This window comes from Arachis hypogaea, chromosome 8 (assembly GCF_003086295.3).
Source record: "Arachis hypogaea cultivar Tifrunner chromosome 8, arahy.Tifrunner.gnm2.J5K5, whole genome shotgun sequence".
Classification (NCBI taxonomy): domain Eukaryota; kingdom Viridiplantae; phylum Streptophyta; class Magnoliopsida; order Fabales; family Fabaceae; genus Arachis; species Arachis hypogaea.
Window position 1 is genome coordinate 30,341,365 of NC_092043.1, and position 65,758 is coordinate 30,407,122.

At 28.0% G+C, this 65,758-nt stretch overlaps 4 protein-coding genes, 1 long non-coding RNA gene and 1 pseudogene across 6 annotated transcripts; 1 reads left to right on the forward strand and 5 right to left on the reverse strand.

The window, feature by feature from the left end:
- Positions 1 to 6,604: 6,604 nt before the first annotated feature.
- Positions 6,605 to 11,170, reverse strand: LOC112708385 (fatty acyl-CoA reductase 8). The gene is made up of 9 exons (XM_029288728.2): positions 11,092 to 11,170; positions 10,875 to 10,978; positions 10,163 to 10,365; positions 8,730 to 8,830; positions 8,405 to 8,597; positions 8,044 to 8,205; positions 7,826 to 7,907; positions 6,859 to 6,917; positions 6,605 to 6,767 (listed from the first exon to the last, which is right to left on the reverse strand). Exons 1-9 carry the CDS (start codon positions 11,168 to 11,170, stop codon positions 6,605 to 6,607), a joined length of 1,146 nt encoding a protein of 381 aa, XP_029144561.1.
- An 804-nt stretch (positions 11,171 to 11,974) lies between these two features.
- On the reverse strand, positions 11,975 to 15,024 carry LOC112705222 (probable fatty acyl-CoA reductase 4). Its single transcript, XM_029288729.1, has 7 exons — positions 14,843 to 15,024; positions 14,448 to 14,512; positions 13,636 to 13,828; positions 13,180 to 13,341; positions 12,996 to 13,077; positions 12,298 to 12,377; positions 11,975 to 12,086 (listed from the first exon to the last, which is right to left on the reverse strand). Exons 1-7 carry the CDS (start codon positions 15,022 to 15,024, stop codon positions 11,975 to 11,977), a joined length of 876 nt encoding a protein of 291 aa, XP_029144562.1.
- Positions 15,025 to 20,935: 5,911 nt separating this feature from the next.
- Positions 20,936 to 24,729, reverse strand: LOC112706899 (fatty acyl-CoA reductase 3-like). The gene is made up of 10 exons (XM_025758415.3): positions 24,538 to 24,729; positions 24,346 to 24,449; positions 23,971 to 24,173; positions 23,611 to 23,711; positions 23,289 to 23,481; positions 22,360 to 22,521; positions 22,170 to 22,251; positions 21,423 to 21,704; positions 21,211 to 21,338; positions 20,936 to 21,104 (listed from the first exon to the last, which is right to left on the reverse strand). Exons 1-10 carry the CDS (start codon positions 24,614 to 24,616, stop codon positions 20,948 to 20,950), a joined length of 1,491 nt encoding a protein of 496 aa, XP_025614200.1. The 5' UTR covers positions 24,617 to 24,729; the 3' UTR covers positions 20,936 to 20,947.
- A 10,081-nt stretch (positions 24,730 to 34,810) lies between these two features.
- LOC112706900 (uncharacterized) lies at positions 34,811 to 37,472 on the forward strand. The gene is made up of 3 exons (XR_003155922.3): positions 34,811 to 35,505; positions 35,584 to 35,731; positions 37,236 to 37,472. It is a non-coding gene; the product is annotated as an uncharacterized lncRNA (long non-coding RNA).
- A 5,052-nt stretch (positions 37,473 to 42,524) lies between these two features.
- LOC112705223 (alcohol-forming fatty acyl-CoA reductase-like) lies at positions 42,525 to 48,441 on the reverse strand (annotated as a pseudogene).
- Positions 48,442 to 49,998: 1,557 nt separating this feature from the next.
- Positions 49,999 to 58,273, reverse strand: LOC112706901 (fatty acyl-CoA reductase 3). Of its 2 annotated transcripts, none has more exons than XM_025758418.3 (10): positions 58,020 to 58,273; positions 57,828 to 57,931; positions 56,922 to 57,124; positions 56,722 to 56,822; positions 56,453 to 56,633; positions 52,058 to 52,219; positions 51,113 to 51,194; positions 50,745 to 51,011; positions 50,512 to 50,639; positions 49,999 to 50,428 (listed from the first exon to the last, which is right to left on the reverse strand). In XM_025758418.3, the coding sequence occupies exons 1-10, from the start codon at positions 58,222 to 58,224 to the stop codon at positions 50,275 to 50,277; spliced, it is 1,587 nt and encodes a 528-aa protein (XP_025614203.1). In that variant the 5' UTR covers positions 58,225 to 58,273; the 3' UTR covers positions 49,999 to 50,274. The 2 variants fall into 2 exon arrangements, with proteins under 2 accessions (XP_025614203.1, XP_072057148.1); XM_072201047.1 differs by having other exon boundaries at positions 50,001 to 50,428; positions 50,745 to 51,014; positions 58,020 to 58,263.
- Positions 58,274 to 65,758: the final 7,485 nt, after the last annotated feature.

Sequence of the window (65,758 nt, forward strand, 5' to 3'; positions counted from 1 at the left end):
ATGAGTCATGGCTGATTCATTAGCTTGGTCATTTAATAAATGTAAAGATAAAATATAGTAATCTCAACAATTTAAGCGTTGAATATGAGATATCGATACACTATTTAATTAAAGATAAAGCATATTTTTGACATTTTTTAAACATGTGTTAATAATGTGACAATCATAATCTAACATAGCACCATAGACTTGTCGACAAATATTATTGTTATATCTAGGTATATAATTAATCATAAGAATAAATGATTATTTGTACCCATGATAGTTCAGAACGTTGACATTTGTATTCATCGTAGTTAGAAATTGACTTTGTATCCATGTAAGATGAGTTCCGTGTGACAAAAATAACCTGGCTTGGATTGACACTTGCTTCGGGATTGTAGGATCCTACGTGGCTCTCTGAACCTCCCAAAATTTTGTCTATGTGGATATGAACGTTTCTATATGAAGGTAGAAAGAGCCTTATACTTGAAATTAAAACCCTAGCAACTTATCTTCCCCAATTCGAACCATACACCCAAAATAAAATATTGGTAAAATTCAATGCAAGTGCACCCAGAGTTATCTCATAACTTAATGTCATTACGCAGATTTAATTCTGATGGAAATGATGGAAGTCGTAGCAGTTCTTCAAGTTCGAAGAAGATGAAAGAGAAGAAGCTCGACGGCAAATGTTTCTGTGGGAGTGATATTGTGTTGATGGAGTCTGGCACGATTACGAATCCTAATAGATGGTTCATCAGATGTCATCTATGGACGGTAAGGGTCAGATGCTGTTGTTGTTGAGGTGAGACAATTGTTTCTGAGTTTTAGTTAACAATGTGGGGCGTTCTTTTTTTTGTTTTTTCAGACAAGATATTACAGATATTTTGTTTGGGTGGATGAACTCGAATAAGGATGGGAAGGCCTGGAAAGATGTTTAGCCAAGAGAAAGTCGGAGCATTCTTATGCAAGATGATGGATTGACTCTCATTGCAGGGAAAAAAATTAGCAAGCATCCTCAATGATGGCTAGGAAGATAGACAAATTTAGGGTTGAAATTAGGGTGAAATTAGGGGAATTAGAGTGTTGATTACAACCGTTGCACTGGAGGTAGCGTTTTGTTTGTTTTGTGAGTTGTATTTGGTGATGAAATTATAAGACATGTAAAATTGGGGATCTTTGTTCGTGATAGTTAAATTTTCTCATGATATTGGCATGATATGGTTTGTTTCTAATCTATACTGGTTTGCTTTACATGTGATACATTGATGTAGATACGCAGGCTTTGAACTTGTTGCTACAATTTGAAATGATTTTGATAACGTTTAAAAGTATACAATGCTGTTGAAAATGGACATGAATCTCTCTTTTCTCTTTAAGGATCCAATAATAAGCTGTATCCGTAAATTAGTAACCTGATAGTTTTACTTTTCAATATATGAGTTCGAACCAAATTGGCCGAACAAAATGCTGTGACAATAGTGATACCAAAAGAAGGCAAAAGAAGGCAAGTATTGGCAACTCAAATCAAATCTTCAAAAAAAGCATTACTAAGTCATATCTAAGCCATACCATGAAAATACATAACAAAATACAAGATTTATGTATCTCACTGGTGTAAACTAAAACAACAAAAAACAACCATAACTAGTCTATGATATTGGGGTCGAGTTACTGCTCCCGCTTGAGATACTATTTTTTTCTCCGCTTGATCCACATATCCTGCTTCGACCTGTACCTTGACCTCTCCCTCTATCAGCTGTGCCTTGACCTCTAGTAGTTGGAGTCACAACTCCAGATGTGGGCATGAACTGCATAAATCGGGTGCTTGTCCCTACACTAGCACCTTGCAGTGGATGAGGTGCAGTTTGAGAGTTGTGTATGGATGAAGTTGTAGTTGGCTGGTTGACAGGTGGTGTCATTGGCTGCTGTGTTTGTCTAGTCGGAGGCGGTTGTTTAATACTTCTCCTTTTAACTTATTTTCTGCTTGTTGCATTGTTTGTTGGAAGTTGTGGTTGTGCGGTTAGTGGGGGAGGCATTGGTTGAGGCTGCTGCATTCCAAAAAACAACGCAGTCATTATCACACAAGGTTTACAAGGCAGATTAGTGAAATGATTAATACAATGCACTTACTTGTGGAGTGTGGGTTGTTGCGGTTCTGTTTCCCTCTTCAGTGGCCTCTTGTTTAGCCTCTACAACTTCTAATGTCTCCTCCCAGTACATTTCAACAATGATGTCCAGAATTTTCATCAGAAAAATCATCCTCATCAACGGAAACGTAAAAGGTTGGCGGCTTATCCGGATCGGGGTTTGGGATGAAAGACTGCCCTATAGGGGGAGTTCTCTTTGTTGATCTCCTCTTGTTCACCTTTGGCCTTCCCTCGACCTCATCTGAAAGATTGCTCTGATCATTCTGGGGAGTTCTATTGATCTCAGAGGGTGGGATTGACTGAGAAATTGATTGTGAAAGTGGATTCTCATACGGATGTAGGATGTATTGGGTTAGTTGTTCTGGTTCAAGAGGTGCATAGACATTGGGTTTAGAAGGCGGGACTGAGTCTGAACAAGCAGTGTGTGTTGGTTGCTGATCTTCTTGAATAGGTGGCTGGGAGGGTTGAGACTGAGTTGATGGTGGTTTATCTGGTATGACAGGTGTTGGGGGAGGCTGAGAAACCTGTCTTGCCTCATCAGATACTGAAAGTAGTGGGTCTATTGTCTCCTGGGCCATACTAATATTGTCCTCTTTTTGGGCCTCAACTCCAGCCTATTTATGTTCTTTATGGGTCTCTTCCCTGCTCTGGGCCTCACTCCTTTTTTGGTCCTCTATCCCAACTTGCACGTTACATACAATTTCAGCATCATCCTCATCTTCCACTACTATCAATCTTCTTTTTGAACTCTTCTTCGGAGTTGGAACCCTTTTAGCACAGTGCTTTACTCTCATCTTTGATGGAGTCATATAGTTCTCCTCAACTAACACGGGCTCATCTACCAGATGCTCTGTATATACATTTATTCTGTTACTATTTTTCACAGCTGCATCATACATTCTAACTATATCCATATCAACCCTCAGATCCCTCAACCCATCATCAAGCTCTCCTTCCCAGGTTCTAACCAGAAAAAATTAGTAACAGATGTATATCCTATATCCTTCAGCAAATCAGATACGAAAAAATCATTCAGGGTATCAACATTAACCCTTTCGATCTATGTGACTTCACCACCAACGTAACTAACTTTCCCACACGGCCCTCTCTCAAACCGTCCTCTATGATTAATATACAATGTTATATGGATGGTGGCCATTCCTGAAAGTGAAATTAACTAACACATTCTAAGAAAACATTACATGTTACTACACCTAACACAAACCCTAAATCAACCAATTTAGCGATTCTCAAACAGGATTTGATATGGTAATATAATCTGTCTAACTAGTAGCAATGACATTTGAAATTAATCAACATTGGCAATGACATACCTCTGCTCTCTGCCGACTAAAGGGAGTGACATCTGCACCGTCGACGACGAAAATCCTGGGTTCGAGCTCTGCTTGCTATTCCTTGCACGTTCCTCTTTCATGTTTTCGTACTGATCGCTTGCTATTGCTCCGACCGTATTTTCCAAGTTGGGAATGACAGCATTGAAACCCATAGCTTTAGGATGATGGCTTGGGAGTGTTCCAAACGTCTTCTCCGAGTTGGGAACGAAACGACGACCTCTGCTAGGGCACAGCAGAGTCTCTTACAAAATTTTTTCCAATCTCCCAACTCTTAGTGAAAAAAATTGTTTAATTAATATCATGTAGATTGAGTTTTGGGAGGTTCGGAGAGCTACGTAGGGTCCTACAATTTTGAAGTAAGTGCCAATCCAAGTCAGGCTACTTTTGTCACACTGAATCCATCTTAAATGGGTATAAAGTCAATTTTCATCTACGACGGATACAAATATCAGCGTTTTAAATTCTCATGGAGACAAATAGTCAATTATTTTTAATTATAATCATAAAAATAATTACAGAACTACTCATTGTCAAATTAATTAATTCAATTTATAATTTTCATCTGTTCTAAGTTTCACTTTTATTCTGCATTATTTGCTAAGCAAGCTTTCTTTCCAGAAATTTTATACAGGGAGCGTAACTTTATGGGAGTAAAAATAAAAATTCACATTTTATAGTGCAAAAAATATTTAAAAAGTAATAGAATCAGTTAAAAAATAATTTGAAGTTATTTTATTTTATATTTTTAATTATTATTTATGATTTATATTTTATAACTTTTGTTAAAATAATTAAATAATATTAGATACAATAAATATATAATTATAAATATTATATAACAAAATATAAATATTAAATTAAATAAAAAAAATTTAGATTATTCTCTGTATATCTATAACTAATAATGATGATCAATGAACTTCATGGGAGAAAAAAGCTTCACACTTTGTAATGCACATTAGAATTTATTATAAAATTATTTTTCTTTAAATTTAAACTAATAATATAAATAATTATGTCTTTAACAAGTTTTCTCAAGTCTCTTTTGAGTTTACTTAAATTTTTACATAAATTTTTTTTCTCTTCTTTTAGTAGTCTTATACTTTTTTTTTAGTTCACTATGAATTGAATTCTAGATTTTTTAGATATATATAGAATTTTTGTACTATATCATAAAATCATTTCTTCCAAAAATTTAAATGGATAAAACAAAACAATATGAATAATCCTCTATCAGAGTCAAATATGTTAAGTATACACTAAAATTAATTACTAATAAAAAATATATATTAAATATAAATATATATTAAAATAAATTAAATAATATATATTTATATATAAAAAATATTGTTTATTTTTTAAAATTTAACTTTTAGTCAATATTTTTTATTTAAATAATATTATTTAATCGTCTTTTAATTAAAACAATCTCTATTTTTAGTTAAACGCTTTGTTAATTAGATTTGTTTAAATATTATCAACTAAAATTTTTTTAATTTTCTATCAATAAAATAAAGCAATTAATTTATTCTCTTTCTCATAACGTTATCATCATCACATTTTTTCTTGTGCGCTCTCTCCCTCTCTCTGGTACAAGAACATCACGCATTCAAAGACTCCCTCAAGTAAAGATATTACTTCAGGTAATTAAGATTCAAAAGCTCCCTCAAGTAAAGTTATTACTTTAGATAATTAAGGAAACTCATTTTTTTTATCATTATTCTTTTATTATTATTATTATTATTATTATTATTATTAAATTTACGGTATAATTTTTTAATTATATTCAAGACACATCTAAAATAAAGAATAAATAAAGCATTTTTAAAACACATTCGAAAATATATATAATATAATTTTTTTATGAAATTAAATAAATACATCTAAAATAATAAATAACAAACTAAATATTTTATAAACACATTTAAAATTATCAAAAATCATAAAACGATGGATATTATTAAAAGTGGAGATAACAATTATTATAATTATTTAGCTATGATAACTTAAAAACCTTACAAGAACGAAATTTTTTCTTTCAAATACAAAAAAAATAGATTAAAAAGATAGAATCTTTCACAAAAGAAGACGTAAAGGACAAAAAACACGTTATTTATAATTTTTTAGTGATATTTTTTGAAAAAAGTAATTTGATTTATGGTATAATTTTTTAATTATATTCAAGACACACTTAAAATAATAAATAATAAATTAAATATTTTTAAAATAGTACATCTGAAAATACATATAATATAAATTTCTTTAGTAAAATTAAGTAAACATATCTAAAATAATAAAGAAGAAACAAATTATTTTATAAACACATCTAAAATTATCAAAAATAATAAAAAGATATATATAAAAATAACAATTATTATGTTTATTTAGCTATAATAGTTTTAAAGTTATTCTTATAAGAATAAAGTTTTTTTCTTATACAAACAAAAACATAGATTAAAAGATAAAATCTATTACCAGAGAAGTTAGGGAAAATAGAATATGTTATACATACACCCAAATTTTGGCAGAAGAGCACGGCGAGAAAGAACACTTTGATGAAGCTGACGGAGGAGCGTGGTGAAGATGGGAGGAGCACGAAATGAAAAAAGAGCGCAATGCGAGAGGGGAGCACAGCAATGGAAGAGCAGCGTGAGGCGTTACAGATCTAGGTTTTACAGAATAAAAGATTTTACATCTGTGTTTTGAGATATTTAAGAATTATTTTGAGATGTGTTAGGAATTTAAAATTTAAAAGATTTAATATTAAATTGTTGAATTTTAATTTTACTTAAACTGTTTTTTGAATTTATATTTTAAATAAAAAATATTAAATCTCTTTATATATGTTTGTTTTAATTTTTTAAAATTAATATAATAATAAAAATTATTTAAAAGATAAATTTAAAAGATATCTAATCGTACTTGTATGTAATTATGTATCATGTTAAGAGAAACGTAAGATTATTTCTATTTTATTTGCATTACAAACACACAGATAAAACATATGATAAGAAGCGTAGCTAGCAATCTAAAACGACACAATCGAAACTGAAAATATCATGAAACTATTTTGGGACCCCAATTTCCAACAGAGACAAGACAATTGTTGTTGTAAGGTTACATCTTAGGTTGCATGGAGTACTTAAGTAGACCTGGAAAATGAACATTCACCAAATATTCCTTCCAATCAATACTTTTGGGATCCAAGTTAAATTTCCTCTCAACACTACCAACTCCTTTTATTGCCATTCGTAGTTTCTCCGTGTTCTTATCATCAAAGCTGTTGACAAATAAATAAAAACTATTGCATTTTTATATATACATCAATAACATAATTAGTTATTAGTTAGATATCGTATTGGGATACCTACATGCCCTCAAAGTGAAGATAAGGACGATACATGTTCATTATCCTCTTCAACCTTGATCCCTTAACACCGTAACAATCAAGGGGAAATTAAAATAAATTATTAGTTATAACATAAAATAAAAATTCAAAGTAAATACAAACTGCTAACTTAATTTTTGAGCCCATACCTTGTAATGGGGAAATTCAAGATCTTCCGTATAATTGGGGTTGAATGTAAATTTTTCATATAAAGTCCCGGACTTTCCATAATTTTTTAGCCATGGATTTTTTGTAATATAAAGATGCATTAAGTCTTGAATTTCTGAAAGTTTAATTGGATTTCTTAACGAAGTGCCAATATGGTAGATCAAATTGTTTGAAGTATTATTCTTAGAATGAACCAACATCGCTATGATCATTGAGTTTGTCACCATGTCTACTGGTATCTGCATCATCATTTCAATTCCATGATTTGATATTTTATGGTATATATAATTAAAAGTGACAGAAGAAAAATGAAACAATATAATACTTAAGGTAACATTTGGAAGAGAAACTGAAAGTGAGAAATAGGGATTAAGAGACGGAGACTGAAATAAGTTTTAGTATTGTGTTTGGTATAAAATGAGAGACAGAAACTGAAATAAGAATGAAATTTTAATTTAATTTGCACAAAGGGTAGAGTTGAAATTAATTGAAATGAGGGTAGTTTAAGTATAAAATATCACTAAAGTTTTAGTCTCCGTCAAAAAAATTTCAGTCTATCTCCTAATCTCCGTATCTCACAACAAACACTACCTAAGAGTTTCAAAAACTTATCCGCTTCAAACATCAAACTAATAATCTCCTCCAAAGACAATAAATAATTATGAAAAGTTAAAAACTAGCTTCACATCTTCATATCCGTTTAGTTTTGTGTGATATTTTAACCAAACGGATACAAAAAATTCAAAATAAAAAGGATCTATTATTTAAAGAGTGAGACTCACCAGGTCTGCAGTTATCTTTGGATTACCAACAAAACTGGTTATTGCTCCTTTGAAATACTCAACAAACACATAGTCTATAGTTCTGCAATATAATAATCACAAAATTATATCATTTAGCTACTGAAATAATCATCTATTCATAGGATGGATCGGAATATATATAGTTCCATTTAAAAAAATGTCTAGATGTATGTTAATTAAATTCAGTGGCTATTTACCTAACATCTTCAATCCAACCCGGAAAAGGTTCCGAAAGGGTGCCGATTATAACAGTAGGACGTGTGATGATCAGCGGTATATTTCCCTTCATGTTTGTCACAACCATTTCACCCATTGCTTTTGTAAATACATATGTATTTGGCCATCCATGCAAATTGGCCCTAGAATTTTTATAAACGTAACCAGAAAATTAGAGGGCTATATAAAGTAATTAAAAACACCATGGATCATCACTACAATCATTGCACGCTGAAATTAAGTTTTTAGGATTATTTATATCGGATAAGTTTCATATGTAATGTTACACATGGAATTTATACAAGAAAATTTTACCATATAGACTCTATATGTACAATTTACCTTATTGTTCCAAATTCTTTCATTATTGAGGTGATTGTTTCTTGATTGGCATTTTGTGATTGGAGTTCACTCAGTTTTTTCTTAATCAACTGCTTTTCTAAGTTGATGTCTAATTCTGAAGAGCTTTTTAGCGTTTGGCCCATAAGGAATGGTTTCTCAGGTATTTGTCCTTTTGCTTCTCCACAAACATAAGCTGAATCCAAAATACAAATTTATCACATAACATTTCAGTTTTTCATGTGTTGTACGATTTTCAACTAGCTAGTAAGAGATTATATATGTATGTGTTATTATACGTATTCATAAAATTGAGAATATTACATACCGGTAGATACTTGAAGAAAAAATTCTATTTTATGACACATTTTAGCAAAGTTTATCGCATTATAAGCTCCCATTGTGTTTGTATCCATTGCAACATCAAATCTACACAAAATAAACAAGATAATAATAATGGTAATGTTAGAGAGGAAAAAAAATTTTAAAATTTATCTTATTTAATATTCATTCATTGTTGTAATAATTAATAAATATTAAATAAAATAAATTTTGACTATTTTTTGTCGAGTAAAGTATCGTTTTTTTTCTAATGTTTTGGGGTAAGTCCCAAAGTTATCCATAATGTCCTATTTAAGTCTCTAACATTTCAAAATTGGCTCAATGTTGTCCTGCCGTTAGAGATCCGTTAACAGAATTGACGGCAGGTCAAAATTGAGACGATTTTGAAACGTTAGGAATTTAAATAGGACGAAAACGTTATGAAAAAAAACAATACATAAAAATAAATTTTAATTTAATTTTATCTTTCAATAATATCAATTTTTTACTATACATAATATTCAATTATTTTTTAATCACATCTAAATAAATTACACTTAATCACATTACTTTCATTTTAAATAAATTATTTTTTTTTATAATTTTAAAGAATTTTGATACATTAGAGACAAAAGGTATAATTTATATTTTCAATAATATTAATTTTTTATTGTACATATTATTCAATTATTTTTTAATTACATCTAAATAAATTACACTTAATTACATTACTTTTATTTTAAATAAATTTATTTTTTTTATAATTTTAAAGAATTTTGATACATTAGAAACAAAAGGCATAATTTATATTTTATTGTATATATATATATATATTTTTTTTTTTTGCCGGTTTATATACTAGTCATTCTACAAACATTTCATGATAACTAAAAATCTTTAAGAGTTAAATTATAAACAAATTAATTTATTTAAAATGAAAGTAATATGATTAAGTGTAATTTATTTAGATATGATTAAAAAATAATTGAATACTATGTCTAGTAAAAAATTGATATTATTGAAGGATAAAATTAAAATTTATTTATATGTATCCTTTTTGTCTCCAATGTTTTCGTCCTATTTAAGTCCCTATCATTTCAAAATCGTCTCAATTTTGTCACGCCGTCAATTCTGTTAACGGATCCCTAAAGGTAGGACAACATTGAATTAATTTTGAAACGTTAGGGACAACTTTGAGACTTACCCCAAACGTTGAGAACAAAAATAATACTTTACTCTTTTTTATTTAATATTTTTTTATTATTAAACATTTTAAAATAACTAAATAAATAAACACAATGGTAATAATAGATGAAAAAAACAGTCAAAATTTATGTTATTTAAATAATTAATAAATATTAAATAAAGAAAATTCTGATCGTTTTTGGCTCCTTAAATTTTATTACATTAAATGAAATCTCATTGTACGTTGTTTTTCACCTTTCATCAAGTCTTGTAGTTGCGGCACTGTGCACTATAATATCAATCTCTTCCAACATCTCTTCAATGAGGATTTGGTCTTTGATTCCAAAATTGTGAAGAGACACATCACCTGCTACTGCCACCACTTTCTCGGATAAAAAGGAACTGAATTTTTCACCCCACTTATCTCTTTGTATTTTGAACAATTTCTTCCCAAAGACCTACATACATGCGAATGGTAATGCTTTCTAAAAAAATAGTGTATGATACCTCTTGTATAGTATAATAAAATTTTTATACATTTATATGCTAAATTAAATATTCAAGTTTTAATATCTGTGATATTATTTAAAATTTTTATTATTACAAATTATACATTATAAAAAATTTGGTCAATTAGAATAAAAAATTATCTTTACAAATCTAAATCATCAGTACAAAATGCAATAACGGATATTTAAGTAACAACCTCTATATATATATATATATATATATATATATATATATATATATATATATATATATATATATATATATATACCGATATAAATTTTGTCTAATTTTTGTCCTATAATAAATCCATATAGTTAGAGATATAGTCTAATATGTATATTGATTTTAAAATAAAGCTAGAATGTGATCAGCAATTTTTTAGTATATATAGGAAATAATAAGGGACATTGTTTATTATTTACATTATCATATATATTGCACCAAAATATTTTGTCACCTCATGGTGCAAGCGATGAGAGACAGATTCAGTATCGGTAGCTCTTAAAAGAAGGTAAAGTTTCTTTATATTTGGTTGACACCTTAGTATCTTCTCTACAAAAACTGCAATAATCCATAACAATTAATAATTAATTAAAAGCATATAAAATTAAACGTATTAGTAATTAGACTCCAAAACAACTTGCATTGTTTTACAACATATAATATATGACTACCTTTCGCGAGGAAGCCAGTGGCACCAGTGACTAGAATGGTCTTATTCTCAAGGAAATGCAATACACTTTCCAACTCCATTTGAGATAATTAAGTAGTTCTTCTTATGATGAGAAGGAGAACTTTCAAAGCAGAGGAACTATGAGAGATGTAATGAAAATAATGAACCAAAATAAAGTGTTAGACTATAGACAATATGATTACATCCATGTCCATATAAGGTTTGTTTTGCTTTACTTCTTTTATTGCACGGTGCTAATATATATATGCCTTCTATTTTTTGGGGAAGCCAAGCACCTCACATTTCACCTACCCATCTAACAAAATATATCTTCAACTACTCATTCTAATTCATTCAACAAATTTCAACATAATTATTTAACCAAAAATTTTTCCATTGTTTGACATAATTATTAACAAAATCAAAGCCAAATATGTTGTGTTTGGAGATAACACTCTCATTTATCAATTTCTGTGAAATTGAAAATTCGGATATAATCATTTGTATCTTGTGTTTGTCATGATTTGAACTGTGATGACACCATCTACTGTTCTTTCTATATTTAGCAATGGATTTTGGTAGAGATAGCACCAAGTCAGGAAAATCAGATTGAAAGAGGGAAAGTTAGTTAGGAAGATATTCTGCTTTGGTTCTGTTCTCAACAGAATTTATTTACTTTGGTGTATATATATCAGCTAGAGTACACTTAGGCAATACAAAAATAAAGAGGTGTAACCAGCATTCTGAAATAACACTAAGGCGATTCGAAATTTCAAATTTAATTCCTGCAATCACCAAATCCTAACAAAAGGGACGAGTGTTGTTGTAAGGTTACATCTTTGGTTGCATAGTATACTTAATTAGACCTGGGAAATGAACATTCATCAAGTAGTCCTTCCAATCAATGCTCTTAGGATCAAAGTTATATATTCCTTATCCATATTGCCAACTCCTTTTATTGCTATTCGCAACTTCTCTGTGTTCTCATCATCAAAACTGTTAATAATATATTATATACAAATCAATGTAATGAATTCCATATATACAGTATTTCCAACACGCATATAGTAAAAACTCAGGTACAGTCAATTTTATGTGAAGTTGATAGTTGAGAACCGTTAAATAATTTGATTGATTTGACTAAATTTTCATCTAATGGCTCTCCATTATCAACTTTACGTAAAATTGACTGCACTTGAATTTCCACCTTATTGAATATGTAGCATAGGGTACGTACATGCCCTCGAGACCATAAGGCCTATAAAGATTCATTATCCTCTTCAAAGCCTTGATACCGTAAAGGGGGACAATAATTAAGTATTATCAGTAAAGAATAGAAAATTATGATTCAATATGGATAAACATTTTGGAAATATAAACCATAGTTAACTTATTTGAACCAATACCTTGGTTTGGTGAAATTCATGATCTTCAGTAATTCTTGGGTTGAATAATAGTTTTTCACATAAAGCCCCTGACTTTTCATAATTTCTTAGCCAGGGATTGCTTGTAATATAAAGATACATTATTTCTTGAATATCCCACAATTTAATTGGATTTCTTAGGGAAGTACCAATATGGTAGCAGATGAAATTGTTGGAAAGATTACACTTAGAATGAACCAACAGCGCTATGATCATTGAGTTTATCACCATGTCTGCTGGTACCTGCACCATCCATCATTTCATTCATTTGATATCTTATTTTAAAAAATTAATTATCAAGTAAGCGAAGCAAAATGTAATATTAAGAGTTCAAAACTCTAATAACCTACTCCAAATAAAAATTTTAACTTCATAAATACAAGTTTAATTTTTGTTTGTGTGAGTCTGTGAGATATATATAAAACATCCGAAAATAAAAAATTCAAAGTAAAAATTATTTGAAGAATACAGTGAGACTCACCATGTCCATAGTTTTATTTGGATCACCAACAAAACTAGTTATTGCTCCTTTGAAATACTCAACGAACACAAAGTCTATAGTTCTGTAGTCACAAAAAATTATATCATTTAATTACTCAAATAATTATAATATTATATATTACACACACGCACATATGTGATAATTAAATTGAGTGATTATTTACCTAACACCTTCAATCCAACCCGGAAAAGGTTCTGAATGAGTGCCGATGACAGCAGTAGGACGTGAGATGATCAATGGTATATTTCGCTTCATGTTCATCACAAGCATTTCTCCCATGGCTTTTGTAAATGTATGCGTGTTTGGCCATCCATACATATTTGCCCTAGAATTTTCATAAACATAACCAGAAAATTAAGGGACTATAAGGCTATATTTATTTACAGTAACATGATACTGAGATAGAAAAACAATATCATAGTATTTATCACTAAACAGAATATAAAAATACTAAATTTTGTATCTCTATTCTTTATATCTTATTTTCAGTGTATTGTTTTATTCTGTTTTTACAGAAATAAACATAGCCTTAAAAGAATATAGTATGCATGGATCATCAATATAATCGTTGCATGCAGAACTCAAATTTTCAGGATTTGTATATATAATTATGATTTACCTTATTGCTCCAAATTCTTTCATTATTGAGGTGATTGTTTCTTCATTGGCATTTTGTGCTTGGAGTTCACTAAGTTTTTCCTCAATCAACTGCTTTTCTAAGTTGATGTCCAATTCTGATGAGCTTTTAAGTGTTTGGCCCAGGCGAAATGGTTCCTCAGATATTAATCCATTTGCTCCTCCACAAACATAAGCTGAATCCAAAATATAAATTTATCAAAATTTTTTTCTTTTTAAGGTTAGAATTTGATGAATAGCGAGCTTAGCTTACTAGATAGCTAGGGCCTAGGTGGCTAAGCATTACGTGAAGGGAGAGAATATTGCATGTAAATCAAACATATCGTAAATATTTAGAGCTTTTATGATAATTATGATTGTAGTCAACAAAAAAAAATTATGATTATGATATTTATGGTACCGTGGTTATACTTTTTACTATTTTAAGCATATAACCATAATTTTTTGTTAGGCCACATTTTTCTTTTAAATAAAAATCGTTATTTGATTTTTGTATCAAAAGTTTTAAAGTCTTTAATGAAAATAATTGTAAAATTAAGATTTCGTGCAAAATTAGTTTTTATTTCCTTTTTAAAAAATTCCGTATCATTAGAATAGTATTAGTTAAAATTAGATCATGAAATTAAATTTAGGGAATTTTTAATTTTTTTTCTCCCCAAGTTTTAATGCTTTTTTGTTGAAAATAACATTTATGTCTGGTAGGATTTTCAACTATCTAGTAGAGGCTTCACATATTTATAAAATTGAGATATTACATACCGGTTCATACGTGAAGAAAAACTTCTATTCTATGACACATTTTAGCAAAGTTTATAGCGTTAAAAGCTCCCATTGTATTTATATCCATTGCAACATCAAATCTGTAAAAAATAAACAAGATAACAATAACCAAATAAATAAAGCTATATAGCGGCTTATTAATTATAATGGATACTCGAATGAAAATTGTATAATTATCTTTATGTAAAGATGCTTTTTTCAGTTATTAGATAGTTTATAGATTTTGATTTTGATATATTATAAAAATATTATTTTTATTTAAAATGTAACTAAATGAAAAAATAAATTTTTAAATAAATATCTTAATATTTTTATAAAAAATATTTTTAGTATTTTTATTGAACTAAGTGTCATTACTTATTATTATTATTGCTTGCATTAATGAAATCTTATTGTACATCATTTTTCACCTTTCATCAAGTGTAGTAGTTCCGGCAGTATGCACTATAATATCAATCGCATCCAACATCTCTTCAATGAGGATTTGGTCTTTGATTCCGAAATTGTGAAGAGAAACATCACCTGCAACTGCCACCACTTTGTCGGCTAAAAAAGAGCTGAATTTTTCACCACACTTATCCTTTAATTGCATTTTGAACAATTTCTTCTCAAAGACCTACGTACATAGATATAATAAATATGTCGATATAAATTTGTTTAATTTTGTCCAATAGTGGATCTATATAGTTAGAGATTATGGTTCTAAAGAATTTGTTAATAGTAAACGCAAAATATATATGACAATAAAATCATTTTTATAATAATTTAATATAATAAGAACAAAATATGTTTTGTTTTCATTCCTAAGCAGTATATAATAGTTTCACCGTAATTAAGATTTCTTCACCATAATTAAGACTTCGATTCACTATGCAGACCAGTTGTGTTGTAGATGAAAAATTTGTCCCAAAAGTGAGAATTATTTTTAAGATCCTAGAAGAAGCTAGAAAGTTCTACAAATATTATTCCAAACTTGCTGGTTTTTTCACCAAAATCAAAAACACGACTCAGGACGAAGACAAGATTAAGAATCAATTAATTGTATGCTCTAGAGAGGGGAGATGGAAATCAAAGATATCTTCAACTTTGAAGACAAACCCTTCAGCTGGGTTAAATTGTTCGGCCAGAATTTATGTACAGATAATAAAGGATGTTGGTCTTTGGACAATTTCCAAAGTTATTTTGAATCACTCACATCCTTGTTGTCCAGACCAGGCTGAAATGCTCAAACAACACAGGGAGCTTAGTATGTTCGTGCGTCACACCATTGAAACCCACGAGGAAGCCGGAATCAGACCGAGCAAAACTTACCAATCATTTGTTGCAGCAGCTGGCAGCCACTGTGAACTAGCTTTTATAGAAAAAGACGTAAGGAATTACATCACAAGGGAAGTACGAAATATTTTCGAAGAAGACGATGCCAAAGAATTTGGGAAGTACCTAGTTAGAATAAAAGAGAAGAACCTTTCTTCTTTGAGCTCAACCTTGAAGGTGATCACTGCATTAAACATGCATTCTGGGCTGATGCAAGAAACAGGGCTGCATTTGATTATTTCGGAGACGTGATTTCATTTGACACCACCTATAACACAAACAGGTATTCAGTTCATTCAAAAATATATTTGATGTTCAGTGAGTGTATATATTTTGGTTCACCACCGTGTGCTTGTTATTTATGCAGGTACAATTTGGTTTTAGGTTCTTTTATTGGCGTGAATCACCACGGCCAGTCGACACTTCTTGGATGCGCACTGATGAAAAATGAGGACATCCAATCATTCAAATAGCTATTTGAGTGTTGACTACGTTGCATGGGAGGGAAGGCACCAAAAGGTATTCTTACCGATCAATGCGCGTCAATTCAAAGGGCAATTGAGCTATGCATGCCAACAACAATTCACCGCTGGTGTATCTGGCACATCATGAAGAAGATCCCAAGCAAACTAAATAGCTACAAGGGACACATTGATATTGAACAAGAGATGAGCCATGTTGTTTGGAACTCGCACACAAAAGACGAATTTGACAGAAACTGAAACGATTTCCTCACAAAGTATGGTCTCGGAGGCAACAAGTGGCTTTCAGGTAATTGAGATTTCAATTCGAGTTATTTTTATGCTCTTATCTTTTTTTCCCAAAAGCATGCATTATTTTTTGGTTCACCATACCTTATAGTTTCGGTTTGGTTTGCAGAGCTGTACGAGGATCGGCATATATGGATTTCGGTTTACTTGGATCACCACTTTTGGACCGGGATGAGAAGTACGCAAAGCAGCGAGAATATGCATTCATTTTTCAACAAGTTTATCACACGAAATAGCTCCTTGAGACAATTCATGAAGCAATACGACAATTTCCTAGCAAGCAGAGAGTAAGCAGAGAGAGAATTTGATGCTGCAGATTTTCACATCGTGATACCATGCACAACAAAATCAGCAATAGAGGCACAGTTTCAGCGTGTATATACCCATGAGAAGTTTAGGGAAGTGCAAGCTCAATTTAGAGGTAAAGTGAATTGTATCACAAGATCAATGCATTTCACTCTAGGTTTCACAACATATGAAGTCATAGAGCAGGTTTCCAACTCCACATTCAACAAGTTTGTCGTCACCTATGACACAGTATCACAAGATGTAAAGTGTCATTGCTTGCTTTTTGAGTCTAGGGGCATATTATGCCACCATTCCCTAAGCGTTCTAAGCTTTGAGCCAGTGGATAACGTGGCACCGAAATACATATTGGAACGCTGGAGTAAGAACAGAAAGAGGAGGCATAGACACATCAAGAGCAGCCAAGATGAACTTGTACTAGAGCCAAGAAGTAAGAGATTTAATGAATTAGTGTTTCGGTCACACAATATATGTGAATTTGCATCCGAGTATGAAGAGTTGACTGGAATTTTGCACCGAGCATTTGACAAGGTCATGGCGGAGATGGAAGAATATCAAGAGAGAAGGAAAGGAAAAAGTTTGTTAACCCACGAAGAAACGACATTAAGCAATGTAAATGATCTTCAAAGCCCACCACGTATCAAAACAAGAGGTCGGCCCAAGAACAGACTTGGATCAAACCTGGTAAAAAAGACAAGATTCAGTCAAGCTCCATTCTTTACAATACACCAGATATGAATTATCCAAGACAAGATTTTACAAGTTTTAGTTTTTATTAATGTAAATTTTTGTTTACCCATGAGAAAATTTCGGTTCACCATGGTTATAGTAGGTTTAATTTCTAAATGTTGATAGTCTTTAATGAATAGTCACTCTTTTTGTGAAATTCTATATTGATATATGCAGTTTTTCGATTTGTATAGTGCATTAATTTGTAAGTTGAATAATAAGAATTTGTTTTTTGGTTCATGGTTCAGAGTTCAGAGTTTTGATAGTAGCATTCTTTTAAAATTAGATCTATGTTATGTTGAGATATGCACTTTTTCGGTTCACCAATTGCATTAATTTTGGTTCATTGTGTTTTTGGGGTTTAGGGTTTAGGGTTTAGGATTTAGGTTTTAGGGTTTTAGGAATTTAGGGTTTATGAGTTCAGGGTTTAATATTCAGGGTTCTGGTTTTAGTGTTTAGGTTTAGGGTTTAGGGATCAGTGTTTAGGGATTCAGTGTGTTTCTATCTTTTGGTTCGCCTAGTGTAGTAATTTTGGTTCACTGTGTTCTTTTGGAGTTCATAATGTATTAGTAATCACCCTGATTTCTTTCACTGTGAACCTGCAACAAAACAGTAGCCAGGCAGTTCCAACAGGTATATAACAAGACAATGAGTAATCCATCTTGAATCAGTAAATACATTAACATTAGATCCATACATTAATATTAACATTTACATTAATGTTGACATATATACATTCAAAAGAAGCAGTGTCTACTTTTTTAAACAAGTTGAACAAAATATTGTTAATTAGAACCATTTGAACTGCACTGGTTTTGAGATTCACTTGATGTTTTTGAATCCGTTGGAATAATTTTTTCTTTTTTCATGAGCCTCTTTTGTTTTGTTCTCTCTGCCAGCGTTATATTGTCAAATTCTGATTCTGATTTGGATTCCGAAAAAGATTCTTCTTCCGAAGAAGAATCCACAACAACAACTTTCTTTTCTTCTTTCTCCCTTTTTCTTTTCTCTTTCCCCTTTATTTGCTTTCTATATAGAAGTCCCTAAAATACAAAATTATTTACTTAGCAGAGTATTTGAAACAATGAAATACAAAAACAATCAGGTGAATCAAAATGACCACAAATACTTAACCGAATTCAATTCATGTGATGAATAATACGTGATAAATATTCAATTATCAAGAAAAATATTTCTGCATGCACAATGCTTCAAATCAACACATTATCATTGTGTCTGTTGCTTCCTTAGAAATCCGGTCTAGTATCATCTTCTTTGTCCAATAGGCCACCCATGGTGCCGGGGGAGCATCAAGTCCATCCAAGTGAGGGAACTTGGTTTCATGGAAGTAAATCAGCATCAATACAAAAACACAGCCCTCAAAGGACTGTTTCTTTCCCTTTCTCTTGTTTTCGATTCCCTTTCTCAAGAAGCTGAGCACATGACATACCCATCCCACTGTTGGATGTTGTCCGCACAAAAGATAGGCGGCTTATTGATCACGGAGGCCATGATTACCGTCGTCCACAGTAAGAAGCACTTCTGTATGAAGACGACAAAAGTCCTGCAGAATTTTTGCCGGTTCTTTGTTGCGGTTTTTTATAACCCACAAACTAACCGGATAGTGCACCAGGTCGTACCAAGTAATACCTTACGTGAGTAAGGGTCGATCCCACGAGAATTGATGGATTAAGCAACAATAGTGTTTGATAGGATTAGTTATACAAATAAAAAATAGTGTTGGGAGTTCAAAGAGTATTAAACAGCAAATTTGGAATATTAAAGACAGGCAGATAAATAAGTTGGGAATAAAATATTGAGAAAACAGTTAAGGCTTCAAAGTTATCTATTTTTCCGGATTGATTTTTCTTACTAACTATTTTAATCATGCAAGATTTAATTCATGGCAAACTATATGTAACTAGACCCTAATTCCTTAGACCTTCCTAGTCTCCTCTAAAATTCATTAACTACCAATTCCTTGGTCAATTAATTCCAATTAGAGGGTGATGATCAATTTCTAGTTTATATGCCAAAAGAATCCTAATTATCCAAAAATAAGGGGATTATATGTCACGTATCCCGTTAAATACAAACAATTAGAAATTCAGTATAATATGTTTTCAAGCTGTTGTTCAAGTAAAGAGCTTTTCCAAGTTTTACAAGACTCAATTAGAACATGGGTCATACTTCTGTTCCACCCATATTCATAAAATAAAGAGCGAAAACAATGAAGGATTAGTTGCTCATGGTTCAGAGAAGAAAAATAAGGGTTCTGGTAAAATGTACTGTGTTCCCATCTGATGGCATCTAAATTCCTATTTATAACTAATCCTAATAAATTTAAAATCTAATTATCTAAAATTTAAAATAATATATTTTCCTAAAAATAAGATTTTGGAAAGGGTAGTGCTAGGGAGTCAATAGTCTAAGTGTACAATGTGTACAATGGGCTAAATCTTTAGTCCATGAATAAAATGAACATCATCCACACTATCCAGAATAACCATCCGAATACCAGGGATAATAAACATCTCATGTCATAAAATCACTCATCCTAAAAACTTAAGTTAATTTTGGAGTTCATCAAGGATCAAACCTTTGACCTTTTGGATCTAGAACTCTAATACCATGTCATGAATCCACTTATCCCAAAAGCGTAACCTGACATGACAATGTAACACTAATGATCATATCTCTAATACTTCCTAAACCTCCATTGTACACATTGTACGTTTAGACTATTGGCTCCCTATACTTTTCCTTTTGGAAATTGTGCTTAAATTGATCATTAACACTACTGGTTATTTTTTAGTTAATTAAGTATGGTGAGTAATGGAAAAGAGAGTTGCCAGAAGCAACAAGAAGTCCAAAATTTAGCAATAGAAAACATTTCTTATATAACATCTACTAATCACAACGGTTCAAAGACTATTTTACGGTAATGGATAAACTTTTAACATCAAACGTCGAAAATTCGTCGAGATTTTTTTTATCCCCCTCAATCCAATGGTAAATTAGTAATTTTGCTTGTAGAAAAAAAATTTACCGGTGAATCTTTCTATTAAATCTATTAGAACATTTATCACATAAAAATCAACATTTTTAAATTTTAATAACACTTGTAATAATACATCAATAATCATCAAATTATTTTACATTACACACGAACATATATATATATATATATATATATATATATATATATATATATATATATATATATATATATATATAAAAGCAGTATAAAACTTAAGGATCATAAGACAAATTGACACGCATAATAAGTTGTGATATTACAAATGAAGTACACATGCTTTATTATTATTATTATTATTATTATTATTATTATTATTATTATTATTATTATTATTATTATTATTATTATTATTATTATCAATTGATGAAGACATAGTCGGTGATGCCAGGAAAATGGATATTCATGAAGTATTGTTCCCAATCAATAACTTTTGGATCAAAGTAAAACAGATCCATCTCTATCCTTCCTTCCCTTGCCGTTGCCAATAACTTGTCTGTGTTCGTATTATCAAATCTGTTTGCAAAACAAATTAATATATAATTAAACCAATATTATTAAATAAGAATAATAATCAATATTATTTAAATTTAGCTGATAATTAATATAACGATGAACTTACATGCCATTAAAAAATACGTAAGGCTTGTAAAGATCAACGAGCCGCATAACACCATGGATCTTTCTATAAAGTTCATGATACGTTTTTTGGAAATACTTGCCTGATGCTTTGTTCACCAGTTGTAATCCCTGTCAAGTAATGCATGCATGCAAACTCCGTAAAACTCTATTCCCTAATTAAAATCAAAGTATATTTTTATGAAAAGGTAAAACCTTCAATGGAAGCAAGTAGCGAATGAACATGTATCTGCGGAAGCTTGCCATGTTATTCAATATGGTAACTTTGCCAACTCTGATAGGCTTTCCCTTTTTATTGATCCAAGGTTTTGCAGTGAAATATTTGAAGGAATAGTCACGGAGATCGCCGTATTTCACAGGGTTGCTAACAGAGGAGCCCACATGGTATATGATGTTATCATAATTACTACTATAACCTTCATTTCCATGTGCCACCATAGCCACTATCATTGCATTCACTACCATGTCAGCCGGTATCTGCATATCAAATTCATTAATAAGATTAAAAATTACTACCATCAAATTTAATTTGATGGTTACAATATTAGAGATATAATTATTTATATATTTTTTTATTAATTTTATCTAAGTGGCTTAAAAAATAAGTAATGACTACTAATAAATCAAATTTTTGTTGATATATATGTTGGGTTACTATGAAAAGTTCTTGAAAAAATTAGAGAGTAATCAAGTAAGATAACATAAGATAGAAAGAAATTATATCTAACTAAAAACTTTAAAAAAGTAAGTTAATGAATCTCTTATCTTATAAATTTCTTACTCTTTTTTATTCTTTTTAATGTGAGACAAATTTTATATCCTCTTCACACTTACAACATTAACAAGTAGTAATATTAATTGTATGATAGTTTAATACTTGGTTTTGACTATTGATGAATGGGATAGTAAATTCATATTTAATAGTTTGATCAAGTTACTCACCGCATCAAAAACTTTCTTAAGATCTGCAAGGAAGCAGGATAATTTTCCTTTACCGTAAGCAAGAATCATACTGTCTATGGTTCTGCGCCACGTAAAAAAGTAATATGAAAGTGCATGAAATGTATAACAATTTAAGGAAATGTAACATAAGAGGAGGCATAAAATTGATAGATCAATATTTCATTCGTACCTTGCACCTTCGATCCAACCTGGAAAAGGTTCTTTATAAGTGCTAACAATCATGGTAGGACGCACAATAACAATAGGTATGTTTTTCTTTGAAATTTGTATAAGCATTTCACCCATGGCCTTTGTAAATACATATGTGTTTGGCCAACCATATAGATTTGCTCTGAAAATAAATTAAGATACAGTATAACCATAAACTATTAGCCCTGAGTTTTGTGGTAATTGGTGAAATATAATTATCAATCCATTATAATTTTCAAACATAAAGTAAATTAAATGAATAATTATGTAGTGATATAACGGAAAGATAGAAACTCAGATGTAATTGTCGTAGTTAATAATTGAAAATTATTAATAATTTTATAAGTTTAATTAAATTGTCATCTAATCATTCAGGAAAATTTTTTTAAATTTAAAATTTTCAAAAAATTTTAAAAATAGCTTTAATATTTAATTTTTTTTAATTTTATCTTTAATATTTTTTTATATGTTTTAATTTTAGCTTTATTTTAATTATTATAATTTAGTGTAGTATAATGTAATTTAAATATTTTAATTTATTATAATTTAATTTTTTATTTCAGGTATTTTAAATTCTACTTTAATTAGTATCATTTTAATTTAAGTGATATTATTATGAACATAAAATTAAATTACAATAAATTAAAATATTTAAATTATATTAAAATATTTAAATATAGTATAAAATGAAAGAGTAAAAAATTGCCTTTTATACATGTGACCACACCCTTCATACATATCGCCTAGCTAATATAAGACTTATTAGGTGATCTACGTCCCAAAAGTGGATTTGTGTAATTAAAAATATTTTCTTTGTTTAAAATAAAGAATGATTTTAATTCATTTAAAAAAAATTCTGATAATAATTAATAAGTAGCTAGTAGACTAGTAGAGTAATTTAATTCAAACCTTTGGATGCCTAATTCCTTCATGGCGAGTTTAATGTGATGTTCAGAGGCTCCTTGTTCTCGAAGCTGATTGAGTTTTTGTTGCACCAACTTCATTTCCATGTCAATGTCTAATCCTACCACTCCATTCAATGACACACCCATTTCCTGTGGATCCTCTACTACCACTCCTCCTCTCTCGCCACACACGTATGCTAATTCAATATGCCATTCAATTACATCAATTAGTTTTACAAAAATAATATTGTTAATTACACATTTATTAATTAATAGCAATAGATGTTGAAATTTAGTATAATGTACGTAATAAGGAAAGTACTAACCTGTTGATACGTGAAGAAGCACTTTGAGCTTAGTACATTTCTTAGCGAAGTTCAATACATGCTTAACTCCGAATGTGTTAATACCCAATGCAACATCGTATCTGCATTTAATAACAATAATAAGATCATAAATTTCCAAGAAATGTATGTTGTTATTTTGTGGTTATATACGAAATTTAATGATCTCAAATTGATATATATTTATACAAAAATATTTGGTAACAAAAATAAATTAATAAAAAATAATTAGAATTTATCTCATTTAATATTTATTAATTATTATAATAATTAATAAATACTAAATAAAATAAGTTAAAACTGTTTTTCTTGTCTCTTTTAACATTACTGATATTTATATACCTTTCATCAAAGTTAGTAGTTGCAGCAATATTAACTATAATATCAGTTTGATTGCAAATATGATCCATTAGAATGGAGTCCTTCAAATCCAAGTCCTGTTTAGAAATGTCTCCTGGTACCACACTCAACTTTTCTGACACAAAGGAATTGAACTTTGTACCCAACTTTTCCTTTAGCAATCTAAACAACTCCTTTTCTACGATCTACATACATATAAAAATGTAAGCATACAACACAGGAATATCAACTATGATAGACATATTTTGAATTTTGAAAAAGATTATAGAATAATATACAAATACATGCATGCACATACATCAAAATATAAGATAAATTAAAAAAACAAATAGAAGATATATAATATATATTTGTCACCTCATGGTGCAAGCGATGAGTAGCAGATTCAATATCGGTAGCTCTCAAAAGAAGGTAAAGTTTTTTCACATTTGATTGACATCTTAGTATCTTCTCCACAAAAACTATAAATTCATAACAATTAGTAATTAATTAATTAAAAGCATATGGAATTAAAAAAAAGTTGCATTGTTTTACAACACATATCACTACTTTTTGCAAGGAAGCCAGTGGCACCAGTGACTAGAATGGTCTTGTCCTCAAGGAAATGCAATACGCTTCCCAATTCCATTTGAGATAATTAAGTAGTTCTTCTTATGATGAGAAGGAGAAAATAATGAAAATAATGAACCAAAATAATGTGTTAGACTATAGATAATATGATTACACATGCATGCCCACAAGGTTTGCTTTGATTCTTTTATTGCACTCTTCTCTTGGTGTTCATATTTATAGGGGAAGCCAAGCACCTCTCATTTCCTACCAATCTAACAAAAAATATCTCCAATTCCGATGCATGAACTATTTTAGAATAAAATCAAGTGAGAGAATATAAAATGAGAAGATATCACATCTAATTTAAAATTTTAAGATAATAAATTAACGAGTTTCTTATTTTATAAACTCTTTATTATTTTTTATTTTTTTCAATGTAAGACAAATTTTATACACTACTTCTCACACTTGCAATATTAATATGAACTTGACCGTGATGTAAATGCATGGGACACACTCATTGTCGCAAAATTGAGAAGTGTGAATGTCACACACTCACACTCTATTAATTCGTTCACCGAACCTACCTAAATTATTATAATTAATTAAGTACATATGAAAATGCACGTGAAAAACTGAAAATATATGGCTCATGAGAAACAGATTTGTGTCTCCAATCAACGGTCAAATTTGTGGAGCCTATCCCTGTTGTTAAATTATTCACGACCCATGAAAAGAAAAAAAAAATTTTCAGTATTATTACGATTCCTTTTATATTTTCGCGTTACTTAATTAGAATTTAGAGCAGGTTTAATGTTCAATCTTTCAAGGAGTAAGCAACTTAGACATTAAGTTAAAATTACCAAAAAAGAAAAAAAGCCTTAGAGATAGTGATTGGAGACTAGAAGTAGCTAGTGGCATTTGAATTGTTTGGATTCAAACTAACAAAGTAATCGCTGCTTTGTCACATAGAGGGAAAAATCGTTCATTTAATTTAAAAGAAAAGTACAAACAAATCTCAAACTTTTTATCGTGAAAACAATTAATCTTTTTACTAGATTTGACTACTAATAAATCATCAACTTTTGTAAACAGATAACACGTAAGTTTTTGCTCATGATTTTTGGATAAGATTTCGAGAGACCTATATTTCTCCTGACTATAACTTACGTGTAATTAATTAAATCTGATAAGGGACTTAATTAATTATTTTCGTGATAAAAGATTAGAAATTTATTTATTATTTATTTATTATTTATTTAATCCTATTTGATAACTAATGTTCAGAAAATTTAAACTAAACTTCATAACCAAATAATTTTTGGGGTTTATCATTAGTCGCTCTTTTCTAAATAGGAATTAAAATTTTGGTTTAAAATGGTTAAAAATAATAGACTAACCTGAAAAAAAGATTTGTATATTATTGAGTGTATTCAAGTTGTCTATTCAAGTTGTCTGAAATGATACAATATGAAAGGATATTTATAGGTACTAAGAGAATCGTAATAATAAGGACGTAATCTCCTATAATAAATATTCAGATGTACTAATACTAATTGATTCTAATTGATCCTAATAATATTCTAACATCCCCCTTCAAACTCAAGTGACAACTTGAGTTTGAAACTTATTTAAAACAACGAAATAAAGAGAAAAAAAACTGCATAAACTGATAAAACGGGTGCAGACGAAATTGCCGGAAGGAAGCGCAGACGGAACTGCCGCTTGTCTGAAGGAAGCGCAGATGGAACTGCCGCAATCGAAAGAAAGTGCAGAGAGAACTGCCAAAAAGAAATGCAGACGGAACTGCCGCAAATGAAACTGCCACAAGAAAATGCAGACGAAATTGCCACGAGAGAACACAAACAAAACTGTTGCGAGTGAACGCACACAGAACTGCTGCGAGAGAACGCACACGGAACTGCCATGAGAGAACGCAGACGGAACTGCCAGAAAGAGAGCAAAAACTATATGATTTTTTCATGAGAATAGGAAAACAGCGGATGACATTGGTGTTTGATCATTCGACTCGAAAAGACACAAGACAGAGAGAATAGGCTAGTCGGTGAGGTGAGAAAGTATCAAAGGAGTGACAAAAGGAAAAGAATAATGGCATAGAAAAAAATATAAAAACTACGATGATTTCACCGCAAGGAAAACAACCTATTCTCTTCAAGGAGGATACCATGGCTCTGATACCATGATAGAAATAATAGACTAACCTGAAGAAAAGATTTGTGTATTATTGAGTGTATTCAAGTTGTCTATTCAAGTTGTTTGGAATGATACAATATGAAAGGGTATTTATAGGTACTAAGAGAATCGTAATAATAAGGGCGTAATCTCCTATAATAAATATTCAGATGTACTAAATAATACTAATTGATCCTAATTGATCCTAATAATATTCTAACAACAATATAAATTTAATTTTGATATATTATTAATATAAAATATTTTAACACATGCATCTAATCATATAATACAATATTAACAATAATTAGGACTGACAATGGGTAGGGTAGGGTTAGACCCTATCCTAACCCTACCCGCGGGTTGAAAATTTTATTAAAATTCTACCCTACCCTATCCGCGGGTTGAGAATCTCTCAACCCTAACCCTATCTGCACCCTAAAATTCTAAATCCTACCCTACCCTACATGCAAAAATATCAAATTTTTTCAAAGTAAATATAAAATTCAATCATTTTGAATTTTATACATATTAATAACATAAAAAATAAAAAACTAATACTCTAAATTATTAAATTAACTAACTAGTTTAGTGGTTGTTTACTTATTATAAGTCATTATATAAGGAAGATTGTGGGTTCAATTCTCAATTCTTTTACTATATACCTAATTTTTTTATAAAAAATATGTGTTATATATGAGGTGCGGGTAAGGTAGGTTATACCCTAAATCCGTACCCTATCCTACCAATACCCGGACCGTACCCTATCCTATCCGCAGCGGATCGGGTAACCTACCCTACTCGAACGGATTGGATACCCACGGGTAAAGTATGAATTGCCAGCCCTAACAATAATAACTATTTTTTATATTAATTGTATGAATAATAATTTAAAAGAATAGATATAATTAAATATTTAATTAAACTTTTAAAATATTAAGAAAAAAGTTGACGTAACAGTTATATACACTACGATTCGTAGTGATTTTGATTTTGTTCACTTTTGGAGAGAAATGATTCGTAGTGATTGACGCCACAATCTCAAAGAAAACGTGACAGAATTTATCGTATTTCATTTTCTACCAAATAAATTAAATTGGATTTGACAAATAACAAGAAGAAAGTGCATTCCTTTTTGGTAAGATTGTATGTACCTATAAATCACTGTTAAATTCTTAGTATAGGAGTTTCTTCGATAAAAAGAGAAAATAAATTGTGAAATGAAAAAGCATACAATGAAGGCAAATGTGAAAGCGTCCAGCTTTCAGCAAGAATAAAAGAACATAAAATAAAACGCCAAGGCAATTATGCACAACTATGTTCAACCACTCCGCTATTGCAATTGGACTACACTCTTCTACGTGACTTATTATACAGAGTTTCTTGATAATTGCCCTGTTTTTATTTGACAAATATAGGCTGTCATCAACAACCGTGCATATATATCAAATTATGAATCATGATAATTGGGTATGGCCGGTAATAGTGTTAGTTTATTTGTCGTTAGGAAGTAGTAAATTGAAGATAATAATTTTTTTTTTGGCATAGTAATTTTGTATTGTTCGATAGTTTTTGAGTAAATAATTTATAAATAAATATTTTTTTAGTTAATATTTTAAAATTATGTATGAATTTTGATAGTTTATTTAGTATTTTTTATGTTAATATCTCAAATTTAATAAATATGATGTAAATAAAATAGGTTATAACAAAAAAAATGGTATAAATTATTATAGTTGGTCAGTTTTTTCTTTTAATTTATATATAAAATTGTGGCAGTTTAAAAATTAGAGCGACTGTTTACGAAAATAAATTATAATAAAGAAAATAGGTTTACAAACTGTTAGTATTAGATTTTGCAACAATTTAAAACCGCTACTAATAGCAAAAACAATTGCTGTTATATATCCTCCTTGTCCTTTGTAGTGAACGATAATAGTTATTTAGATACTGATATATATTTTTTTAGATAATTTAATTAAATATATTAAATTATTTAATATTTTTTACTATTATTTTGTATAAAAATATTTTTATATAAATAATTATTTTATTTTCTTGTGTTAGTGCTAGTTGAATAGCTAATAATAATATTATTTTATTTAAATTAGTATTCTTTTCCATGAACTACGCAAAAGGTTATATTAAACATATTATTTATTAGTATGATTATACATTATAGATACAGAACTGTGTCAATGTAAGTTATAACTTGTGGATTGAGTGTTTCAAGATTTTGTATTGGGAGGAGTTTTACTTCCATTCTATCTTTTTAGATTCAGTAAGAATAATAAAATAATTCAGTAACAAATATTGATGGAATACATAATTTATTTACAGTAAATAAAAGATGGAAATAAAAATTAATTGAAGTAGTTTTTTGTTTTCCTAAATTTAGTTCGTAAATTTTCTCTCTACTACTGAACAACAATAGTAAAAACAAATTTGAATAGGCTTGAAAGAAGAGAAAGTAATATAATGTAGTCTTGGAATATATATTGAGTGATTTATAATTTTTTTTTCATATGTCAGTTGAGTACTTTTTAATGATGATGAAGAATTTAACGTTTTAGAAATTAATTTGAGAGTTAAAATTATCATTCGATTTAAAATAAAAAAAATTTTGTGTAGAGCAGTTTAAAAAAAATTACTTGTAATTAATTTGATCAATTAAAAATTTTTAAATACTTCAATAATGTGTTCAAAATGCAAAAATAATAACGGAATAATACGTCTTGGTACAATGTGATTTCGCTCTTGAGATTTGGTCTTTTTCTCCTTTTGTGAATGCTAGTTATAGTGTGAAATAAAACCATAATAAAATTTGCACTTTGTTAGCAAATGGCAAGTATAGACATTGAAAGATAACAATTTTGCGTTGAACTTCGTGGAAGACGAGAAATTTGGAGGTCTTTGAAAATGAAAAGCTGACGACAACAATAATTATGGAAATAACAAAAAAATTTCAGCAAGAAATGACTTAAATTATAGAGCATCGTTTTTTGTAAATCTCCAATTTCTTCTATTAATTTTTTTATTAATATTTGGTATATGTTTAATGAAAATTTTCTTTTTTTTATATTTATAATAAATAGTATATATTTTTTTCACAAAGCAATATAATTCCATATCTTTAAAGAAAAAAAACTCGTGAATTGACTATTTTAATTCACCAAAATTATGGGTTAAGCTAGTAAAATTTAAACGTATATAAAAATTTTTAATTTTGATTTTTGAATAAACTTGTGTAACCCATGATTTACTGTATAATTCGTGAGTTAAGCGAATTGTTCTTTTTTTTTTCTTTTTTAATCTTTATAAAACAATAATATTATATATAAGTCTTTTTTTTTTAAGAAAGACACTAAATTTGTTTGATTACTTCAAATCAAAATTTAATTTAATTTTTCATAAATAGCTATTTTTATGTTTTATTCTCAAGCTTTCCTTAAGGCCGTCAAGTAAGCCTGAGTATAGTGTTTTAAGAAAAATATATTTTCAACTGAAATATATACATAAATCTAAAACTAATTAAATATATAGTTGATACAATATATTAGATAAAACTAATTAAGTATAATAAATCAAGCTATTAATACTCAAATAAATTAAATTAAATAGTTGATCGAATAAATTTATTCTCTATTATCTATCTATTATTTTATTATATATTTCTAATTTTACAACCAAAATGTGGCACATCTCACTTTTTCATTATAATTGAAATTAAATTTTTTCCTTTAAAATTAAAGAATTCTCCTCTACTCCTTACTAATTTTACAACCAAAATGTGCCACATGTCACTCTCTCATTGTAATTGAAATTAAATATTTCCCTCCAAAATTAAGGAGAATTCTTCCCTCCTCTATACTAATTTTACAACAAAAAGATGTCTCATATCACTCTCTCATTGCAATTGAAATCAAATCTTTTTCTCTAAAATTAAAGAATTCTCTCCTCCTCCTTCTTCCTTTCTCTTATCTCTCTCATTCCTTCAACCACTCTATCTATTTTATATATCATTATCAATATCAATGACTAATTACTAATTTAACAATAAAAATGTGTAACATGATATTCTTTAATTACATTAAAATTAAAATTAAAATATTAAAATTGAAACTAAAATATATATCTATATTATGTATCATATATTACTATCTAATTTAATAATCAAAGGTGTCATATTAAAATTGAGAGAAAATATTTTTCTCCAAAATTAATAAACTCCCTTTCTAAATTCTCTCATCTACCTCTCTCTATTTTTCTATTTCTCTTTACCATTTTTACTCTATATATAATTTATATTTTATATTAGTAATTTGACAAATCAAAACATGTCATCCGATATTTTTTATTACAATTAAAATAAAATTTTTTCTTTCAAAATTAACAAACTCTCACTCTCACTCTCATTCTTCATCTTTATCTTTCTCTCTCTTTTCTCTCATTCTTTATTTTTTCTACATTTTTGTTTTACAGAAAAAATTAACAAAATAATATAATTCAAATAAAAAATTAGACATTTTTATATAAAAATAATAACTAAAAATTTTGTTATTTGATTTTTTATTTATAGAGACCTTGGTCTTCTTATTAGTCACAGACTTTTGTCAACCTATGACTTTTTTTGTAAAAATAGTTTGATTTTATATATAAATCTTTTGTGTCATACATAATCTATACTGTCGGAATAAAATGGACTGTAACTTTAAAAAAATTATATTCCCGTAATATTATTATGTATAAAAATATTAATTAATTATAAAATTTAATTAATCAAGTAAAATAAATTAAAAAACCTTAAAAAATTATGTCAATTTCATTAGTAAAAACATTAAAAAATTAACCCTAAGTAATCAAGATTTATCTTATTTAATATTTATTAATTATTATATTTTGTAGTATTATAAGTTTTGGTTGTTTTTTTATTTTTATTTTTCTAGCATTATGGATATTGTTAATTATTAGTATCCTAAGTTTCTTGCCATATATCAATAAGCAACTTACACGACATTGAAGAACAAGGCTTGTAAAGATGAACCAAGCGCATAGCAATTTGGATCTTCCTTTTATTCTCAAGATACATTCCCTTAAACCTATGGCACAACATTGCATTGGCTAGCTTTTGTCCCTACATATATAATATAATAAAAAAATTATCACATGTTCTGTCTGTCAAAACAGAAACATGATATTGCTTGGGTGAACAGATAATCAAAAGTTTAGAATTATCCTGTAGTCAGTGTAAAAAAAGACTAAAATAACTTTAATTTTTGGAATATATTGACAAAAAATATTGGTTTAAAAATATCGACTGTGGTTCGCAGCTAATATAACATTTAAAGGTGGAGCAGTGACCATAGAAAATTAGAAATAATGGGCCTTAAGTACTGTTTGCAAATCCAAATAAATAGAAATTAATCGTTACATTTGCATCTAAAATATTTTGCTAATAATTATTGGATACAACTAATATTCATTTTTTTCAATAAAAAATACTTTTATTATAGGTATATAATTATTAAAACAATCTAAGTATGGTGACAAATTTTAATAGTAAGTCATTTCATTTAGGAGTGGCAGCATGCATTTTAATTGCAAATATCTAATTTGGTTGAAATAAGTTTAGACGTGGATTGAGTTTCAATTCTATCTCATCAATCTGCATTTTATATATGTATATATTATAAAAAATATATTATAGGTGGGTATTAAACTAAGAACCTCTCACTTAATACAAAATTAGTATTTTTATTCATAATAACATTATGAGAATATAAATTTTTTAAAGTTATGGTCCATTTTGTTCTCACAGTATAGATTATGCATGACACAAAAAATTTATAAAATCAAACTACTTTTATAAAAAAAGTCGTAGGTTGACAAAAGTCTCTAACTAAAAAGACCAAAGTATATGTAGATAAAAAATTAAATAATAAGATTTTTAGTTATTATTTTTATATGAAAAAGTATAATTTTTTATTAATAATTAATTTTAACATTCATTATCTAAAATTTAAAACAATTTAACGTTTATATTTTTGTGTTTAACTATGTATTAACTATTAAATCTGTTGCACAAACAAAATAATTAATTTTATACTTGTTATTTAAAAATAATATTTTTCTCTCTATGTATATAAAAATATAATTAGATATTAGCATAAAAAAAATATACTGATAGTTATAAAATTAGCTCAAAATTAATTTTTTTAAAATAATTGAATCTTGATTCTAACTTTTAACTATAACATTAGTATTCTCTATAAATTATATGTAATAAATATTTGAAAGAAGAGAAATAAAAATATAGATTAAAAAGATAAGTGGTGAACATTTAAAATTAAATAAAAAACTAAAAAATTATGTATATAATAACAATAATAATATTTTTTATTTAAATTATATTATTTTGTTAATTTTATTTTCTGTAGAAGAGAAAGATAGAAAAAATAGAGAATGAGAGAAAAGAGAGAGAAAGATAAAAATGAAGAATAAAAGTGAGAATGAGAGTTTGTTAATTTTGGAAGAAAATTTTTTATTTTAATTGTAAAAAAATATCGAATGGCATATTTTGATTTGTCAAATTACTAATATAAAATATAAATTATATATAGAGTAAAAATAGTAGAGAGAAATAGAAAAATGGAGAGAGAGGTAGTTGAGAGAATTTAGGAAGGGAGTTTATTAATTTTGAAAAAAAAATATTTTCTCTCAATTTTAATAAGAGAGTGTCATGTGACACATTTGATTATTAAATTAGATAGTAATACATGATACATAATATAGGTATATTTCAATTTCAATTTTAATATTTTATTTTTAATTTTAATGTAATTAAAGAATGTCATGTTGAACATTTTGATTGTCAAATTAGTAATTAGTCATTGATAATGATATATAAAATAGATATATTGGTTGAAAAAATGAGAGAAATAAAGAAAGGAAGAGGGAGGAGGGGAGAACTCTTTAATTTTAGAAGAAAATATTTGATTTCAATTATAATGAGGGAGTGACATGTGGCACATTTTGGTTGTAAAATTAATAAGGAATAGGGAGGAACTCTTTAATTTTGGAGGGAAAGATTTAATTTCAATTACAATGAGAGAGTGACATATGATACATTTTGGTTGTAAAATTAGTAAAAAGGAGAGGAAAATTCCTTAATTTTGGAGGAAAATGTTTGATTCCAATTGCAATGAGAAAATGACATGTGACACATTTTGGTTGTAAAATTAGAGATATATATAATAGATATAAAAGAAGTTTTTATTATTGAACCAATATCATCAATTAATAATTTAACAATTTTATTTACATAAAAATTAATTCTATTTTAGTAATATATAAATACAACATTATATCATAATATTTTATTTATGTTTATATTATTAATTTAAACAAAGATTTTATGTAAAATTGAACATTTGATGATTATATTGTTTATAAAATGATTGTGTTGTCTTTATTGAATTTTTAATTTACATGCTCGTTAAGTTATATAATAAGGTAAAAGACTATGTTAAACCAAACGAAAGAAGATTTTACATGATTCTTGTAAGACCCATAATTTTCAAAAAAAAAAATAAAAATATTATTATGAGTTAATTTCAATTTATTTATTCATTAAAGATTTTATTTTTAGAAAAATTTTTTTTATTAAAAGTAATTAAATCAAGTTTTGACAAATAAATTAAAAATTTTATTTAATTTTATAATTATTGAATAATTTTTTTTTATATTTAAATTATAGAGATTAACAGTTGTAAAAGAATAAGAATTTTATACAATTTAGTTAAATAATTGAGATTCTAGAATTTAATACTTTAATTTTATAAACAAAGAAAATTAATTATCTTTAATTTTAAATTGGAATACTTAATTAAAATTCAATTAGCAAATTGATAAATAAATAATATTTTTTTAAAATAATTTTAAAGAATTAAATTAGATTTTAAATTTATACATTATATCATAATTTTTATTAGAAATCATGTGTAGCTTTTGAAACGTACTTCATTAACAGCCTTCTTTCACCATTGATTTAACCATTATTATTATTATTATTATTATTATTATTATTATTATTACTCCATCCAGCCACATACACACAAACACACCTATACCTCCCATGTTTCCTTCAATAGCCGCCATTACCCCCTCACCCTTCTAACTCCTTCACATCTGTAACACACACAAACCCACACATACTGAGATAGAGAGAAAAGAAAGGAAAGCGAGAAAAGAGGGCTGAACTGAGAAGGAGGAAGGGAGGGGGACGACCGCCGCCGACGCGTCTTGCCATAGCCACCGCCACCGAGCAGCCGAACCGAGCTAAGAAGGAGAAGAGGCCGCTGTTGTCATCGAGCTCGGTAACGTCCATAGCCGCCGCCGTTGTGCTCCAGCTCGTCGCCGCCATCGCAGACCGCCGCTGCCACCGCGTCACTCATCGCCGTCGCAAGGAAGACCAGGATCGAGGGAGAGAGCCGCGCGAGGAGTCACCGTCGCCGCCGTTCGCGAGAGAGAGAGAGACGCGCTGTGCGGGAGTTGTCGTCGTGGGGTGTGTTGCCATTGAGAAGCCGTCGCCGCCAGATCCGCCGCTGCCGGAGCTTCTGTCCGGGTCCTGCCACTGGAGAACACCTCTGTCGCCACCGAGATCTGCCGCCGTCGCCGTTGTCGGAGTTCTGGTCGTCGCTGTCGTTCGAGGTGGCTGCCGGAGCTGCCGCCAAACCGGTTCAGCGATTGCCGCTCTTTCATTTTCTTAGTTTGGTAAGTATTTATGTTTCGGAAACCCGTGGTAGTATTCTGTTATGTTTGGTTATAAACTCCGAGGTTCTGGTAACGTAGGGTTGTGTTTTGAGCGTCATATGTCGCTCTTAAGTTGCTGTGAGTGCTGCGGAAATGATCAGGGACTGAGTTTGCGGTTGCTGTTGGTTTCGGGTTAAGAGAAATGGTTTCGTTGACGCATTTTAAGCTATGGTTTCGATGAGTCGAGGTAGGGGTTTTTCTTAAAATCTAATTTATATTACAGAGTTGTGATAAATAGATGTTAATGTGAGAGAACATATGCATGTGATTATAATTGCCTTATAAATGTGGTTGTTTGCTGGACTGAATGACTGATTGCTTGACTGCTTGAGTAGTTTGTGATTGCTGAAAAGAAATTAATTTGAAAGGTTATTTAGTTGATTATTATGAGAAATGTCTTTTCTTGGTTTGAAGCTATTTTTGATGATGTAAAGGAATTGCCTTTGGAAGTGGTTTAATTTTGAGTTAGTGACTTTATAAATGATTTAGTATTTGAGCTGATTCGATTTTAAAAAGAGGTTTATTTGTTAGAATTGGTTGATTTGAAAATAATTTGATATTGGAACTGGTTCAATTATGGAAAATGTTTGAGATTTGAAAATGGTTGAGAAAAGGTTTGAGAAATGTTTGGATGGGACCCGAAAAGGGTGGCAGTGTCCAAGTTTTAGAGGAGATGCTGCCGAAATTTATAAAATTGAAAGTTTTATTTAAAGTAATAAAAAAAAGAAGATTAGTTTTTTTTAAGCAATATACGTTTTAAGATTGATTTGTCTATCAAAGAAAGAATTTTGTTTTGGAATCGAGATTGTTAACGAACAGAATGAAAAAGAGGATAATGGGGATTTTCTTTGAAATATGGCTTTGAAATGAACTTGGAAATGAAATTTGGATTGTTGAATGATTATGATATTGAGAATGTTGAGATGTGAACTTTGAATTATTCACAAGGCTTATGAATTTGAAATATCTGAGACACGAGGTTCCCTGGATTAAGTGCCGTGGCTTGCCACCACGTGTACCAGGTTGAAAACTCGATACTCTGTTGACCCTACGACGTAAGTGTGTGACCGGGCACTATATAAATTCCCGGGAATGTTACCCCCATTGAGCAATATTGATTATTTGAGAAAAAGCTATGCATAGACTCTTGGGGATGCACGTCGGGGGACAGTCTAAGTACAATTCAGACTTGTCGGGTTGGCTGGATAACCGACAGATGAGCCTCATCAGCCATAGGACAGGCATGCATCATATGCATTTGTATGCTTTGCTTGGGTTTGAACTTGTTTTGGTTTGCCTAATTGCTAAACTGTTCTTAACTGCTACTTGAACTACTTGCTGTAACTGCTACCTACTTGTGCTTTCCTCGTTTGCCTTGCCTGTGTTTATCCTGGTGTGCTACATTTGAGAATGAACCTTGGTGCTGAATTAATGACTGTGTTGTTTGATTGTGTGGTTGGTTTCTGATTGAGATTTGCTTATGAGAAAGGAAAGACTGAAAATGTTAAACACTGCCTCTTTGAAAAGGTTTTAAACGATTAGCTATTGAATTTTAGAAGTATTTATAAGACAATGATAATCACAGAATCTGAAAATAGTTTTCTTATTGAATATCTTCTTATGACAACTTTGAAACTCCGTGGTGAGACCGTGTGGTTAGGTTCTCACCCCCTACAGCTTTACCTTTTCAGGAACCGGATGAAGAAGCGTTAAGAAGAGTTATACTGCGTTTGGTTGATATGTTGTTGTATTAATTAGATTATTTTACTCCCTCGACTTTGTTATTACAAATTTGTAAGAGGGATAGGATTTGTATGTTTTATATGTATATTATATTATGAGTTATTATGTAAGGAGTCTTGTATATGAATCTATGCCTGTTTGTATTTTTATTAAGATAAAGTGTTTATTTCCGGTTTTCAAGGAAATCAGCGATACAGTGTCGAGTCACAGGCTCCTATTTTAGTATTTAGTATGTAAAGTAGTCGTAATACTCCTTGCTATCAGAGTGGCGCAGCCGGAAGCGTGACTATTGATAGTGAGGGTGTTACAATTCTACCAAAACTAAAAAACGTGACATGGATCATCCAAAAATATACTTTAATATAATTCGAATTAAATTAATTCGAATCGGTTAAAGTAAGAGTAATTTAAATCACTTAAATTCGAATTGGTCCCTGTCAAAGTAATTCGAATGAATTCAATTCGAATTATGCATGAGCGAATCTAAGGAATAATCCGAATCATATTAATTTGAACTACATGCAAACGTGATTCATCGTTTTGACACTCATAATAATTCGAAACAGATTGATTCGAATTGCACACAGTAATTCATACAATTATTTTGATACACCAACAATTATATCTATATGGATCAATGCTAAATTGAATTTAATTAGTTCGATAATATGAGTCTATAAAAAATTACATTTTATAAAATTTAAAAATTTTTATTATGTGATAGGTTAGTAAAAGAGTACATTACAAATTTTTATAATACTCATCGTAACAATGTTTAATTTAAAAATTGTTATTTAAATTTTAGTTTTACTTATTACAAAATGAATAATAACAATAAAAAATTTTAAAAATTATAATAATATATAAATATAAAATTCATCAATTTAAAAATAGAACAATCTAATAATATTAAAAGCCATTTAATTTAAAAATGTAATTTAAAAAATAAATCCTTCGCATATATACATAATTATAAATTTATGATATGATAAATACTTCTCAAAAAAATATTCTAATACTTGATTTCTAAACATCGAATTATTTATTTAATAGTTTAATTTTTATCTAGCCTAATATAATAAAGTATGTTTAAACCTTCTTATTATTATTATTATTATTATTGTAAATAATTTTATAAAATGTGAAAATTTTTTAAAAGATTTTATGGGTACTATAAAAATTTGTAAGTCAATTTATGTAGATCAATTCAAGATACTTTTTATAATACTCATGGCATTTTTTAAGGAAGTTTTATAAAAAAAATTTTGTTGTAATTATTTATTTTGTAACGAATATAACTAAAATTTAAATAACAATTTTTAAATTAAACATTATTATGATGAGTACTGTAAAAATTTGTAATGTACTTTTTTATTAACCTATCACATAATAAAAATTTTTAATCTTTATAAAATGCAATTTTTTTCATAGATTTGTATTATCGAACTAATTGAATTCGATTTAGTATTGGTTCTATATAGATATAATTATTAGTGTATCAAAATAATTGTATGGATTACTATGTGTGCAATTTGAATCAACCTGTTTTGAATTACTATCCGTGGATTTACTCATACATGATTCGAATTGAATCCACTCGAATTACTTTGACAAGAACTAATTTAAATTGAAGTGATTCAAATTACTCTTACTTTAACTAATTCAAATTAATCTCATTCAAATTACATTAAAATATGCTTTTGGGTGATCCCTATTATAATTTTTGTGTTGGTAGAATCACGTCATTTTCTCTTCCATTTAGTTTAATATAACATTTTCTCCTGTATAATAATATTCTATATTTATAAAAATTTGTAAGAAGGATAATATACCCGTGAATTAATTGCATGTAAAGTTAAAGTTAGGTTGTTATCAACCCACTAATAAAATAAGATAAAATTTTAATAATAAATTTAATTCGCTAATAAAATTAAAGTTAAATTCAAATCCTATTATAGTCATTGTCATTCTTAAATTTTCGTTGCATACTCAAAACTTTGCAAATAAATGTTGCATTTTTATATGCTCAAGATCATCATATATATTAATATTTTATTATTTATTATATCATTAATTTGTAAAATAAAAAATACACAATTTCATATAATATTGTCAATTATATTTACTTAAAGTTTAAGTATTAATATTAAATTAAGATATTTAATTAATTTTTATTCTCATATATTAAAAAAATTATTTACAAATAATTTTACACCATAATAATTAATACTTTTTATGTATATATTATTTATTTAAAATCATTTTTATTACAAAATATTTATTATTCTATTTATATTTAAAATATTATTCAACTATTATTTAATGAAATATTTTTTTTAATAAAATGGTATATATATATATATATATATATATATATATATATATATATATATAAGCTTTATTAATATCTGACATTTATTAATATTTATTTAATTTATTATTATCTATTACTCAATTATACAATTCTTTTCACAATATTTGAGTATAATTTAAAAATGTGCTAAATTTTTATATATTTTTTAAAATATCTTATTTATAAATTTATTTTATAATATCCATTTTAATATAGACCTTTAGATTTATTGTTTAATAATGGCTTTAAACACCAACTATTCAAAAGTCCAAAATATAGCGTTAGCTTTCAATGGAGTTAAACAAATAAGATAGATTCAGCCTTCTAAACTTAAGAAGGGTTAGAACGATTGAATGTTCAATGTACACTACTTTTGATATAGATTCACCAAAAAAAAAAAGTTATATTAAATCTTCATTATTCACATTTTTTAAATTAAATACGGATAATTGAAGAAAATAAATAACATGTTCCACTCAAGTACAACGAAACATGTGATAAGCTTCCTATAATATAATTCAAGTTAATAAAGTATGTAAGACTTAATTAAAATGAATTTGGTCTCTATTTGAAAGTTAAAACAATTTTTTACGATTTGAAAATTTTTAATTTATCTCTAATTATTCAACTGATTAGTTTAAACAGTTCTACTAGACTAAACAATTACTGAATCAATAAATTACCATTTAATAAAACTGCTTAAATAAATTACTTAAATTATTAAAAATTGATTATGAATTTTTTAATTATAAAAAAGTGTGTTATCTTTCGAATAAATAGTTAAGATGAACCCACATGATAAATGATATTATTATCATCGCCACTGGTTGGTTGATTTGCATGTGCAACCATGGCCATTAATATTACATTCACCACCACATATCTGCTGGTATCTCATCATCAATCATAATTAATAATTTCTTTGAGTTTACTATGGTCACAAACTTGTAGAAATACGTACACTCTCTACTAATTAGTGCATTCCTTTTCGGTGAGATAGTATATGTACCTATAGTTCAATTTTAATTCTTAGTATTAGGGAGAAAAAGATTGCGAAAAAGAGAAGCAGCAAGAAGGCAAATTTGAAAACGTGAAGCTTTCATCAAGAATAAAATAATATACATTAAAACGTCAAGCCAATCAGATTATATGAAACTATATGTCTGGTAAGTTCATTGAGATTTTGACAATTATTATGCACAACTAGCTAGCAAGGTTCAACCACTCCTTCCTTCCAATTGGACTACACTCTTCGACAACACTCATACGGAGTTTCTTGATAATTACCCTGTTTCTTATTTGATAAATATAGGCCGTCAAACAATTTAATATTTAATATCTAATAACAAAGCATTAAAGAGGCTAGTTTCTTCATACGATAGTCCAAGATTAATCGTTTAAGCCAAGTATTTTTCTAAAAAAAAAATTTATTTTTAGCGATTATTTATTTTATTTCTAGTGATAATAAAAAATAATTATTAATATATTTATTAATAATTATACATTAACTATTTTATATTTTATTGTTAAAAAAGTTTAGTAGTAATTATAATCGATGAAGATTTTTTTTAATGGCCAAAAAATATATAATTATTGTTATAACATATAATAATAACGATAAATATGTAACTACTGTAACATAAATTAAATAAGATATATAGTGATTAATTGATTATTATAGTATTGTTGTATGTTAAAAATTTGTTACTAAAAATAAATTTTGTTGTAATGGTAAATAAATGAACTGATCAACCTAAATTAACTATTAAAGTTTGTTAATTTTCACCAAGTTGGTGCAATCACGATTTAAGTAAATTCAATCGGCATAAATCATGAGTTAAGTGAGTTATCCTATTTTTCTTTTTATTCTTTAAAATATAATTTTATATGCTTCTTTACATATCGTAATTTTACATATTGTGCATTATCACATAAGTAAAAAAAAAATTTAAATACATTACTTAAAATTAAATATAATTTAAATGTATGAGTCTGCAGATTGAATGATGGTATAAAATATTTTATACAGTTAATATATTAAAATTAAATTTATAATTTTTTTAAAAAATGTTGCAAATTTGTTTGATTACTTTAGATAAAAATTTAATTTTAATTTTAATTTTTTTTAAATATTTTGGATTGAAAATCATCAAAAAGTATTCGTTCATAAACAATTGTAGATTACAAAGTTTTATTCTTCACTTTTTTTTTTCTTCATAAACCGCGCTAACATGTAGGGTTTATGAGTTCTTCATGCTTCAACATAATCCACAATTGATAAAAGAGATTTTCATAAAAATTATTAAACATCTTTAACTTGTCGCGGTTTATTTAGAATTGTTATATGACTCATATATAACTAATTTTTATTTGTTGTATTTGAATAATTTTAAATTCTATTTTATTTAAATATGTAATTTTTTAGGTATAAGAAATCAAGCTATTAATACTCAAATAAATTAAATTTAATAATATTATCATACTTGTGCTAATTAAATTAAATAGGTGATAGAATAAATTAATTATAAAATTTTATTAATCAGGAAAAATATTAAAAAACACCTTTAATTAGAAAAGTTAGGTCAATTAATGTAGAAATATAACTTTAATTATATATAATAGATCGATAATAAATAAGAATAGATATATAAGATTAAAATCTAAATCTAAAATAAAAATATCAATCATATTAATTAAATATATATTAAAATAATTTACTAAAATCAATAATTATTAATGTAAAATATATATTAAAATATAAAATATATAATATATATTAAAAATAAATTAAATTACATATATGATACCTGATTTGATATGTACTTAATATTTTTTTAGAAATATATAATATTTTATATATTCTTTGCAAAGTACATGTATGCGATTATGATCGCTTGAAAACATATTTGACGAGACCAGGGAAATGGATATTCATAAATAGTGTTCCCAATCAATAACCTTTGGGTCAAAGTAGAATAAATCTAACTCTAACCCACCTCTCTTGCCGCTGACATAACTTTTCTGTATTCATATTATCAAATCTGTTTAAAAAAAAAAAAAAAACAAGTAATGCTTATGTAATTAATTAATGTTAAACCAAGTTGTGCTACTACTATATATATATATTATTAGTATCCTAGGTTTCTTGCTATATATCAATAAGCAACTTACACGCCATTGAAGAAAAAGTAAGGCTTGTAAAGATGAACCAAGCGCATAGCAATTTGGATCTTCCTTTTATTCTCAAGATACATTCCCTTAAAACTATGGCACAACATTGCATTGGCCAGCTTTTGTCCCTACATATATAGTATAATATAATTTAATATAATGCAAGTTATAGTGTGTAAGACTTAATTGAAATGACCTTGGTCTCTATTTGAAAGGCAAAACATTTTTTTTAAAAGAAAGCCTACTTAATGAGTAAAAAAAATAAATAATTCTACATTATATACGTAATTTTTACGCTATTAAAAATATTAATGATGGCTAATTATTTGCTACAAATTGCAAAATCTACTAACCCCTTATAGCACTCCTCTTTTTTTACAATTCAAGAATTTTTAACTAGTCTTTAATTATTTAATTAATTAGTTTAAGCTGTTATAGTCGAGGACTAAGTGATTACTACTGACACATCAATAAATCATGAACTTTATTAGGTAGATAATTATTTTTGTGAATAATGTGAACAATTGGCTCTAAAATTAGTAATAGCTATCCGCACACCTAATGAATTGAATATCCAATATATCTATTGTTCACATTATTTAACATTTTCATTGTCTACCTATATTTTTTCATAAATTATTTGAATTATTGGAATTGATTATAAATTTTTGAATTGTAAAAACACGTGTTGTCTTTCGAATAAATGCTTAACAATCGAAAATGTTTATAAAATATATATATTTACTCAATTAAATTAAATAGTAAAGTAACAGTGATTGGTAGGGATAGTTTGAAATTATGAATTAAATAGTAATAACAAGCACCTTCAGTGGAAGCTGGTAGCGAAAGAACATGTATCTTTTGAAGGTAGCGATGTTTTTCAATATCTTAAGTTTGGCAACCTTGACGGGCTTTCCATCTCTGTTTATCCATGGTTTTGCGGTGAAATATCTTGTGGCATAATCAGAGATATTAACGTATTTGAATGGATTGCTAAAAGATGATGAGCCCACATCATAAATGATATTATTATCATCACCACTAGTTGGTTGATTTGCATGTGCGACCATGCCCATTAATATTACATTCACCACCATGTCTGCTGGTATCTCATCATCAATCATAATTAATCATTTTTTTATTAAGTTTACTACTATTGTCACAAACTTATAGAAATACGTACACTCTCTACTAACTAAGAAATAAGAATTGTTAAAGGGTAAAGACACTTAGCTTGACTTACTCACCATATCTAAAAGTGCGGTTTGATCCAATATGAAGCATTTTAATTTTCCTTTTCCATAAGTAACAACTACACTGTCTACGGTTCTTTAAATGATAAGGCCAATCAAGAAAATAAATGTCGTCATATATGTTTATATTTTCAAAATACTATATATTTAAAAAAATAATTATATATAAAATAAAAAATAATTATATATTCAAATTTTTTTTATTAACCAAGTTCAATCAAATTAGTTTAACATAACAAAATAAGTTATAGTTAGTATTATTCTAAATTTTATTATTTAATTTTGTTAAACTTGATTCATAAGAATACTTAGAATCAAATAAAAAATATCTCATTCAATAATTAATAAAATATGAAATTGATAACATTTAATACATATAATATATGCGCGCTTACCTTGTACCTTCGATCCATCGTGGAAAAGGTTCTTTGTAAGTGCTAGTAACAGGAATGTTTTCTTTTAAAGATCCTAATAGCATTTCTCCCATGGCTTTTGTAAAGACATATGTATTTGGCCATCCATACGCAGTTGCTCTGACACATATTTAATTTAATTTAGAATAAGTAAAAAAATTAATTTTTAATTAATTAACTTTTTATTGTGTACTTTCAAAAAAAAATCATTTTTTGGAGGATTTAGGTTAAATTTTATAATTTAGACTTTAAAAATTTAAATTTTAAATTTTAGGATTAAAAAAATAGTTTAAAAATAATTATTGATATTAACTAAAAAATAATTAATTACTAGTTGAATTCTTTAATTTAATTCTGTAAATATGCATTATTATACATAAGTTGTGTTTATCGGTGGAAAAAAAACGTTAGTTATCATGTTACGAATAAAACAGTAATCTAGAGTGACAAAAAAATCCGTCCAAATAGTTTATCTTATCTAGTATTTATTTATAGTATAATGTATTAAATAAAATTTAAAATAATAAATTTTAATATTTTTATTAATATTTTTTTGATTACCAAATATTTCTGTAAATGAAAATAAATTTGTCTAATATTCAATTTTCACATACGAATTTCATTGTAGTTTCAACATGCTATAAGAAAATTAAAACCTTTGAATGCCTAAGTCCTTCATGGCCATTTGAATATCATGTTGCGTGGCACCCTTCTCTTGAAGCTGATTCAAAGTCTCTTGAACCAATTTAATTTCCCTATCAATGTCTAGTCCTGCAACTCCATTTAGTGACACGCCCAATTCATGTGGTTCCTCTAATATCACTCCTTCTCTCTCCCCACATACATAAGCTGCAAGTATAGCAATTTTTTTTCCCTTTCCAATAATTAAAAACCTACTTTCAATTTCTCTAATCAAATAAAGCAAAAATAACCTTTAATTAAACTACTGTTGACACGTGGATAACCACTTTTAGCTTAGTACATTGTTTGGCCAAGTTCAACACATGCTTAACTCCTAATGTATTTACACCCAATGCAACATCATATCTGCATTAGACAAAAAAAAAAGTAAAAAATGGTTTAATTTAACATTTATTAATTATTGTGACAATTTACAAATGTTAAATAAGCTAAATTTTGCCTGTTTTTGGTTAATATTTTTTGTTATTAAACATTTTTTATAATAAAAATTCTTTTGATGTTCATCATCATCTTATTACTTCTATATTTATATTATAATTGTTAGGTGTATACTAAAATTAGTTACCAATATACAATATATATAAAAATACATGATACACATTTTTTTTTTACCAAAGATAGAGAGATTCGAACCTGCAACCTCTTAGATGAGTATGAAAGATTATGCCATTTGAGTTATAATGAGTTTGGAAAATTCTAAATTTGTGATGACTAAACATTATTAATTTTATTAATTACAAAATTATTAAATTGATTCTAACTCTTATTTGTTAAATTAATAATTTTACGATGCAGTTTTAATTGGACCGAATATAAAAGAAAAATATTACAAACCCAAGTGTGAATTGTTGTTTAACATTGGTTCAAAAATAATTAATAAAGTGTGGCTGAATTACTAAATTTTGTTTGGGCCAGATTATATTAACATTATCATTAGCCCAACTCAAATCTTGGTTGGATACACCAATGCTTCCGAAACCAAGTTAGAAGGAAAGCAAATGTTTTTATTGTCTCATGCTTTCAACGGATCTCAACTTTTCCCATGTGATGGATTCCAAATTCATTCAATTATCATTAATTGCATGGAAATAATGAGAGAAAAAGACATTTGATTTGATTGCAGCACTTAATGCTACACGCTACTCAGGGCAATCATTTCATTTAATTTCATTCTCTTTCCTAATTTAATGCTTTTCAAATTTCTGTCTTCTCTCTCATTTCTTTCCTTCATTTTTTTCGGTCATTACACAGCAGCTATGGAAGAAAAATTAAGCTACCGAAAAGAAAGAAAAACATGCCAAAAGACCATCACAATGATGGCAAGAAAAAATAAAAAATGTAATGATTAAGATTTTCATCACTTATGATAAGATATGATGATGAGATCTTGACTTCTTCATACCAAAAATGGTTGAAGGAGATTCGGCCAGTAAGGAGAAGATTCCTGGAGGGATGGCTTGTCTCTGATTCTGTTCAACCACCACAGGAAGTAGCTAGGGTGGCTACGTGCTGGAAGAGGCAGAGATTAGAGCAGATGAAGCTATCCTCATCATGAAGCATCAATGGCCAGAAATTCATCTTGGAGAGCAAGCCAAGGATGGAGCGCCCAGATTGATGAAGATTGATGACCAAGGAAAGACTAGAGGTAATTGCATGTTGGGTTTTGCATGAGTTATCTCTTTTCTCTCTCTGGCCGAACCGATTTTGTTTTTGAAGAAGAATAAGTTTAGCTTGGTTTGTTTGGTTTCAACCGTGAAGACTTCTCTCTATAAGTAAGAGTGAACAGTCAGGGTTTGAAGCAAGGAGAAAGTGTGAGAGTGCAAGGCACAGAGTTCTCAGAGCTGCCTGAGCTAACAGATTTTCTTCTCCTTCAATGTATTCTGTTTTGTAATTTTTCTGTTTAATTTTGTCATGTCTTGAGTCTCATGGAAAAAGACAAACAGTGAGGTTTGTAAGAAAAAACCATATAGCAAAAAAAGGCAGAGAGTGCAAAATTAAAAGAAAAAGACATAGATGTCCTTAGAGTTCCTTTGTACATCTGTGTTGTGTTTCATAATTTTGTGGGAATCCCCTTATAAGTTGGGTTAGCACTTTACAGTCTGTAATCAAGAAGATTATAGTGAAATTACATCATTGTTGTGATGGAGACTGGATGTAGGCTGCACTGCATTTAGCAGCTGAACCAGGATATATCTGGGTGTTATTTTTCTTCTCTTCTACTCCATTTTCTGTTTCTGCTACTCAGGAGATAAAACCGCAAAATATCTCGTGCCAAGTGACGAGACAAAAAGAAAAGTTTCGTGGCTAGGGACGAGACAAAAATCACCAGAAGTTATTTAAAAGACAAGCAAGTGTTACTAAGCAAAAATGGGCTAAGATTTAACCCCCCTCTTCTCTTAGCCACTGAAACCATCAAGTTATAACTCATTAAAAATAAGTTAAAATGCATATGTATTTATATACAAATATATGATAACTAATTTTAGTGGCGGATTTTGGTGTGTAACTAACATTTTTAGTAACCATAATATACCTTTGATAAAAGTTAGTTGTTGCAGCTGAATTAACTATAACATCAATTTGTTTGTAAATTTGGGAGTCCTTCAAATTAAAATCCTCTTGTGAAATGTCTCCGGGCAGGACGATCAATTTTTGGGTGACCAAGGAATCAAATTTCGTACCTACACTTTCCTTCACCAATCTAAATAACTCCTTCCCTGTTATCTACATAGATATATTTGATGGATTAAGTTAAGATTAATTTGTTGTGATTTGACTTGAAAATAGACCTGATTATTTACGTATATATTCATCATCACCTCATTATGTAAGCGTTGAGTGGCGGATTCAAAATCTTTAGCTCTCACAAGAAGATAAAGTTTTGCCACATTTGGTTGCACCCTTAATATCTTTTCCACTACAACTGCAAATTAATAAGCACACAAGTAAACACTATCTACATAATGATGCTAACTGAATTATAAGAATGCAAAAATAAAGGAAGAGATAGATAAAGATGAGACGTTTAGCAAGGAAGCCAGTGGCACCAGTGATTAAAATGGTCTTGTCCTCAAGGAACTGCGTTATGCTTCCCAACTCCATATCTGATTGATGAAGTAGATAAATAAAGATATTTTTATTTATTTATAGCTACTATTAGCAGAGTGAACCATTATTGTGATGAATTGAATTTGCACAGTTGGATGAAAAAGATAGTAGAGGTTGGTTTGGATTTAAAGGGGCTGGACCATACACAACTTATTATGATGAATTTGAACCAAGCTGCTACCACCTTTTCTTATCTTCTCCTCAAATAGTTCATGCATTCTCCATTATTATTCTTGCCATTGCTATATAAAAATCCACCTAACTAATAAGTTCTGGTGGTATTTTTCTCCTTTTGTGTTGGGAGAGGCTTAATTTCTGCGTTATATATTTGTGAAGATTTTCAAGTAATGAACAGGCATGCATGACAATAACAAATCTGATCCTTTAATTTAGAATGGAGTCCTTCAAATCTAAGTCCTCTTTAGAAATGTCTCCAGGCACCACTCGCAACTTTTCTGACACAAAGGAATTGAAGTTGGCACCAAGATTTTCCTTCAGCAATATGAACAACTCCTTGCCAATGATCTACATCTGCATAATAGTGATGATATGAGATCGGGGGGAGTGTGTGTATTACTCGCTCTACTTTTAAATTGAGTAAAGATCAAACTTGCTTTTGTCCATTTTTACGAAGGAAAAGACACTCTTTCTCTAAAAAAATGAAACACTTTGACACTTAACTTTTTTTATTTTAAGACAATATGATCTTCTGTTAAAAAATCTCTGTTAAATAATAATAAAAATTAATTTGATGGGTAAAAGACGCCTTGTTTTTCGTGAAAATAGATAAGAGCCAAATTAAGTCTTTATTCCTTTTAAATTTAAAAATTTGAGACAATCAATAAGTTAAGCACTTCATAATTCAATATCTGTGAGTCTCAATTATCAAAAGAAGATATAATCTCGAATAATGTTAAATGGCCATCAGAATTATTAGACTAAAAGAACTAGATTAAAGAAATTGAATTAATGACTAAATAATGACAAAAAATAATAAATTCTGATGATCTCCTAGCATTTCTTTATAATCTCTTCATATTTGGTTGGGATCAGAGTATCTTCTCTACAAAAACTGTAACAATCCACCAAATTAAACAATTAAATTGTTGTACTGACAGATATAAATTAAAGAAAAAATGTTAGTTACTTGATGTTTTTCATAAATTAAAACACAATAATGGAGCAGTACTTTTAGCAATGAAGCCCGTGGCACCAGTGACTAGAATGGTCTTGTCCTCAAGGAACTGCAATTAGTGCAATATACTTCCAAACTCTATTGAACATAAATTATGATGAAGTGATCGAAAATGGAAACAACCATGTACATTAATATATATGTAGCAACTTAATTTTGAGATGTGATGGCGGTGTGGTCGGTTAGGTCGTTATATATACACACAAACACATCAAATCCCCTGCTGTCCTTCATTATTATTCTGTACGGCCTAGCTCAACCAGTGCTTATTATAAGCTTATAAAAGTAGTTACTTATTTATTTATTGATCACCTACTAAATTAAACGATTCCTCAGTCCTCACCACAAAAGGAAAGACTCAGATTTGTGTCAACCCCATTTTGCAACCAATTCAAGTATGCAAATTACAAATTCAACTTCTTTCAGTTACTTTCCTTCCTAACTTGCTTGCTTCTTTTTATTGTCTCTGAATTTCTTTGCTACTCTAGGCATTTAAGTAAATTATTCACATTATTATAGACCTGGAATAGACAGTAGTTTATTTATGAACAAATAATAATAGTCACTGCTACTCAAACATTGTAAAAGTAGTTGGATAAGTTGCATTTTTTAAATGTAGTAAATTAGAATAAGTAAATACAATAGTACATACACTGCCTTTGATTAACAAATAGATAACATACACTTGGATTCGATCATGCACTGAAGCACAAATTTGAACTTACATATATACCAGCTTAATTAATCACTTTAATTTTTTTATTGGATAGTGCTAATTAATTATAATGATCATCACTTGAAAATGTACTTGACGATGCCTGGGAGATGAGTGTTCATAAAGTAATCATCCCAATTGATCACTTTAGGATCGAAGTAAAACAAATCTGTCTCTACCCCTCCTTCTGTTGCTGCCACTCGCAGCTTCTCTGTGTTCATATCATCAAATCTGCGCCCCATAATGACCAACCAACATATATATATTAGTTAATAATGACTAGTGTTATTAGGAAGAAGCAATAATATACTTACATGCCATTGAAGAACAAATAAGGCCTATAAAGCTCCACCAACCGCATCACAATTTGGATCTTCCTATTCAGCTCTTGATATGTTCCCTGAAAGTACTTGCAAAATGCTGAATTGGCCAGTTCAAGTCCCTATTAAATTGAAAAAGAAAAAACAAACCAGTCTAGTTAATTAAGAAAAGATAACAATGACAAACATTTATGGTCAAGTTGAGTGATTGTGATGATGAAATGAACCTTTAACCAAAAGAGGTAGTGAATGAACATATATCTGCGGAAGCTAGCCATGTTGGTGAAGACAGTAACTTTGCCAACCTTAACAGGTGTTCCATCTTTGTTTATCCAAGGTTTTGCAGTGAAATACCTTAATCCATAGTCTTGGAGATTACTGTATCTAACAGGGTTTCTAACAGAGGAACCCACATGATATATAGCATCACTTGGATGATGTGCATGGGCCACCATAGCCACTAGTATTGCATTCACCACCATGTCTCCTGGTATCTGCTTCAATGTAATAATATTGCATCTTATAAAAAATTATGTCACATATTTTGGACCATATAGTAATAGTACTTTTATGTGCATCGCAGCAACTAACTCACCACATCCACAACTCCATTGATGTTTCCAAGGAAGCATGTTAGTTTTCCTTTCCCGTAAGCAACACCTAAACTATCTATTGTTCTGTAACAATCACAAGAGTTGAAAGAATTCATGTCACTTTTCATTAATGTATTATTTATTATACTATTTCCATTTTTAGTTAACTGTCGCTTCTCTTTATTTGGTGCATTATTATATGGTTGGTGGTTATGGTCAACCAATTTTTTTTGCCATAAAGACACAATTTCAATTATTGTTATTATTACCTGCTTACAGTGATAGAGTAAATTATCAAAATGGTATTCGAGAGAAAATAAATATCAAAAGATGTTAATGACAAATAAACATTAGAAAGATTTAATAAAAACAAGACAAAAAAAATTGATATTAAATATATATTCTAAAAAACGACATTAGAGATCAAATTTTGATGTAAATTTTTGCAATCATTATTAGAAAAATAATTTTTTTTTCATCCTTAAAATTTGATTATTTTTTGTCAAGTGAATTTTTGTTTAAAAAAAATATTGTGAATGATTATATTTTTTTTAAAAATAAAAAAATCTAAAGATCAAATTTTACTCTGAATTGTTTTTATGCGTCTTTTAAATATTTATTCAAATATTGTCACAAAAATTTAGATCTAATGGATAAATCGTTTGTTAAATATAAAAGTTTTTTTGCAACTTAAAAAAAATATAATATTTATTAATTCTTTTTGTTCGACATCTTTTAAGAATTTTTTGTTAGCGGCTGAATTTTTCGAATCCTGAATTGAATTGGTAGTTAACCCAAAAGTAATACCTAGTCAAACTTGGATAAAATGATCTCTTCATATCGTTATCATCAAGAGTTTAATTAAAGTAATTATTGACTCATGATAAATATAAGGTTGCATTCATCATAATCACTCTTATAAAAGTGAAATTGATCTTATTATTTACCTTACACCTTCCACCCAACCAGAAAAAGGTTCTTTGAATGTACTTGTAACAATTGCAGGACGCAAAATAACAACGGGCATAGTTTCTTTCATTTGTTCCACAAGCATCTCTGCTATTGCTTTTGTAAATACGTATGTATTTGGCCAACCATACACCTTTGGCCTGATCAATGATATCAAACACAATACGTGAATAATAGAGTTGATGATTGAATACAAGGTTTTGTGAGTTTGTGAATGCAAATTTTGATTGCAGAATGATCATAGCACACGTCTTCTTCTATCTGCTTAAATACTAGTAAGCGTTGCTAATCAAATGAGGAAGTTACACTCTAATAAAGCATGTGCACATTAACTAACAAAACAGAATCTGTTAGTTTAGTTACTTAAAACAGAAAACAAAATTAGGTTCAATTTGGATAAGAGGAATATTAGGGGGACAGCAATTTTAGTGTTTTGTAACCATTAATTGACCATCAATAGTGTTTTTAATGGTGTGAGATTACATCTAATGGTAGGAGATCACTCACTTTTGTTTCGATGGTTAAGTGCTGGTCAGAAAACACAAAAGTTGCTGGCGCCTTAGACTTTTCCTTTGGGTAAACAGCTTAATTAAGTTCTTTTTGAAAAATTGTTTAAATAATAAATACTTATATTAAAAGTAACTTATAAATAAGTTATTTTGTATTTAATTTTTTAGTTTTGAAAATGTTTATTTTAATAGAAATGTGATAAAAAAATTTATTATGATAAAAATTATTTTTTTAACTTTTCCATATGTACTTAAATAACTTCTTAAAAAGTTACAATTTAATTTTACAAAATTATATCAGATATTAATACTACTACTTTTTATAATTAACTCTAATAATAGCTCATTTTTATTGTGAAGTTATTTTTTTAAAACAAAAAAGATTCCATCATACTACAGTAACACCAAAAGTTAGCAACCATATTAATCACCAGTATAAAATATATGTTAAAATATAAATATACATTAAAAATAAATTAAACAACACATGTATTTATACAAAGATATACGATAATTAATTTTTAATGTGCACATAATATTTTTAAAAATATTTAAAATCTAGAATTAAAAATTAAAAATTTAGAATTTAAAAAATATATAATTTTAAATAATTAATTATATTGGTCAAAAAAATTAGTTCTCTATTTAAATTCTTTAAAAAATTAATTCAGCTGTAGATGTGGCCAGTTCATATAAAAATAAGGGTAAAAAACACATATATGCCAAGGGGAGATTGATATTATGCAAATCAGCCAAACAAAAATCTCATTCATCAATCAACCAAAGTACACTATAATGTAATTCGAATCAACTAAATTCGAATCAACCTAGATCGAATTATGACCAACCAAGCGTACAAGTAGTTCGAATCAAGTAGGGTCGAATTAGACAATCATAATTCGAATTTAGTCAATTCGAATTACATGCATCAAGTGACAAGGGAAAGTTCGAATCATATTGATTCGAATTACTCCCTTTTCGTAACAAATTCTAATAAATTTTTTAATGAATTTATTTAAATTATACTACAAAAAATATTTTATTCTATGCAAAATAATTTTAAAAAATAGCTTAAAAATGTTTTTTAAATTATTTTGCATACAATAAAATATTTTTTTGTGGTATAATTTAAATAAATTTATTAAAAAATATTCATAAACTATCAAGAATGGGCAGAAGAGTATTGTATAAAATTCGAATTGCTCACGTATAATTTGAATAAGGCTTGGTTTGGTAAAGCTTTTATTTTTTAAGAATAGCTCATGAAAGCTGTCTTTTAAAAGACGACCTTTTTAAAAGCTACAACACTTACGTTTGGTAAAATCACATTAAAAATAGCTTTTAATAAGCACAAGTACTATAATTGTGTTTGGTAAAACAGCTTTTAAAAATTAAAAAAAAATTATAATAAATATATTTATAATGAAGAATAATATTTTTTTCAAATTTTAGAGACCAATAATTTAAATATTTATTTGATTTACTCTCTATATTAATATAAATAGAGTTATCATTAGTCAATAATAAAGCTTGTACTGATACGTCTATTACCCATTTATATAATATTGACTCACTTATACAAATCAAAAAAATGAGACACATGTCTCAAGTAAAATTATATGAAGATTGTGTTAGAATTTGTGAAGGTTAGGTTGAGAAATTAAAAATATGTGAGGATTCCAATGGTAATATAATAACAGGAAATATGTGTGGAAAAATAAATAAAATATATTTTTTAATTATTTTGTATGGAATAAAATATTTTTTTAATTTCTAAATTATTATTGACTATGTAGATTACTTTATTTAAAATTTGAGTACATGCATGTATTTACCTAAGTCATTAGAACATTACAAATTTTTATAGTACTCCTAACATTTTTTAAGCCATTTTTTTAAAATTGTTTTGCATAGAATAAAATATTTTTTGTAGTATAATTTAAATAAATTCATTAAAAAAATTTATTAAAAAATATTTATGAGCTATTAAAAATGGACAAAAGTGTATTGTATAGTATTCGAATTGATAGCTCATTAATATTTTAAAAAAATCTCTTAATTAAATATTTTGTTAGCTTTTTTTAATGCATGAAATAAAATATATATTTTTTAATTTTTAAATTATTTTTTTAATAAATTATTAATTTTTTTTAATAAATCAGGTGTAATTCGAATCATTCTAATTCGAATTACTGTATGCGTGTAATTCGAATCAGGATTCGAATTAGTGTGTGTGCGTGTGTGTATAATTTGAATCAATATGATTCGAATTATATGTAAATAGAGTTCGAATTGAATAAATTCAAACTATATAAAAATGGCTATTGGTAGATTCATAAAGTAAATTTTTATTTGGCTTCTTTTTTGTAAATTTTTTCTTTCTCTTGGTTTAATATAGTGATTTGTCCTAAAAATAATAAATAAATGAAAACAATTCTCCGTTCATTCCTCTGTTTTTGCATGTCTTAACTCAACTCTCTAGATTTGACCTTTGAACATGCTTGCTTAACATACAAACATGCGTTGTATATCAGTCTTTTTCACTAATAAATATGCCTGATAATTAATACACTAAAGTAGCTAATCTATAAAGATTATATTAAAAACATAATTTTCTAAGAAAATGATAAAAAGAAAAGTGCATGATTTGGATTGCTGAATGTATGACCCGTTCTAGGTCAATGATAAATATGGCCCTATATATTTAATCATGAGTTATTATCCTTAAAAAAGTCAATCAAAATATTATTTATAATCTAACATTAATTATTAAATTCAACCATTATATATTTATGTATAAATATATATTATTTAATTTATTTATGTATAATATATATTAGCTATAATCATAAATTAAATTATTTTATATTAAATAATTTATATAACAGTGATCTTATTTATATCATAAATATTGAATTAAATAAGTTATTATTATTTTAATTTAAAATTAAATAAAAATAAAAAATATTATTTTATTTGAATTTTAAAATTTAGTAAATATCAATTTTAAATATAAATAATAATTTTAAAATTTTAGCCTCTCAATCTATTAAAAAAATCGTTTTCATAGTTTTTTTAATTAAAAATGTTGCAATTTAATTCTATCAAAAATATAAAAAAAATTGATTGAAAAAAATTAAGGTAATTTTTTAATTATTTTTATGAATATAAATATATTTTTTGTATTATGATATATATTTTTAATTTTGAATAATTTAATATGAATAATTTAAATTATTAAATTATTTGTAATAATATATTTTATATTAATAGCCATTTTGAACTATTAATTTTGAGAGAGACCATTGTTGAAAATAAGACACAAAGATAAGTATCAAAGTTAATTAAAGGCACCTAAGGTTGTTGGGTAGATATGATGTCTACCTTTCTTGTGGCTCCCTACAAAGTGTGAGATGACACATTGACACATATCCTATTCTATTGGAGGTTAATTAAAGTGTGTAGTACTACTCATATTTCTCACCATTTATAAGCAATTTGTACAACCCTCTTTGCACGCCTCCAACTTTATCAAATTGAATTTTCAGATTACGCTCTATATACACTATTATTAGTAATAATGCACTAATGGACCACTAATTTATGACATATTTTAAAGCAACAACGAAGCTTCTTAAATAGACTTATATATATGAACTAAAAATATACTTAAAAGGAAAAGAGAATGATAACTGATAAATTTAAACCGATAATATTAGAAAAACCAAAAAAAAATTGTTAAAATTTGTCTTATTTAATATTCATTAATTATTGATTAATAAATATTAAATAAGATAAATTCAAATTATTTTTGGTTTTTTTTTTGTTTACTAAATATTTTTTATTTTGAACAATTTGACTAACCTGGTAATACCCAAGTCTTTCATGGCCATTTTAATTTCATTATGAGTTGCTCCTTGTTTTTGTAGGTGATCTAACTTGTCACGCACAATTTTCTTTTCAGCATCGATGTCTAATCCAGGTACATCTTTGAAGTGATATGGGTTCTCTAATATGAGCCCACCTCTCTCACCACACACATAAGCTGATAGAGATATCAAATAATTGTAAGACTAAGCAATAACCTTAATATATATTAATTAACCTGTTGATTAATGAATATATATACTAACCTGTTGATACGTGGACTAGTACTTTTAACTTAATACATTGTTTAGCGAAGTTAATAACATGCTTAGCTCCAAAGACATTTAGATCCAACGCTATGTCATATCTGTATTTTCAATTCCCCCAAGAAGGAGAAGTCAAAAGTGGAAGAAAATGAAAGAATAATAATAGTTTAATTAATTAAGATCCTTATAGTTATATATACCTTTCATCAAAATTAGTGGTTGCAGCCAAGTTAACAATAACATCAACTTGGTTGCAAATCTCTTCCTTTAGGATTGAATCCTTCAAACCCAAGTCCTCATAACAAATGTCCCCAGGAAACACAGTCAACTTTTCAGATATAAAGGAATTAAAATTTGTACCTAACTTTTCTTTTAGCAAATTAAACAAGTCTGTCCCTAAGATCTGCATGCAAAATTAAATAAATATAGTATTTAATTAGCACGTATATATCATATAATAAGCTTAATTAATCTATTGATATCATGAGAAAAATAACAATAGGTTGATGAGGGGTTAATTAAACCGGCAAGTTAATATATGCTTGTTAAAACCATGTGATATTCATCTTTATTATCTTTTCTATAGTTTCCCTCTTCATCATATCATCATATTACATTTTTCTCTTTAATTTTTTTCGATTATGGTACGTGTGCACTAAAATTAGTCACTAAAATCAGCACCAAATATATGTTAAAATATAAATATACATCGAAAATTATTAAAGTATAATTAATATCAATTAAATTAATTAACGTTATTTAACATATCTGAATATTTATTATAAAATATAACGTTTTTATTATTTCGATTCTCTTAACACCTATGAATACCGTTTTATATTGTATCATTTCAAAAAACTTGAATACTCATAAATCCTTTTCCTATTGCTCCCTCTCCTCTTTTTAACAAAAATAAATTAATTCACACATATATTTGTATACAAAGACATTGGTAGTTGATTTTAATGACTGATTTTGGTATATGAATAATATTTTTAAATTTTTTTATTTGATCTACTAATAACTAAAAAAAATCAATAAACATTATTTGTTTGTATTGCCTTTCATGCACATAAAGAAAGGGTCATATGTATGTATTGATGCACCTCATTGTTCAAGCGATGAGTGGCAGATTTGGCATCTGTGGCTCTTAAGAGAAGAAAAACCTTCTTAATATTTGGTTGAACCCTCAACACCTTCTCCAAAAAAACTGAAACATATACAACGACCAAATAAAAAGACATATCAATTCATCACAAATATGAATGAATGAACAAAAAAAGAGGAAGCATGTATACTTTTGGCTAGAAATCCTGTGGCTCCAACAACCAAAATGGTCTTGTCCTGAAGAAACTGGAGCACACTTCCAACCTCCATTGAAGAAAAATAAAAGCTTAGGGTATATATGATGAGAAGGGTAAGGAAATTAACCAAAGTGGTTTGGCTAATATAGTGCTTGTGATAGTGAAGTAGAGTAGTGGAGTAGCTATAATCTAGTGGCATGCCAGCAAATTGATATAAGTAGAGAAATTAAAACAATCATAAATAGAGCAATTAATTGGGACATGGGGGTGTGCATATGTGTAAGCCTCTAAGCTGTTGGTGATAGTGAAGTACAATTTCACTTTTTCTTATTATTTTTATTTTATCTCTGTTTTTTTCTCCAAAAAAAAATTCTCTATTTATTGTAGTTGAGCCAAGTCATCAACAATTATTAAAGTGAAATTATCTAAAAAATTGATTATATTTGAACCGTACTCCTATATTTATTTAAAAATAAATAAATAAATAACTGTATATAGTTAGATGTATGTATGACATTAACATACTATATATGCCTCAAAATGCTAAATAACGATGATGATATTAAGGATATTAGGGGAAAATTTTTCTTTAGAGAAAAGGTTAAGAAGTCAACGATGATAAATAAACAAATTAAATATAGTTTCACCAAATTAATTGATTGATTGAAACAGGACATTTTGTAAAATTACATCACTTAATTGACGAATTTAATTTTAGAAAAAGTATAGGAAGTTAAAGGAGTATTTGTATAATGTGTATAATTTGGAGTATTATCTCTGGTATCCGGATGGTTATTCTGGATAGTATACGTATATTGTGTTTGAGAAATTAGTAATATTTTATTTTGAATGTTCATTTTTTAATTTATATTGAGCCAAATAAATAATTCATTATACATATTATATAAATATTTCATTAGCTCCTTAGTGAGATTTTTAGTTTTATGATTTACAATATTCTAATATTATATATATATATATATATATATATATATATATATATATATATATATATATATTATACAGTGGATATAATACATTTTATACAGTAAAAAAATCCTTAAAAACTCGTTGGTTCGTTCAAATCACATGCTGGTGGATTGTAGGTCAAGAATATAGGCTAGTGGTTGTTAATGAAGTCGTTTTAATTTGTGATCAATCTATATCATCACAAAAACATCGTTATTAGTTTCTTCCCACTTGACTACGTACTTCTTAGTTGTGCATCACCCAACAACAGCGATAATCCTCTAATATAACCCTACACAAGTCAGTGATAACGATTCCACTATATTATCATACTTAAAACAACAAATCTCACATGGTCCATCTATTTAATTTGAATGTAACTCATTGTGCATAAACAAGCAAGCTTTTTGCATAATATATATATATATATATATATATATATATATATATATATATATATATATATATATATATATATATATATAATATATTAAAGAGAAAGTATAAGGGACCATTATTTTTATTAAAAATTGGCCAATACTTAATCATAAAAAAAAAGTTCTATATTATTAGATGTTATTTTATATCATTAAAAATATTAATGATGATTAAGTGATGGTTATAACATCACAAATTTTATTAGTCTCTAATATTTTTTTATATTAAAAATATAATTATTTATATTATTTTTTTATTAATTTAAATTTTTAAGATAAGTATATCATGATAATATGTATGCGTGGTCAAAGATTTTAATGTAATAATCTTAGTCCAGTTTTCCACATGTAAATGCTCCAATCATAAGCGGAACATGTTCATATAAGCTATATATGTGTATGGAACTATAGATGTACTTAATTACTACTATTTACTATTTTAAAACTCTTTTAATTAATCACAATAATATTATTCACAATCATAAATGACGGACATTATTTTGTCATGCATAGCCGAATATCAATAAATTAATTTTTTTTTCAGTGTACAATATCTATAAACAAACACAGCTTAATATATTATCTATTCTTTATTATTAGTTAAAATGATAAATATGTTACATTCAAATTATAATTAGTTAAAGTCTTAGATATTGGAAAGCATATTTTTATATATATTATATAAAATAAAAAATATTTAAAAAAAGTAATAAAACATAAAATAAAATTAGTTAATATTAACTAATTAAAAATTAATTTTTATACTCTCTATATATTTTTGCCATTAACAAATTAAAATAGGCATAAGATGAGACTATACGAATGAAGTGAGACATAAAGTTGTGGCACAAACACAATACATGAAAGAATCACATAATATAATTAATTAAGATGTTAATCAATTAGCCAATTTGGTTAGGAACTAGTTGGAAGCTCACTTAATTAACCATAGATTAGCGGTGGAAAATAAAATCGTACTACCTCCTTCCCATAGATTAACGGTGGAATAGATCGTAGCATCTCTTTTTTTTCCCTCTATTTAAATTTTCAAAATAAGTTGTTGGAAGATAAAATAGTTAGGAAATATCATATTTGATTTAATTTAGATTTAAAATTGGATGTATAAAAAATTTGCTTTCCTACACAATATCACGAAATGACATATGTTTTATTTTTCCAATTGAAAACATTATATATATATATATATATATATATATATATATATAGAGAGAGAGAGAGAGAGAGAGAGACCGTATTATTTCAAATTCAGTTTCAATTTCATCTACTTTCAATTTAGATTTGTCATCCAAAATCCATTTATTGCATGTTATCAGAAAGGTACCAACATGTAATTTATAACTAGACTAATTATTATGCGATGGACGAAGAGCTAAATAAATTAGATTATATTATGTGTATAATTTATATAATAATAATGAAGATATATTGTTTAAAAAATACTATCTTATTTAGAGATTGATAATATATTAAATTGATGTTTGAATAATGAGTATGTAATTTTTTATTTTATTTATAAATTCTATTATCTGGTTATAATATTTTTTCATTCTTATAATATTATATATATATATATATATATATATATATATATTAATAACTTTAATTTAATGTAACAATATAAAACACATCGTAACAATTAGATATAACAAAAATATAAGAACTAAAGTTTTAAATTTTTAAATGCTAGAAACAGGGACGGTTTTAAGCCTGCACTTGTGGGGATAAGCATCTCCGCTAAAATTTGGAATTTTTTTAAGAATAGTATATAATAGTAAAAAATTTATTTGTCTCTATTATTAAATTATTAAATTTGATCCTACAATAATTTTTTATTCAATTTTCAATACTTAAAAATTTAAAAACTTCATATTAATTAGATATTTGTCAAAATAATTAATTCTTAAATTTAAACGAGATTGATATTTTTTTTAGAAATTGATTCAAAAAAATATTATTTTTTTAAATTAGTTTTAGTTTGTCCATAATAACTGTATTAATTGAAAGAATTTTTTTAATTATAAATATCAATAAGAGTCAGCTTCTAATTATATTAAAAAATAAATTTTTAAATAATTATTTAGTAATATATATAAAAAGAAAAAAATTTTGATTGTACTGTAAAAAGAATTACTCATTTTTTTAAAATATAAAATCTAAAATAAAATTTTAAATTATATATTATTATTTAAATTACTATTTTAATATTTTTATTTATAAATTAAATATTTTAAAGATTAATTATATTTTATAATAACAAAATATAATCATAATAATAATCATACAGTATATACATAACAAATAACTATTCGTACAAAATTTATATTAAAATATATATTAAAAATAAATTAAATAATATATTTATATATAATATATAATAATTAATAAATAATTTAAATTTTAATAATTAATTTTTATATGTACATAATAATTTAATCATAAAAATTATGGTCATGTTATATAAATTTTACCGTTAAAATTTTCTAGATTATTAGTGATATTTATTAAAAATTGTTGGTATAACATACCTAAAACAAATGATATGACATAAACTCATTTTATAGTAACTTAGTCAAATTTATAATAATATAAATAGGTAGTGATCAGTAAATCATTATTATCAGAGCTATAATTATTTATATGTTTGTTTATCGATTTAAATTTTTAAAAAATATATATAATATAATATTAAAATTTTTATAACAAAAAAATTTAATTTTTAATTTTTGCTGTTTAAAAAAAAGCAACGTAAAACAAACCATAATAATAATAAAAAAAGGCTGTGCAAAAGATGAATCAATTAATGGATTTACGGATAATGGTGATGGATCGTAAATGCTTTAGATCACAAAATAAATGTAAACGGTATCAAGTGCGGTGCTGACAAAAGTTGGCACATTAACACAAATTGTTACAAGTCACAACATTTGGATGTATATTCATTGGCTCTATTTATTCAGAAAAAGGACTCAACACGGTGTCTGAAGGATAATGTGATTTCTTAAAAATTAAAAATATTACTTCGATTCTTGAAATTTGTTATTTTCAGACCATAAGAATTTTGTTAAAAGATTTATCAAATAATAATAATTAATTTTGTAAAAATTTTATTTATAATTAATTTTTTTATTTTATAATTTTTTAATAATAAAATTAACTATTAATAAAATTAATAAATATTAAATAAGATAAATTTAAATTTTTTTAAAGTTAACTACAGTCTATAAAGAGTTCTCTTCCATAACACTTTTTTACATCCGGCTTCGTTTTCTAGCTTCGCTTTTTACATGGCATAAAATGGGCAAAAACTTATCTACTTTTATAATGGTTACTAAATTTAAAATGAAAAAATATAAATAAATAATTTTTAATCAGTTAATTTTAAATAATTATAATTTATAATTATTAATTTTATATTTTTAAAAAATAAAATTTAAATAATTATTAATTAATGATAATTTAAAAAATTAAAATTATTAATTGATGATGATAAGTTGACTGATTGGATGTTGATTATCTAGCGAAATTCATTTAAAATTTATGAAAATATTTGGTAACTAAAAATTTAGTCAAAATCAATGAGAATTTATTTTATTTAACATTTATTAATTGTTGAATAAGACACAATTAACAATTAATGAATGTTGAATAAAATAAATTCGGACTATTTTTTAGTCTTCTTAACATTACCATAAAATTTAATACCTATCTTGATTATTTTGTATAATCTATCTGATGATGATTGGAAGTTAAAAGTAGTTCGAACGAAAAAAGTTGAATGAATAAATAATTTTTCAAAAGAACCTTCTTTTTAAATAAAAAAATTAAATTGATATACACGTTCAATTTTTTATGTATGTCTATAACGTATCAAGTTCTTCATTTTATAAAGAAGACAAAGTTAAAGAAAGGCACCTTGGCCTTTAAGATTGATTTGTAAAAAAGCGTACGATAGAGTGGATTGAGGATTTTTGAAACAAATCCTTGTGAGTTTTGGTTTTCCTCCTCCAACAGTCAATCTGATTATGTGTTGTGTCACTGCTTTTTCACTGTCTATCCTCTAGAATGGGAATAGATTAAATAGCTTCACTCTGAGTAGGGGTCTTAGGCAAGGAGATCCTATATCACCGTATCTGTTTGTGTTGTGTATGGAGAGATTGTCCTGTTCTATTAATCAGCAAGTTGATAAGGACTTGTGGAAGCCGGTTGCGGTTTCTAGAGGGGGTCAAAGAATTTCTCATTTGATGTTTGCCGATGATTTATTTCTTTTCTGTAAAGCCGAAAAATAGCAAGTTCAAACTGTAATGGTAGCTTTAGAAAATTTCTGCAGAGTCTCTGGGATGAAGGTTAATGTGGAGAAATCTAAAGCACTATGCGCCAGGAATGTTTCGGCGACAAGAAAAGAGATTTTCACCGGAGTGTCCTCCATCAGATTCGTCCAGAACTTGGGCAAGTATTTAGGGGTGAATCTTAATTACTCTAGGGGGACACGCGCAACTTTCAACGATGTTCTAGACAAGATTCGGGGAAGGCTAGCCAGCTGGAAAGGGAGATTGCTTAATAAGGCAGGAAAACTCTGTTTGCTCAACTCAGTAGTAATTGCGATTCCTACTTACCGCATGCAAGTATCTCTCTTCCTTAAATGGGTAACTAATAAGATAGAATCCATGATGCGAAACTTTCTACGGAAGGGTCAAGCTGATGGTAGAGGCCTGAATCTAGTTAACTGGAAAGTGTTGGTCATTCCTAAAAAGTTTGGAGGTCTGGGAATTAGAGACCCTTTTTGTACTAATATTGCTCTTCTTGGAAAGCTAGTTTGGCAACATTTTCACCATCCGGACAAGCTATGAGTTCAACTGTTGACGGAGAAGTATCATTCTTCTAAGGATGATTGTTTCAGTCGGTCTCGAGGAAGGGAATCTTATGTTTGGAAGAGTATATGTCAAGTTTGGGATATTCTGAAGGAAGGTTTTATTTGGTGAATTAGGAATTTGGAACATAACTTTTGGTTTTCTAAATGGAGAAGAAAGGGGCAATTGTATCAAGAGATGGATTATGTTCACATTTCTGATTCGGATCTCAAGATCTTGGACTTTTGGTCATCTGGACAGTGGAACCTTGAGAATATCTATTCTCCTCTAAATCACTCTCTACAGAGCAACATTAACTCTTACAACCTGGATGTTCAAGCTAGTTCAGAGGCCGGTTGGTGTTGGACTGGTGCGGCTTCAAAGGTTTATGATGCTCATTGTGGTTATTTGTGACTCAGTCAGAAGATGTTTAGTTGGGAGGATAGGGGTAATTGGTTTTGGCTTTGGCGTCAACATGTTCCGGAAAAGCACAAATTTTTTGCCTGGCTATGTCTTCGGGAGGCTCTTCCTACTGCTGCATTTCGTTTTATGAGGGGCATTTCGCAGACGGATAGCTGTCCACGATGTTTGTCAGGTCAGGAATTGGTTTTACAATGTATTTAGGATTGTCCAAAAGCCCAACTAGTTTGGCAAGCTTTAGGGATCTCCGATCAACCAGTGGATTTGATGAGTTGGTTCTTACATAACAGCAAACAACGCCCCTTTAGATTCTTTTCTGGTCTCTGGTGGATTTGGCGTTCGAGGAATAACGAGATCTTTCATCCTCATGAGCATTGGACCATAGACAAGGTAATTGGTATGGCTTTGTCCTTGAAAAAGGAGTTCTGAAATATTTTTGAGTTGCAACGACTGTCTATCCCCTCCACCATTCTCGAGTTAGTTTTGCTTGTGTTAGCAAAGATTGGAAGGGAAGGTGGCAACGAGGCTATCTGGGAACAATTGAGAGTCATAGCATTTTGCAATGACAGTTGTTTGCTATTTAGAGAGGCTTTCTTTTAGCATGGGACTCGGGACAAAGAGACATTATATGTGAGACAGACTGTATGGAGGCTTTTACTATTGTTAATAATTTACAGGATTGCTCTGGGTTTATTGATTCTTTGGTGTTAAAAATTCGAGATATTATGTCTTGGAAATGGCGTGTTGATCTTAGGTTGATATTGAGATATGCAAATACAGTAGCAGCATCATGGCAAAGACTACAATGAGGATCCTTTCTCCCCAAGTGGAGCTTCCGTTGCCTTTAAAAAAGTTTAAGAGTAGTATTCAACGAAACTGTCTTTTTTAAGCAATTTTTTATTTATTTATTTTTCTTGTTGTTATTTATTTTCTTTTAAGTCACAAAAAAATCGAGTAATAACTTTGTTAATTCATCGTTTTTTCGATAAATACAAGAGAGAATGTTCAAAAGCAAAAGGAACAAATTCTCCTGGCGTAG

What these genes read in the sequence shown, in the direction of transcription:
- LOC112708385 (XM_029288728.2), bottom strand. Translation starts at nt 11,170, where the DNA reads ATGGAGTTGGAAAGTGTATTGCATTTCCTTGAGAATAAGACCATTCTA. An exon ending in ACTACAAGACTTGATGAAAG is followed by an intron (nt 8,831 to 10,162) that starts GTGAAAAACAAC and finishes TATTTTGTGTAG; the next exon opens with ATTTGATGTTGCAATGGATA. An exon ending in AAAGAATTTGGAACAATAAG is followed by an intron (nt 8,206 to 8,404) that starts GTAAATTGTACA and finishes TAAAAATTCTAG; the next exon opens with GGCCAATTTGCATGGATGGC.
- LOC112705222 (XM_029288729.1), bottom strand. Translation starts at nt 15,024, where the DNA reads ATGCAATTAAAGGATAAGTGTGGTGAAAAATTCAGCTCTTTTTTAGCC. An exon ending in AAAGAATTTGGAGCAATAAG is followed by an intron (nt 13,342 to 13,635) that starts GTAAATCATAAT and finishes TGAAAATTCTAG; the next exon opens with GGCAAATATGTATGGATGGC. An exon ending in TATGCTACATATTCAATAAG is followed by an intron (nt 12,087 to 12,297) that starts GTGGAAATTCAA and finishes TATTATTAACAG; the next exon opens with TTTTGATGATGAGAACACAG.
- LOC112706899 (XM_025758415.3), bottom strand. Translation starts at nt 24,616, where the DNA reads ATGGAATTGGGAAGCGTATTGCATTTCCTTGAGGACAAGACCATTCTA. An exon ending in CTCATCGCTTGCACCATGAG is followed by an intron (nt 24,174 to 24,345) that starts GTGACAAATATA and finishes ATATGTATGTAG; the next exon opens with ATCGTAGAAAAGGAGTTGTT. An exon ending in GCTTCTTCACGTATCAACAG is followed by an intron (nt 23,482 to 23,610) that starts GTTAGTACTTTC and finishes ATATTGAATTAG; the next exon opens with CATACGTGTGTGGCGAGAGA.
- LOC112706901 (XM_072201047.1), bottom strand. Translation starts at nt 58,224, where the DNA reads ATGCCACTAGATTATAGCTACTCCACTACTCTACTTCACTATCACAAG. An exon ending in ACTAGTCCACGTATCAACAG is followed by an intron (nt 56,634 to 56,721) that starts GTTAGTATATAT and finishes TATCTCTATCAG; the next exon opens with CTTATGTGTGTGGTGAGAGA. An exon ending in GGTTGGGTGGAAGGTGTAAG is followed by an intron (nt 51,195 to 52,057) that starts GTAAATAATAAG and finishes TGATTGTTACAG; the next exon opens with AACAATAGATAGTTTAGGTG.